Source organism: Fringilla coelebs, assembly GCF_963513975.1.
Source record: "Fringilla coelebs genome assembly, chromosome: 11".
NCBI lineage: Eukaryota > Metazoa > Chordata > Aves > Passeriformes > Fringillidae > Fringilla > Fringilla coelebs.
The window spans coordinates 8,184,646-8,245,070 of record NC_140037.1 but is presented as its reverse complement, the minus strand read 5'-3'; the positions used below and the strand labels follow the sequence as shown (position 1 = coordinate 8,245,070).

Here is a 60,425-nt window from a genome sequence, read left to right as displayed (position 1 = left end):
TAGGAGTGAAAACAAAAACCCCAAAACAATCAAAAAAGCCCAACTCCAAGTAAATAACCACCTCAGAGAACTAAATAATGCTTCTTATGGCAGTCAGCCTGGTGAAGACAGAAGAGGAACCCCAACCACCTGGCAAGGAGGACAGCCCCTGCCTGGCTCACAGTCAGAGCTGATCTCTCTGATGGTCACAGTGAAAAGAAATAGGAGAGGGTTTGGGCTGAGCCTTGGGGGCATGGACCTAACCTCTGGAGAATGGTGTGAAAGTGGTCTCCCCTCAGCTGCTAGCCCACCTTCTGGCTTGCAGTGGTCAAAGATCAATCAGTCTGGGTTCCTTGCAGGGTCTCTAGTATGGATTCAGCCATCCAGAAGAGGAACACAGAATTGTTTTGGTTGGAACAGACCTCTAAGATTATCGAGTCCAACCATTCCCCCGGCACTGCCAAGGGCATCACTAAACCATGTCCCCAAATGGCACAACTAAAGGTCTTTTTAACCCCTCCAGGAATGGCGACTCCATCACTTCCCTAGGCAGCCTGTTCCAATACCTGACCACCATCAGTGAAGAAATTTTTCTTACATCCAATCTAAACCTCCCCTGGCACAACATGAAGCCCTTTCCTCTCATCCTGTCTCTTGCTACCTGGGGGAAGAGACCGATCCCCACCTGGCTGCTCCTCCTGTCAGGGAGTTGTGCAGAGCCAGAAGGTCCCCCCTGAGCCTTCTTTTCTCCAGGCTGAGCCCCCTGCAGCTCCCTCAGCTGCTCCTCATCAGACCTGTGTTCCAGACCCTTCCCCAGCTCCATTCCCTTCTCTGGACATGCTCCAGCCCTTCAGTGTCTTTCTTGTCATGAGGGGCCCAGAGCTGGACACAGGATTTGAGGAGTGGCCTCAGCAGTGCCCAGTCAGGGGACAGTCACTGTCCTGGTCCTGCTGGCCACACCATGGCTGGCACAGGCCAGGTGCCAGTGGCCTCTGGCTCACCTGGGCACACCTGGCTCCTGTTGAGCAGCACCCCCAGGGCCTTTCCCATCAGGGACTCTCCAGCCCCTCCGCCCCAGCCTGGAGCTGCAGGGGGTTGGTGTGACCCGGGACAGGACCTGGCTGACCCTCACACAATTGGCCTCAGCCCGTGGACCCAGCCTGGCCAGATCCCTCTGCAGAGCCTTCCTGCCCTGCAGCACAGCACTTCCCCCAAACTGGGGTCACCTGGCTGGGGGTGTCCTCAAAAGACACCAAACTGGACAGGCCCCAGCACTGAGCCCTGGGGAACACCACTGGTGATGGCCCCAGCTGGGTTTAACTCCATTCCCCACCACTCTCTGGGGCCCATCCATCCATCCATCCATCCATCCATCCATCCATCCATCCATCCATCCATCCATCCATCCATCCATCCATCCATCCATCACGTTTCTCCAGGAGAATGCTGAAGAACACAGTGAAGAACACAGTGTTAGATTTTTTACTAAAATCCAGCCTTTCCTTCACCCACAGAGAGGCACCCTGTCACAGGGGGAGGCCAGGCTGCTCGAGCAGCACCTGCCTTTCCCCTGCCCTGTGCTGGCTCTGATCCCCTTGTCCTGTGTGTGCCATGGCACGGCACTCAAGATCATCTGCTCCGAGACCTTCTCGGCACCGAGGTCGGACTGACAGTCCTGTAGTTCTCTGGATTGTCCCCCCTTGCAGGCATTAAGCCTTGCCTGTGGCACAGGCAGTGCCTGTGCTCAGGACTAGAGCTCTGGGGCCTAAGCTGTGAGAGCAGAGCCCAGTAGGGTGCCCTAGCTCTGTGCCAGCATGATGGCAACCTGCCATAACCTGCTAGGACTACTTGCCAAGCCCCGGCACAGCAGCAGGGGCTTGCACCCCAGAGATCCCTTCTCCTGCTAATTACGTTGTGTTTGTGGGCCAGGAAGATCCTGGAGGCAGAAAAGTTGTTTACGTGGCAAGACACTGGTTCGGCTCCAGACTGCCCAAGTGGAGCCAGGAGATCTCAGCTCAGCTCCTGATAGCTCTCTGGCCCGCCACAAACTGTGACAAAGGTCTGCAGGAGCGAGGTGCCATGGAACCACCCTGGTGTGGAGATGGGGTGCCTGTACTGTCACCCACAAGCCAGTGTGGGACAACAAGCAGAGAAGCTGCTTGAGCCCCTGGACCAGCTGATTGCACAGCTTGTGACAGGGCACGAATTCACCCTTCAAACCCACCACCAACACAACCATGCATTCTGCAGAGATCAAAGAGTGTCTTGGCTACCGCAGACCCCGGTCAACGTGGGCCCGCGGGCATCGCATCCTCACCAGACCTGTGAGATTTGAGAGCATGGCCTGGCACACACTGCCTCGTTGTTCTTCACAGCTGGCTTTACTTATTGATCAATGTCTTTAGGGAGCGTGTCAGGGTGCTCATGACCGTGGCCACCGTGGCTGACTGGCGGGCGAGCTGCTCCACAGTCTGCTGGTGGCTCAGCGTTCTGGCCGTGGACTCCTCGGCGGCCTTCAGCAGGAAGGTGTAGTTTCTCACCACCTCCTCCACCTTCGTCAGCAGCTCCTGGCGCTGGGACTCCGAGCGCACGACGTACACCAGCCTCACAAAGGTCTCGATGAGGCTGCTTAGCACCTGGAAGCTGCTCGTGATGGCCGAGAGCATGTGGGTGGGACTCTTGTCGACGGCGGCCACGCGGCGGCAGGACGCCCGGAACTCCTTGAACTTGAGGGCCAGCTCCTGCTTGTACTCAGCCAGCTGGGAGATGTAGGGTTTGCAGTCCCGGACCTCAGGGCTCAGCACACACTGCCTCAGGATGGTCAGGAGCTCGTTGGTGTCCAGCTGCACCTGCAGAAACCCGTTGGGGAAGCTGTAGGCATGGCCTCGAAGGGTGTTGATCTTTGCCAAGCTCCCCTCAAAACTAGAGGTCCTTAAATCTATCTCCTGGGTCTGGCTCTCGTTGGGACTGCTGCAGGCTGTTGCGTCCAGGACCTGAAGAGTCCTGCTCATGACTGGGACCATCTGATTGTCCAGCTTCATTCCCGGGAGTATCTGCATGGGGATGGAATAGGACAGCTCATCCTTCTCGCTCCCATCATCTGCCACATCACATTTTCTGTAGTAGAAGCAGTACCGGATGGAGCAGCACTTCTCATCCTCCATGTCTTCATCCCGCAGCTCAGCAGGACTTGGGTACATCTCCTCCTGGACAGAGAACACTGCTGAACCCTTCTGGTTCTTTTTGTCCTGTGCTATCTGGACGTAAGAGGGGTCAGCCACTCCAGAGGCTTCCTGGATTTTGCTCTTCAGACCAGGACAGAGGATGCTGGGCTCAGGCTCTTTCTGGGGGCCTTTCTGCTTGGTTGTGTAGATGTTCTGGTAGACATCAGAGGACAGGGATGTCCTGTCAGTCTTATCTATTTCACTGACGCTGTAGCGACGCAAGAGCTTCCTGTAGTGGGGTGCACCCATGCACTCCCCTCGGGAGGTGCACGTTGTCAGGCAGGACATGCCGTTCTCTGGATCTGACCGGTTGTCTCGGGACTCCAAACTTGTGGATCGTATCCGTTTGCCTTTGGAAGGGCTGCTCATGCTGGTCAGCCTAATGGCTTCCACCTGCTTCTGGTCGTCTGCAGCTTTATCCCTGCCTCGCCTCTCCAGTTCTGGTACCACCAGCTGGTTGGGGGGTGGCCTCATTCCCCTGCAAATCCGCTTGCAGTCACAGCTGCGCCTTTGCTCCCTGGACATCCCTGGGACTTTTTGCACAGGACTGCTCCTCAGCTGGCAGCTGCAGCGCCCAGGGGCAGGCGGGTGCAGATACTCCTGTGGTGGGAGGTCACCTTTGCTCTTTGGCTTGAGCAGCTCTTCAAGGAATTCCAGCTCATACTGCTTCACCTTCTGCAGCTGGGCCTGCCGCTCGTCCGTCTCCTTCTTCAGCCGGGTGGGAAATGTTGCAGAGAACAGGTTCCGAAGCCTGAAGGGAGCTTTTGGGGCTTTGGGTTTAGCTGGGACATCAGCATCTTGCTGGGTTACCTCCAGGACTTTCTCTACTTTTTTGGAAGGCACAGTGCTAATCTGCAGGCTCTCAGATCTGGGCATCAGCTGGATTGGCCCTTTGGCTTCCTCACTGGTGCTCCTGAAAGTGCTACCAGGTGATGGAGAATGCACGTTGCTGCTCTCAGCTTTTAAGGTTTTGGCCGAGCTTTCCTGTTGTATTTTCTGTCCTTGGTTTGAAGGAGCTGAGTGTTTCTGCAAGATGAGGCTTGTGGCTTCCCCCCCTGCCTTCTGACCTGTCTCTCCGCTTGCAGCTTTTCCCGGAGCATCTCTACTCACTTTTTGCTGGTAGCTTTTAGAGGCAAAAGTCTTACTGGACATCATTTCCTCGCCCGCTGAGGTGAGGTGGAAAGCTTCAGCCTGACTGCCAGGAGCTTCCTTAGGACTTGGAGAAACTTCACAGTGCTGCTGTGGAGAGACCTGCTGCTGCTGACAGTTGCACAATGTCTCTGCAGTTTGTGGGCCTCCTTTAAGTGTCAAAGGCTTGCTGCTGGTACCATTCATGTTCTGGTCTTCTTTTAAGGCTGATCCCACTTGAGGAGCTGAGGCTTTTGCATTTGCCACCTGCTGCAGAGCAGCTGAAACGATGGCTGGAGTTACACTGCTCTTCTGATCCAGGAGCAGCTTGGAGCTCGGCTGCGCCTCTTTGGGCACCTTCTCCTGTAGATCCTGTGCCTGCTCCCTGCTCGGGGCTGCTGTGGCCTGCAGGGATACCTCAAAGGCAGCTTTTGTGTGACCTGCAGCTTTGCACTCAGAGCCTGGCACAGAAGCCCCCTTGCTCTGCTCACTGAGCTGGGGGCTCAGCCCTGGCTGGGCGGCCGAGGCGCAGCTCCGCTCCCCGGGCTGCTGCTCCTGCTTGCTCTTGCAGTTGGTAAGGCTGGGACTTTGGGTGGAGAAGGCTGGCTTCAGTGAGGGGTCCTGGCGGCCCAGGGGGTAGGGGGAGGTGAGAACAGCCTGGGCAGCACAGCTCTGGATTCGGAAAGGCAAGTCCTTCCTGGCCAGGAGGTTTTCTTTGTTGAGGTGTTGGGTGAGGAAGTAGGCTGCGTTCTGGTGCTGCTTCATAGCAGAGACCATCTCTGAGACATCGGTCAGCTCTGAGGAGTTCGTCTCGTGGCCAGAGTCCAAGGATGACTCAGGAGTGATGGCAGCCAGGACAATAAGACCTGAGGAGGGACACAAAGACAACCCCACGACAAACCTCACACCACAGTGCTGTGTGGAGGAGAGGGGAACTCCTTGCAGCAGGAGGGTCCCAGGAATGCAGGGCACATTGGAGAAACTTCTGTGACTTCTCACAACTAAGAGCTAAGGCTTGCAAGGGAAATCCCTTTGTCAGCATTGAGCTGGCTTGATAGCTCAATTCAGCAAGAGCTTCTGGCCCAGGAAAAGATCCTGTGAAGCTTTCTATTGTTGGTGGTAGCAGAGCTATAGGGATGTGTCTGGCACAAGCAGGAAAATTGGGCAACAGGTACTCTGCCACAGTGAGTAGGGCAACCAATTTGGGAAGAGGGACACAGGACTGTGCTGCCAGCAGGCTGGTCCCAGAGTCACCCATCTGGCAGCAGGTTTGCTTTGTGAAGGGCTCACACACTGCAAAACCTGGGTGGGAACCTGCAGAGACCGACGGCCAAAGGTCCCAGCTGAGGGGGGTCCCAGTGGGGAGGAACTCAAGCTCACAGCACTGGTTGGTTAGAGACTCGCCCCAGCATCCTGGCACATGGCAGATTTGGGATAAACCAAGAGACTCCTTCAGCCTCTGTCAGGGAGTGGAGTCCCACCTCAGCTTCTTAGAACTCTTCTGAGCAACAACTTGGCTGCTCCAGCTACAGCCTGCTGCCACAACCTAGTTTTTACTAGAAGCTGCTTCACAGTCACTTATAGGATGGGAGGAGACTAAAGGGAAGGATGTTTCGTAGGAAAGAAAGGCTATAGGGAAAAAAGGGAGTCACAGCCACTAAAATACCTGCTGTCTGCTGTGGTGGGGGATGAGGACAATCCTCTGAAGCAGCCAGGGCTTCCAGCGCCTGCAGGGTGGACACCAGGGCATCGTCCAGCTCTTGGGCGTGGTCTCGGACGGTCCGTGGCTGCACGTTGTCAATCAGGGTGACCGGGATCTCGTCGTAGAGGATGCCACAGAGGTGCCGGCCCTGCTCCTGGCTCTGGGCAGCTGCCCGGCGCTTGGGGTCGTCCTCGTCGGAGCTGTTGTCTCGGAAGCCAGGAGGGGGAGCGGCGATGGCGGGGAGCAGGGATGTTGTCTCGTCTTCTTCCTCGTCATTCCCGGGAGGGGGAAGCGACATCAGGTCCACGGTGGTGTCGCGGGTGCTGCCGGGCTTGCCCGCCGTGCCCGAGGCCAGCCGGCTCCTGATCTTGGCTTGGCAGGACTCGCAGTACAGGTGGGAGGCGTCGCCGCGCAGGTGCGTGTCTATGGTGTGTGCCCTGGCCCTGCTGCCCTGCCTCTCCTGCTCCAGGCCATCCGCCTCGTGCTCCTTCGCTGCCCCGTTGTAGCCTTGGCCAGAGCTTTTGGAAGTAGGGTCAGATTTGGTCCTGGGACGAGTTTCCTCAAAAAAGATCAGGTTTTCATTGATATCCGTGCCGCTCTCTCTCTCCTTCCTCTGCTCTCGCATGTGCAGGTAGCAGAAGCGGATGAGCTCCGAGTCCGAAGCCCTGCTGGCAGGAGCCCTGGCTGCTCCGGTGACAGCGGCAGAGCCACCCACCAGCCCATTCTCTTTCTTTCCCATGTGCCCTGCCGTGGCAGGCCGGTGGAAGTTGTGTGCGTTGATGTAATCTAAACCAAAACCACAACAGGCACATTAGCAGCAGCACCCGGCTGGAGGGAAGGCAGCGTGGGGAAGCTCCTGCTCACCCTGGAGAAACACCCGTGTGCTCTCTGCCCTCCAGTGGGACACCCATGCTCCCTGCAGCACAGGCAGGCCACCTGGCTGTCCTTTGGAAAACCTGCTGGGCCTGTCTGCCAGGAACAAGGGTAGGAGAAATGTCCTGCACCACAGAAGGAGTTGGAAGGGACATTTCAAGGCCATCTGGTCCAATCCCCCTGCAGTGAGCAGGGACACCAACTAGGTCAGGCAGCTCAGAGCCATGCCCAACATTCAAGGAAACCTTGAATATTTCCAGGGATGGGATCCTGTGCCTACACCTCAGCAATCTCATCATAAAACCCTTCATCCTTGTATCTATTCAGAATCTAATCTCAATTTAAAGCCACTGCCCCTTGTCCTATAGCTACCAGTCCTATTTAAAAGCCTCATTGGAGCCTTTTCTTCTCAAGACTAAAACCTCCAACTCTCTCACCTAGGAGAGGTGCTCCAGCACTCTGATCATCTTCATGGCCTCCTCTGGACTCGCTCCAACAGCTCCGTGTCCTTCCTGTGCTGAGGACCCCAGAGCTGGGGGCAGCACTGCAGGTGGGGTCTGACCAGAGTGGAGCAGAGGGGCAGAACCCCCTCCCTCCCTCCCCTGCTGCCCACAGGGCTTTTGCTGCAGCCCAGGACACACTTGGCTTTCTGGGCTGTGAGTGCACATGGCTGGGTCCTGTCCAGCCTCTCATCCCCCAGCATCCGTGAGTCCTTCTCTGCAGGGCTGCTCTCCATCTGTTCACCCCCCATCCTGGATCAATACTGGGGTTGCTCTGCCCCAGGTACAGCACCTCGTGCTTGGCCTTGTTGAACCCCATGGGATTCCCACAGGCCACTGCTGGAGCTTGTCCAGGTCCCTCTGGCTGTCACTGTGTCCCCCAGGCTGAATGACTGAATCAACTGAATGACTCAGCTTGGTGTCTTCTGCAAACCTGCTGAGGTTGCTCTCAATCCACGGTGTCCTTGACGAGGACATGAAACAGTCCTGGTCCCAGGACAGGTCCCTGAGCTCGATCCCTCTGCTGGGTGGGCAGAGCCAGAGGAGCACAGCTGACCCTGGGACACAGGGATGTGGGTGCTCATCACTGATCCACCAGCTGTGTCTGCAGCCTAGCTGCTCCAGCAAGGACCTCCAGCCTCAGCCTGCCAGCTCACATGTAATAAGGCAAGAAGGAATTGTTGCCATTTTTGGGTAATGTTGGCCACACCAAGCAGTGTTCATCAGGAGACTACTAAAAGTGGAGTAATATTGCTTTTTGGGGAGACATCCACTGCAGTTTGGCTGTGTTCCAGTGGCAGGAACAGCCCCTTGTCCCTCACTGCCTGTGATCCATGTGCTATTTCTATCTGGCTGACAGCTAGTGGATCAGGCTGGCTATAACAGAGCCTGCTGCTCTTGCTGTTAAGCATCTCCCAGTGACAGCCTCCCCTTCTTCCCTTGTGCAGGGAAAGTGGCTGAAATAATACTTGAATTTCTGGCCAGAGGTCCATCCCTCTGGAGGGGAATCTGTCTGCATTGCAGGTTGGATTGTGCAGCTGTGCCGAGAGCCAGGGGATGCAGGTTCTGTCTGACCAAGGAGAAATTCAATCAAATAAATCCTAATTAAATTCATTAGCTCGACAAATTGGACAGTTTGTCTCCCCAAACACATGTTTGTATTATACTGTTCATCACCTGCAATGCTAAAATCCCAATAAAAACAAAATGTCTTTGATGCCTGGCCATGGCAGCGCTCAGAAATGACAGCTGGGTGAGGGAGCACCAGGCTGCCAGAGCTGGGGATGTGTGGGCTCTAGAAGGGTGGCAAAAGGCTGAGGCAGAGCCTTGCTGGCTGCCCATGCCAAGCCAAGGCCTGCTGCTGAATGGGGCCAAACCCCTAAAATCCAAAATCCAGCTGCTGCATGCTCAGGAAGGAGAAAACTGCCTGACAAGGAGCTGAGAGCAGCTAAGGGCACAGAGCTGCTTGGCTGATGATGGCTGGTGGTGAGAGTGGGGAGAAGAAGGGACAGGGAGGTGAATCACCTGGGTAGCTCCAGCATGGCACAGTGGAGGGCAGGGCTGTGGCATATGGCTCCACAGGGAAATGCAGAGATGGATCTCACTGACAACATTCAGACAGCGTGTGCATTTCTAAAAATGTCTGCTGTTCAGCAGGAGGCTCTAATGGGCCTCAGGGAAGATGGATGTGCTCCTCTTCTAGGTAAAAGCATGGGCCAAGGCTTGATTTTACATTTAAGATTCTGGCACAGTCTGCCTGCAGCCTGGGAAGTCTGGGCTAGCTTAATTCATCCCAGTGGGGCTCTCTCCTGCAAGGATGTGCTAATGATCAGCATCCCTGCTCCCTGTGATCCGCCCAGCTCTGACAGCTCAGCCTGCAGCCCTGAGGAGAGCAGGACTGTGAGCAGACTGTTTGCCCAGCACACCCTAAATCCACTCCTCCTGAAGGGTGTCTGAGTGGCTGGGCTGAGTGCACTGGGTCTGCAAGGGAACTGCTCCACTCCACAGGTCACAGAGGTTTTCACTGCACCCAGGAGGACGGACCAGGCCACCCAGAGAGGGCTGGCACAGATCCACTGCTGTCCTGCCCACTCTGTGACTCCCACCCCTGCAGGGTTACACTGGTTACTCGAGGCTGACAAAAGCAGGGCAAGATCTACAACTCTTTTTGGTAGAGGTTTGGATGAAGACCCTGAAGCAAAACCTCAGGAAAAAGATCTGGCTACTGTCACAGTAGCTAGAATGTGGAAAAACACCTCTTGCACATGCTGAGACATCCCCTGAGAGGCCAGGAACTGTGGGTGCTGCTAGCCTCCTTCCAAGCCCTTGGGAGTGGATGCTCTCCCCTTCTCCCCACAGCCACGTGTCCCCTGTGTCCCTGTGGCCCACATCAGGGTGGCAGAAGCCAGGGAAGGACCACTCTGATGACAGCTAAACCAGTTCAGCTGCAAACATCCTCTGCTCACAGCAAAATGTGATCAAAGACATTTCCATAGGGCAACCAGAGCAGAGCACAGGCACAGCTGTCAGTCAGGGGCACAGAGGCAGAAAGGAGAGGAAACTGCTTATACTTACACCAAAATCACCTGCCAGGCCTTTCCTGGATTCACTGAGGCGGCTGCAGATGCTTTCCTGATCCCTCTTGTGAGTGTGTCCTCCCACAGGTGCCAAATCCACGCTTGGGTGCCTTCCTCAAAGGCACCAAGTGCTTTCCCAAAGACCCTCTGCACTCCTCCCACCTCCCCAAGCCAGGCCCATCTTGAGAAGGGAGTTTTGACACTGGCAGCTGAACTGAGGACTTGTCACAGCTCTCTGGAGCTGCAGTGTCACTTGGGAGGTCTGGGAGTGACTTTGGCTTGGTCTTTTGCCCATCTCCAGCCAGTAAACCCATATTTTATGTTTCCTATACAAAATATATTGGATGTGAGCAGCAGCAGGTGGCTCATGGTTGGCTCTTGTTTGAAATCACTCTTGAGAATCATTGCTCTTTTTGGAGGGTGACTCACACCTGCCATCCATCCTTTAGGGACAGCATTGGTGCTGGGAAGCTCCTGCTGTGTCCAGACCAGCCTTCTGCTCCCTGAAAAGCTGGGACAGCCAAGTTGCCTTCCTGATTTGGGCAATCAGCAGAGCAGCCACGCTCACAGGGCTGCCCCTGAGGCTCAGACCCCCAGGCTGGGAGCAGCAGTGTCAGAGGCAGCAGGAATGCAGCCCCTGAGCTCACAGACTCAGCTGGGAGCAGGATGCCAGCCAGGGGATGCACAGGTTGCTCTGTGAGCCCCAGCTCGTGGCTGGCAGCCTTACAGGTCTCCTCAAACAGCACCTCCTGAGCTGCCAGCACAGCCCACGGGGAGTGCTTAGGGGCTGAGCTGACACCACAAGTCATTTTGGCTGACCCAAAATGAGGACCTGTCTCCCTGCTCCTTGCTTCCTGGTTGAAGAGGGAGTCTGCTGGCTCTGCAGGTGGGTGGGAGCAGAGGGGAGGTGTCAGAGAAAGCCTTCGCCTGCCTGATGCTGCAGAGTGCTGAGCACGGGGAGGGCAGGGGGCTGGGCGAGGGGCTGGCACAGAAAGCAGAGGCTGAAACGTACCTGCCTTGATAATCTGAGGTGGGGGTGGCTGGCTGGGGGCCCTGGACAGGATCATCTTCTTGGAGTCCACCAGGAGCCGGCAGTAGCCCGCGATGAGGCAGGCGAAGTTGGTGGCTTCAGGCCACTCCATCAGCAACACCAGGGGCTGCAAGGCAAGAGGGGCAAAGAGAATGAGGGCCCCTGGCCCAGCTGATGGGGACCAGAGCTGCACTGGGCTGTGCTGGGCCCTGCACTGGTGGAACTGGGGAGCTGCTGGTGCTCCCAGCACTGCCAGTGAAAAACCAGCCGGCTGCACAGCCTTGCTCCAGCTCACCCAACAAATGGCTGAGCACAGGAGAGTGTCAGGCTGCAGCTGTGATTCCTGCTTGCTGACTCCCCTCCCCAAGGATGAGGGACCCACAACAATGTCCTTCTGATCCCTTGTGTGCATGTCAGTGCTCTGAGCCCACCTGCAAGCAGCTGCTCAACCATCAGGGCCTCGGGAGGAGCACAGGGAGTTTGGGAGTCTCCAGCTGCCAGAACTCTTTCATTGTAGGCAGTGTGTCTCCCTGCCATAAATTAAAATATCTGCTTCCAGCAAGATGCCAAAAGGGCCAAACCCCATTACAGGTTCCCCCAGCTACCACTCTGAGACTGTGGATCTTATTTAAACCTAACCCTTTGGAAAATTAAATTTGTGCTTAGGAGCAGATGGTGCCTTCCCTTTTAGGAGAGCATTTATTTGCATGCTAAAAAAGATCTTTGCTTTAAAGAGAAATAAAACTCAGACATGATCTGTGTGACACATACAACCTCACAGCACAATCTAGTAGCAGACACTGTGACTCCCAGTTCCCAGATTGTCCCGAGGAGAAGATCAGCTTGCCAGGGAAGCTGTTGGGGTGGGATTCACTGTTACCCACCCAGTGAGGTGCTGTGCACTGCTGGGAGCAGGCTGGGCAGGGCAGCCTGTGCCAGCACAGCTCACTTGGGAGGTCCTTGCTCCATCTGAGCCCCCAGCACTGCTCAGGACAGACCCAAGAGATGGAAAAAATTGACAAGTGCCTTCATTTATGGCAAAGGCAGCTCCTGCCCTCACCTACCCCTTGCACAAAGCACCTGCACCTAAAGGACCACTGTCCCCAGGTACTGGGGATATCTGAGCCAGCTGGGGATGCTGGGGATGCTCTCTCAGGCTGCCTGTCCTGCCATGCTCAGCCTCTTGCACACTGAGAGCCCTCAGGACTCAGAACTCATTTACCACAGTCAGGGAACACCAAGGCTGTTTTACAAAACACTTAAGCCTACACAGGGAAAAGCATTAAAGCTATTTTGGTTTTCTTGTTTTATAACCACAAGAGGTTCCTGGTACCCACTGGCCAGTTTTGAGCTCTGCTTAATATTTGCTGCTGTAAGCCACCAAGCCAATTCTGGCACAGCAGGGCCCACCTTAGGCCAGTGTCATGCTCTGGACCAGAAAGTGCAACAAACTTGGGTGTGAAGCCATCCACATGTGATCCCCAAGCCATGCCAGCCCCTGGCACATTTCTCCCAGGGCCAGGGTGAAGAAGTTCCCTCTTTGGCTGCTGTGCAGGAAGATAAAGGGGAAGAAATAACTTGATGTGGAAGAGGAGCAGCCTGACAAGTGAACGTGCTCTGCTGAGAGGCTCTGCCCCTGCCTGCTTGACAAGGCTCTCTCTGAATCTTGGAAAATAAACCTGAGATGACACAGATCAAAGGGGAAGTACCAAACCAGAGACAGGGAGAGGAGTGAAGAGATTCTCAACATAGCTCAGAGGAGGCAGGCATGCAGTGGTGGGGGGTGACACCTCTTAGCCCAGCTCCAGTCTTGACATAAGTGATGAAAGGAAACCATGTGTTCTGTGTATGAAGCATCCTTAAAACAAGTGGCTTCTACACAGGGCTAAGCCCTCCTGGATTTTTCAAGCCATCTGTTGAATAAGGACATATTTGTGCATTTTCCCTGCTCTGCAGGCTTTGGAGTGTCAGCAGCAAGGGAGGGAGCAAATCCCAGTGGGAGCGAGGCACTGCCTGATGAACACCCACTGCTGGGAGATTAAACCAAGAGGCCAAGGTGGGCTGAGAGTCCCCTTCCTAAAGGAAAACCAGGGGACAGTTTCCACCAGGTGTGAACCCCACCTGGTGGGGCAGAGTGGCACAGGGTTGTGAACCTTCACTGCCCCCCTGTCAGTGCTCACCCTGCAGCCCCAGGGCAGCCCCAGTGCCCCAGCTGGTGACCAGCATCTCCAGGACCCATTTCCATCTTTGCTCAGCTGCCTCTGCCTCAGGATGCTCCCACCCATCCAGAGATGGGACTGTAGGCTCCTGCTGGCAGGACACAGCCTCTGGGTCCATCCTCCTGAAGAGTGACAGGACTGAGATACAACAACCCTGACTGGAGTTTCTCAGCTACAAATGAAACACCAGGGTGCTGCGAGCTCCCTACCAGGTCTCCAAGCAAGTCCAGCCTCCAGAATGGCTTCCAGCAATAAATGCATGGCATTATTGTTAATGGCATGGGTTAACTGTGGCACTCTGCTCTGAAAAGGAGGAATCTTAAACCTGGTAAACATTATAGCTTAGAAAAGATTACTCTGATGTACTGACAGGGAAGCTGTGTGAGGGCTCTTCAATTGTCAAGCATTTAAATGTTGTTATTGGGGATTAAATCACTTCAGGTGCAGCTTGGAGCCATCCACCCATGCTGTGGATGTGTCATCTCCCCATGGCCTGGGAGCCCACAGTGCCTGGGTGTCCTCCTGTTTTTCTCAAGATTTTCTGAGCCTTCTGATGTTTACATTCTTGTAACAAACTTCCTCACACACTTTCTGTAAATAACTCATTGTTTTGCATTCCTTTATGGAGGAGGAGAAATTTGATGGGCTGTTGGTTTGTCCAGTGTCATTGGAGAGGTGGCATTGTCACCCTGCAATCCACTGTCGCTTTTGGAAATCTATAAATGTTGGAGGCAGAATTAAATTTCCCTCTTTTTTACCTTGGAGAGTCCAGTGTTGTGTTGTTTTATTTTGTGTTCTAGAGCCCCACCCGGGTCTGTGTCCTGCTCATGGGTTATGAGCTTTTACACAGACACTGATGGTGAGCAAAGCTGCTGCAGTCAGGCTGTGCATCTCCCCTGGCCCTGCTGGCTCCTCTGCTGCTCACTGACAGAGTTCTGGCACAGGATCTGAGCCTTTCCCACATGGGATTACAACACTGACTCTCTCTCTTCCACTCTATTAAGTAGTTTTGCTGAGATTGCAACAGCTCAGCTGCCTTTGGGATGTCCACCCTGCTGCCACATCCCCCTGAAAGAGGCCAGCAGATCTGGAAGTGATTTATGGGGTCAAGAGGCAGAATGATTGCAGCAGCCCTGTTCCCCTGGGACAGGACTCCACAAAGAGGAGGTGCCAGGGCTGGCAGCTAATGGAGGTGTTATTTTTAGGCATTGGCACCCTTGGCCCCCTGTTCCATGTGGGCAAAGCAAACGAGATCCTGTGGAGACAGCCAGGCACAGGTGAGCTGAGCAAATATTGACTTTGTGAGCAGGTGCACCAGGCACGTCCAGCTCAGGGTGCTGAGGGCTTTAGATGGCAAATTCAGGGCAGCTTTGTGGGGACCTGCTCTAAATGAGAACAACCCTGAAGAACTGCAGTCTGTACTTTGGGTTTCCTTGACTTCTGGCAAAGGGGATTCACCTCCTTTCCCTTAGAAACATCCTGCAAGAGGCAGGAGTGCCCTGCTGCCCCCAGGGCTGGGGTTTATGGGGACATCCCTGTGTGTCTCCCTGCAGTTTTCTCAGCTCACTGCTCAATCTCAACCAAACCCAACAAAAAGGCAGCAACCTGGAAGAGCATGACTCTCCCTAGGTTTTCTAAACCCAGGGGTGCAAAAGGGCAGAGCCTTGTGTGAGCAGCTGGAAGGCAGGGAGGGATGCAGCAAGGGGCAGGAGCAGTTCCCCTGAGCCCTGCTCCTGCACCATGGCCTCAAGGTGCAGAGCCCTCTTTCCCAGCTGCTGGTCAGGAGATGATGTTGCTCACTGGTGGGGAACAGCTTGCAAGGCAAGAGTATTCTATTACCATCTGTATGGCAGTTGTCTTTGGTCAAGTGGGCAGTTTTCCTTATCTCTGAGTGATCACACCCACTCCTCCCTCCTGGGGACACACCTGCTGATAACAGGCCATTGAATGTCCCTGCAGGGCTGATAAGAGCTACGGCATCCCACTGGGAGATGTGAGCCCAGAGGGAGGAGCCAAGCATTCCTACCTGGATATAATCTGGAGATTCTGAAACACCAGCACAGCTCTGCCCAGGGGGAGGAGCCAAGCATTCCTACCCGGGTATAATCTGGAGATTCTGGAACACCAGCACGGCTTCTCCACTGGATTTCCAGAGGAACAGCAGCTGCCTCTGCCCCTGGATCTCCAGAGGCAGCCTGCACCTTTCTCCAGGATCCCTGCTCCAGCAGAACCACCCCTGGCACTGCAGGAGGGCTGAGCCACAATTCCAATGGCCCTGCTGCCAGCACCCTGACCCACAGGGTGCCAGGGCGTGTTCTGACTCTGTCAGTGCTGTTTTGGTTTACTGCATTGTTTATTTTATCTTTTTATTTTCTTCCCTAATAAAGAACTGTTATTCCTGCTCCCATATTTTTTGTTGCCTGAGAGCCCCTTAATTTAAAATTCATAGCAATTCGGAGGGGTAGGGGGTTCATTTTCTCCATTTCAGAGGAGACTCCTGCCTCCCTTAGCAGACACCTGTCTTTCCAAACCAAGACACTTAACAGCCTGGATAACCCCTGGATAACACCAGGCTCCTCTGGCCTGTCTCATGCCCACCAGCCCATCCTCTTCCTCATTCTCACGGGCACATTCTTGCTGCTCCAGCTCCCCAGTGGCCCCCAAGGCTCTGCTTCCTTGGAGGGGGAGGGCAAAGCAGAAATGCCTGTTTGTGTTTTGTCAGCACAGCAGCACCTTCAGGATGCAAACTTTAAAGGTTTTACACAGAAGAAAGCTTTGTGGGATAATCCTACTGCTCCAGAAACTGGTCAAACATCAGATTCCCAGTGGGATGCCCAGGTAGAGGAGGTTCATCTCTGGCCTGTAATGTGCCAACATGTAAAGAAGCAAATTTTCACAAGGATGCTCTTCCTACATCTAAATGTGTAACACCAGCCTGAAATTACTGATGGTTTGATCTTTCATGCATAATGGTTTCCTAGATTTTCTAGGCCTCATGAGGAAAGGACACCTTTTCATTCAAAGTTTCCTGCCTGACAACCAGTGTCTCTCTGTGAAGTAAAAAAAAAAAAATGTTTATACTGGATAGAAGAAATGACTTTTGCATAAGCCTATTAATGTGATTTTGCTATAATGCCCTGCTTTTAAATAAGATTTCAGTGTTCTTCTGGAGGGTATTTTCTTGCTCAAACAAAGGTCTGTAGGAAATTTTCTGACCAGGGTTATGCTAGATGATTTTAACAGTTCTCATACTGAAATTAATTTATGACCCAATCTATTCATACTATAACCTCTAAGATGATATGCATTTCCTTTCAATCTCCCCCCTTTATCATGTACTTTGGGTCCTACCCTGCTTCCTTTAATGCACTACAGCAGAAAGATGGGAGATGAATTTACATAATTTATGTTCCTTGGTTTACTTGAGGTGCACTGCCAAGTTTTTATTTAATAATACAGGCACCTGAGCCTAACGAGGAAGCAGTCAATTTTTCACTTCTACTTTGACCTTTCCTTCTCTCCCCTGCAGCATTATTAACTCAGCTCTATCAATACCAGGCTGCTTGTGACTAGGACCACTATTTCCCACTTGTTGATCAGTAAGTGCACTGCCTTGGTGAGACCTGCAGCTCTCTCCTTCCTCAGAGGGCTGCATTTTTTGGTTGGGTTTGGGGCTTTTTTTTTTTTTTTTTAATGAACAAATCAGATTTGGCTTTGCAGGCTTGGAAACTCATCCTCTCCACATGTTGTCTGCCTCTCGTGTTTCTGGCTGGCTCCTCTCCTGGGTGCCTGCAGGCACTGCTCTGGGTGCTGCTGGAGCTGGGAAGTGCTTTAGTTTTGCATCCCAGTGCTTTGCTTTTCATCCCATTCCTCTGCTTGACATCCTATTCCCTTGCTTTATATTCCAGTCCTCTGCTTTTCATCCCACTGCAAGCAGGGATCTGTGTCTGCCCCTCCCACCCAGGTACCAAGCCAAAGGAAATCTCAATCCCTCCCTCTCTCCCACGAGATGATGATGGTGTTTCAGAACGGTTTCATGCAAATAAAGATTAATTCAGTGTAAGGAATCAGAGCTGCAGGCCCATTGTCCCTCCAAAGCCTCGCTCTTCCTGTAGGAGAAATCCCAGGGGCTTCAGTCAGTGCTTGCAGGAGCAGGAGGAACGTCAGCCTGGCCTGCCCTGGGGGCTTTGATGGGGCTCCCCACTGTTTTCAGGCTGGGGTTTGGCAAATACACATCAGGCACTGGCCTCAGCACCACAGCACATCCCTGCTGGGATCAGCCCAGGGAGCACAGCCAGGCTTGGGGCTGGCTCAGAGGGGCCATCACCCATCACCTGTGAGAGGAAGGGGCTCCTTGGCTCTTTGCAGGAGGAGAGGAGAGGGCTGAAGCCCAGCTGTGCATGGTGCTCTGTTTTCCATGGCAGGCTGGAAGCACGCCCTGGGACACCAACAGCAGTGCCCAGATTCCAGGCACAGCAGCAGCAGCAGCAGCAGCCAGAGACCTTTCTGAATTAATTTTTCCTTTGGTTTCCTCTCTCAAGTCTTGATCTCAGCTTAAGCACCAGGCTGGCTGCAGGCCCTGCTGGGAGACCAAAGTCAATTACCCCAATGCCTTTGATTGAATTGTGCCTGGCCAGCTGCCAGTGCCACGGGCTCCTGCCCCAGAGCCCAGCACAGGGACAGGGCACAGCCTGGGCCAGCTCCTCTGCTCCTCTGCAGAGCTTGCCGGGCTCAGGAGATCCACAGGAGCCCCCAAGCACCTCCTGTCATTCACATTCAGAGTGCTCCAGCAGCCTTTTTCCCAATGTCAAGCCTGTTAATAACAAAAAGCCCAGCGGTGTGCAGCTGTGTAAATCAGAGAGGAGAAATGCTCCATTGGAAAAGCCATTTCAGAAAGAACAAACCCTCTGCTCCTGTGGGAGCTGTGGAGCTGCACAGCCAGGGGAGCCTGGAGCTGAGCAATTCCCCCACACCTCCTGCACTGGGGAGCCTGGGGGAGCAGCCAGCTCCTGTGCCCCATCCAGGCTGCCAGGCTTGCCCAGGTGCCAGGCAGGAGATGCTGACCTTGTCCTTCCTGGGAGGTACAGGAGGAATGTGCAGTGCTGCACCAGGGAGGAAGGGGGGTGCATGCCTGCAGCTCCATTCTGAGCTGGCTCAGAAGCATTGGCCACTCTCAAATGCTGGTCCCAGCAGGAGGGGAAGCCCCTGGGAGATGCAGAGTCCCCTAACCTGGCAAGATGCACTTAATGCATAAAAGAGACACCTTGTGCCAACTCCCTGCCCCCAGCAAATGTATGAGCTCCAGGATGAGTGCCCAGAGATGATGAGGAAGAACAGAGAAGCAACAGCCCCAGCAGAAAGGAGGCTTTGTCAGGTGAGAATGACCACTGGAATCTGCCAAATGACCACTGGAACCTGCCAAATGACCACTGGAACCTGCCAAATGACCACCTGCACCACTGCAGTGCGGCTGGGGACGTGCAGTCCTGCCCCCAGCTGCAGGCTGGGAGCTTTCTCAACATTCCCTAGCAGAACTGCTCAGTCCTTCTGTGACTGTTGAGAAAAACCTGCTCCTGTCCTCCCTGCAGCTCTCACAGACCTTGCAGGGAACAAAAATCCTTGGAACCAGCAGCAGAAGCCCGGAGGTTTTTGTTCTTCTGCCCCGAGGTTGTGTGGCTCCTCTCTGAGGGGTTCTGTCAGCATTTGCCCCCCTCTTGCCACAGTGGCAAAAAGCTAAAGAAGGCAAAGCAGAGGTCCCAGCCCTGGGTTTGTATCCCTGGGCTGTTCTAAAGAGAAATTGAAGCCCAGGATGGAAAAACTCCAAAACAAACCAATTAACTACCTAGTGAATAATTCATAAGACAAACAGTATTTCTTTTCCACCCAAAATAAATGCAAATGGTTTATGATCTCCTCAAGCCTGTTTGTTACCTGAAAATCTCCCTCAGCTCCTTCCTGGCAGGTGAGTCTGGGCTGTGGTTGCAGCTCAGCAGCAGGTAAGGGTGTCTGGACTGTGCTGGCTGGTTTGGTCAGGGTGTTCAGACCCCACAGCTGAGGGCTGCTCCATGACCTGACCCCTCTTTTAACCCATTTTAGCTACACTTAAAAATTCAAGATGGTCTTTCTGCACAAAACCCTAAAGCATCATTGACTATCTGTGTTTCCAGAGTAACTCAGTGAGCACCTCCTACAGATTCAGGCTGGGAGCTGCCCCAGCACCAGCATCCCCTGACAGCAGCAGTGCCAGGCATCAGGGTGAATAGCCCAGGGGGACATCCCCTCCTACACTGGAGCTCTGACAGGCTCCCAAGTGTGACATGCATTTGACAGGTCCCCAAAGCAGCCAGGACACTACTTTGAGCCCACTAATGGTTTGCAACTCACGGCAGAAACTGACTGATTTGCAACCTAGGGCTTTAGCCAGTGACACGCTGAGTGCAACAGAATAATTGCAGGGAGCAGATTAGCACTGGGAGGTAATGATCTTTTTGCCTGCTTTTCTTAGCCTGCCTCATCCATCGCTGTCCTGCGTAGGATTAGCATATGCCTGGTTTTGGAGCAAACATTCTGCCTTTAAAACCCAGCCCTTCGGATAAGGGCTAAATGAAGACAGATAACAGCAGCCCCTGCCCTGGCACGGTGCTGTTGAGCCTGCTGAGATCCATAAATGGGGTGCTTGCTCCACTCCAGGCAGGCAGAGGGGCTTTTGGTGGCCAGAGGCAGCTGCCTGGAATTTCTCCTGCAGATAGAGAAAGGCATCATGCACACGGAGGTGCTCGCAGGAAGGGTGTGAGCTGCCTGACTCCAGTGAGCTGGCTTTTCTCCAGCCTCTGGGGGGCTGGATAGCAGGGTCACAGGGGAAAGTCTGCTCCTGCAGCAGGAAAGGGCTGGTGGAGGCACAGAGTGGATTTCTGCAGCGGGGAATGGCTGTGGGGAGCAGCACCACAGGATCCGTGGACAAGTGCGTGGGAATTGCCACCTAATTTAGAGCAGATGGATGCCAGCATCACCCAAGCCTCCAGAGCATCTGTCCCTCCTGTGGCCAGTCTGTGCTGGGGGGGACAGTGCTCTCTTCCACAGCAGGGAGAGCACAGCAGCACCCCAAGAGCTCAGTGCCATGGAGCTGGGTGACAGTGGGGACAGCCACGCTCAGAGCACTCACAGTGAGCCACAGGAGTAGGGGCATGAGCAGCCTGTTATTAATACATTATTGGGGTGATTTTAGACACACAAACCCAAGGGGCATGAGCAGCCCGTTATTAATGCATTATTGGGGTGATTTTAGACACACAAACCCAAGGGGCATGAGCAGCCCGTTATTAATGCATTATTGGGGTGATTTTAGACACACAAACCCAAGGGGCATGAGCAGCCCATTATTAATGCATTATTGGGGTGATTTTAGACACACAAACCCAAGGGGCATGAGCAGCCCGTTATTAATGCATTATTGGGGTGATTTTAGACACACAAACCCAAGGGGCATGAGCAGCCCGTTATTAATGCATTATTGGGGTGATTTTAGACACACAAACCCAAGGGGCATGAGCAGCCCGTTATTAATGCATTATTGGGGTGATTTTACACACACAAACCCAAGGGGCATGAGCAGCCCGTTATTAATGCATTATTGGGGTGATTTTACACACACAAATCCAAGGGGCATGAGCAGCCCGTTATTAATGCATTATTGGGGTGATTTTACACACACAAATCCAAGGGGCATGAGCAGCCCGTTATTAATGCATTATTGGGGTGATTTTACACACACAAACCCAAGGGGCGTGGGCAGCAGGAGGAACCAGCAGGGCTGCTCGTGGTGCAGCCAATATCCCTTGGTTATTCCTGCTCTGTAAGGAGAAAATTGGTGGATTCCTGCACAGCCCAGGCAGTTGGAGGGCTGGGCAGGGAGGGCTTTGAGCAGGGGAGGGTGAGGGCTTTGAAGGGTTAGGACAGGCACAGCAGAACACGCTCACAACAACTGACCTCGGTGGGATGCAGAAGAGGGAATGTTAAAAATGTTACAGTTGACCAAATACCCACTGGATTAGGAATTCAAAGCAAGGGCTTTGTGGATGAGGCTGTGGAGGGGATGAGGATTAGCAGGGCTCTGGCAGAGGCTCCTGGGCTGTTAGTGCAGGTGAGCAGAGCTGCTGGAGCAGGCACAGTGGCAGCAGGAAAACAGACTTGGAGGAATTAATGAGCTGGGTAGGAGAAAGTGCTAAAATCCACCAGGACAGGAGGCAGCAGGAGAATCCTAAACAAATCCACCATGATTACAGCTGTGAGACTACCACTGAAACAGTGCAAAGAGAGGGCTGCAGAGAGGGCTGAGGCTTGGAGACCTTGCAGGAGATGAAACACAGAGACAGCTGGCAAAGCAGCTCAGCTTCATCAGTCTTGGGGGAAAAAAGGGATGAATGCAGGGGGAGGAAAGCTGACCCAGAGCCAAAAGCTCAGAGGGTTTGTGCAGCAGCACTTCCCTGTCCCACAGAGCCCTGGCCCCACTGTGCCAGACTCTCTGTCAAGTACTGCTCCTGACTGATTAACTCCAAACTCAATCCTAACTCTGTCCTGTTGAATTCAAAGTGGGAGGAGAGGAGAAGATTTGGCATTTATCTGTGAGATCTCAGCCGAGGCAGTGACACCCAGGATGCCCTGGGGACACACACAGCGATGATGTGCCTTTGAGTCTGTCAGGGCCATGTCCCAGCTTGTTGAAAACCTGAGCAAAGGACAAGGGAAGATCTCCTCAGGATCTTGTGGCTGCTGCACCGGGCACCAAAGAAGGAAATAAAGATCTTGCTGTGCTGCTGACACTTTTCTTGGAGTGTTTGGGAGCCTTGAGGGGTGAGGAGGGGTGACAGGGGCTGACCACAGGGACTGACCATCAGAGCCAGCACTGCAGTACACAAGGACAGCAGGAGATGGGGGATGACAGCACACAGGGCTCAGCAGGGTGTGCCAAGGAGTGCTCCGGGGGCTGGAGGGGGGATATCAGGGGCAGCTGGCAGGGTACCCAGGGGCTGGCTCCTGGGCCAGGGACACACAGCCATCTGTGCTCACACTGAGCCTGACACCTCCTTCCCATCATTTCCACTTCCTTCAACAATCCTGCCTGGTTTGACAAGTTCCACACGTGCTACTAATGCATGAAAGCTCCCAGTCCCCTGCAGGAGCTGCAGTCAGCCCAGCTATGGCCAGGTACAGCTCCTCTCCAGCCCTGAGCACAGCTGAGGTGCTGTCCTGCCTCCAAAGGGTCCTGCTACCTGCCTGGCCTGTGTCACCCCCATCTGTCCCCAGGACCCTGCTTGAACCATTAGGGAGGTGTTTGGGTCATGGCCAGAATGTCACCATGCTTCCCTGTGACCCTGGGTCATGGCCAGAATGTCACCATGCCTGCCCTGTGGCCCTCAGCAGCCATTCCTGCGTGGCACAGGGAGTCAGAGCAGCAGGGGAGATGCTGCAGACCCTGGTGTGAAGGGGTTTTGGAGTCTCTAGGAATCCCCAAGCAGGTTTTCAGCACACAGCTGTGATGTGAATCCCCTGAAAGGCTGGCCCCAAAGCCCCAGCCTCCTCCCCACGGCACCCATGCCTACCTTGGCATCCAGGATGCTGGTCTCCACCCGGGCCACGCCCTGGTTCTCCCTGAACAGCTGGATCTTGCTGACCTTGCTGAACTCTGACAGCACTGTGGTGAGGTTGGTCTTCAGGTCGATGACGTGGCTGATGCCGTGCCGGGGTCCCACCAGCAGGGTGGTGGCTGGCTGCTTCTCATCCTGCTGGCACAGGCAGGTGGAGAGAGACAGAGAGAGACAGGCAGGGTGAACAGACACACCAGCATGGCACAGCCTGCACCTGGCTCTCTCCATGGGGCCAAGCATGGTCAGCTCCAGGATGGCTTTGGCAGAGCAGTAGGTGAGGCTGGTGCCACCAGCCTGCCTCCCTGAGCCCCTTGGCAGGGCGTGCAGGGTGCCAGGGCTATTTAAAAGTAAAAGCTCTGAACTGAGCTGTGAACTCTGTCCACATGAAATATTCAGGCTCACTGGTGTCACTACACTGAAGTAAGTGTGTTACAAATCTGCGTGATCTGACATTGCCTCCGAGAGAAGGAAGCAAAGGAGGGAGTGAATGGATTTCAGAAAAGAAGAAAGACCAAAGCCTTGACTGGAAATAGGGATGTTTCTTGCTCTGGTCTAAAAGGGTGCTTCAAACCAGGGGTGGAGGGGAAGAGGAGCTGGGCAGATCATTGCAGAGGATAATAAAGGAATACTTTTTACCACTTCAACACAGTTCAGCTCACAGGCTGGCTCAGAGGCATTGCTTTGGTGTCAGGGATAAAAAAAAAATGCTGTCTACTCAGGCAGTGTCAGGGGCAGGCTCTGAGTGCTCTGCCCTGGCACCAAGCAGACACCAGGAGGGTGTGCCTGCACTGATTTCCTGCAGGCAGCCCTCTGAGCTGTGAGGGCAGGGACAGAGCAGACCAAAGGCTGACAGAGATGGAACCCAGCAGGCAAAGCACGGGAAGCCAGGGAAGCACTGAAACCACAGGTGGGGGTAAAGGGAGGGATGGCAGAGAGGTGACACCTGCATGGGGACCTCTGGGTGGGAGGTGGAGTGGGAGGGATGAGGGGTGAGCCAGGCAGTGGGGAGCCTTGTGGGTGCTGTTTGTCCTGGTGACTTTCCTCCTGCTGGGGTGGTTTGGGTGAGCAGTGGAGATGAAGGGTCACTGTGGCAATGGCCAGGCTGCAGCACCTGTGACAGGACAGCAAGCCCAACTGTGGGCAAGCAGGGAGCACAGTGGCCTTTGCCAGGAGCTGCCCTCCTCCAGGAGGGATGGCAGGATGTGCCAGAGCACGGCTGAGCTACAAACACGTGCCTGAAACTCCTCCAACTTCACTGAGCAGGTCACCTCTCTGCCCCACAGGCTGGCAGGAACAGAGCAGCTCCTGCAGACCCCAAACCCCAACCTGCTGACAGCAGAGCCTCCAAGGCTTTCTGGGTGGGCTTGGAGCTCAGCAGAGCAGAGCAAGAGACTGAGGGGAGTGATTTCTGTGGGAGCCAGGTGTCCCCTGGCTGCCCCCAGCAGAGTCAGGGGCAGGCACCTCCCAGCCCAGCCTGGGTTACCGTACCAGTCCCACTGTGTTGAAGAGAACCCCGGCGAAGGTGGGCAGCTCGTTCAGGATCCTCAGGTACTGCAGCTTTGCCTGGGCTGTGGAGACCTGAGGAAACACCATGCAGCTGATCACTGTGAGCACAGCAAGAGAGAGGCAGGAGGCTGGGGCAGACCTGGGGGCTCTCAGCTAAGGGGGCACAGCCAGCTGTCAGGCAGCTCTGGGCAGGGCAGTGAGTCTGAGATGTGGGTGAGGGGGGTCTCCACTCCCCTGCCATCCTGGGCAGCTGTTGGGAGGTAAACTCAGAGCAGGGGCACAGCCAGGAAGGAGCCCCAGTGCTTGATGTATAACCCCCCTGAGATGCACAACCCTCCCTCCCTCCCTGGGGAGCTGTGAAGGCTTCAGGGACCGAGGCAATGGCTCAGCTGCTGCCTCCAGAGCTTTCCAAGCCCAGAAGCAGAGATAACAATGAGCTGATGTGTGCCACTTAAGCCAAACCCCAGCTGATCTCAGCCCTGATCCTCGCCGCACTCCCTGCAATCCACATCAGCTCCTGAGAGCAGGTTCAGGAGAGAGAGTCTGCCTGGCTGTCTGGGATTTATCTCCCATCCCAGGGGATTTAACGAGTTCCAGAGGAGCTGGGGACACCAGGCTGGGCTGGAGGGCAGGCTGCCACCCCCCAGCCCTGACCAGGGGCTCTGTGGGCTGGGCTCACCTTGGTGCCGCCCGGCTGGTGCTGGTGGGCTTTGAGCTGCTGCGAGAGGGATTTGCGGAGGCTCTTCTCTTTGATGAGCTGCAGGAGCGAGGGGGGCAGGAAGGGCTCCAGGCCCCACTCCTTCCTGTGGGGAGGGAAACCTGCATGAGCTGCCAGGTTGGAGGCACTGTCAGCGAGCAGAGAGGGACAGAGAACTGTCTCAGAGCATCCTCTTGCTGTCAGAGGGAGCTGGAGCCACACCAGCACTTCCTTGGCACCACAGCTGGAGCAGCAGCAGCCCCCAGGTTGGGTCCCCAAGGGGATGGGACCCCGGGCTGGTGACACAGCTACCAGCTTCAGGCTGGGGAACAGCAGTGCCACGCTCTGCAGCACACCCCGGCTCCCACTCACCTTCGTGTAAACTTAGGGATGCAGGAGGGGGACCCCAAACCTCTTTTGGGGTCCTTTTGGGGTGACCCCTCCCTCCTTCCTCCCTGTGCCTCCCTGGGCAAGGCCAGCCTGCACAGATGGGCTGGGTATGGGTTTAGGTCCCCCAGGAGCCACAGGAGGGCTGAGCCAGACGCTGGTGACAGGCTGAGGTTACAGGGCCATAGCCTTCTCCTTGCCTTGGATGCAGGTGGAAAACCAGCCTGGGTTCCCATGGAAAGGATCCTGGGCTCCCAGCAACTGTCCCCAGCCCTGGCTGCTGCGTGTCAGTGTGAGGGGTCTTACACAGCCCTGTGCTGGGACCAGGGGTGGCTGTCACTGCTGCCAAGCCCCCGAGCCACTGCCCAGCTCAGAGCATCTCATGCTCCGCACCCCAAAACATCGCTGTGACACTGGGACACAGGGAAGGGACAACAAAGAAGGGCCATGTGGAAGCCTGGGGACAGGCAGGAGGACTCACTCCACATTCTTGAGGGAGACCTTCTGGCTGGGGCGGGTGGCTGAGACAGTGATGTAGATGTGGAGGGCGGCCAGCCCCAGCAGCATCTCCGGCTTGGGGTCGGTGCCGAAGCGCTCTCTGATCACATCGTTGCGGCTCTGTGGGAGGGAGAAGAGGTGTCCTCAGACAGCCACAGGGACAGCCACTGCCACCTGAGGGGGGCCACCAAGGGCCCAGCCTTGGCAGACGTGTGGGCCACGAGCAGCAGCAGCTCCCAGTCCCTACCTGGATGTACAGGTACTCGAAAGCTGCCGGGTCCCGGCGCAGCAGCTCCACCGGGTCCTTGGGGAAGAAGCTCACACGGAAGAGGCATCTCATGCCGTGGTAGTGTGTTCTTTGCACAACCTGTGACAGGAGCAGAGGGGAGCAGTGAGCCCAGAAACCACAGGCTGCAGGGCACGAGATGCCCTCTCCTCTCTTGTGGTGTTCTATTTGATTTCTCTCCTCCATGCACCACCTTTCACCCCAACACCATCCCAGCCTTCCTCGGTGGACAGCTTTGCCTGGTGCTGTAGGGTTTATGCCACTCAGGCTAACGTTTGCTCTATGATCCCCATTTTATCCCTAGTTCTGTGCAGCACCAGCTTATTGGCTCTCCTAGCCAAGGATGCTCATGAGTGCTGTCTGCAGCTGCCCGGGCTGGAGCACAGAGCAGCTCCATGGCGCTGTCAGTGTGGGGTGGATAAAACCTGACTGTCTCCCTGTTTGGCCACCCTTTTCACCCCTGAGCCTGCAGGACCATGCCAGAGGCAAGGAGAGGCTGTGCCACCCCACAGCACAATTCCCAGCCTGTTGCAGCACATGTCACATTTGAAATGGCCACGATACACAGGGCATAAAATTTCAGAAGGCTTCAACCCAGACAGAGAAACATCAGGTCACTCAAAAGGCTGCAAGCATCTGCCCTTCCTGTTCTTTAGCCCAACCCTTACACCCCTCATGTCGATGCCCTGCACCCGTGTGCCCTCTGCTCCCTTGGGTGGCTGCTCAGCACCCCTGGGCACTCCATGGCTCATTGCTGTCAGTGCTGCTCACCTGCTGCTCACAGCTGTGCCCACGGGGGATGAGGCTGGGCCAGCCCCATCCCAGGGACCCCAAACTGTGTGCCTGGAACACAGCCCCATCCCAGTGACCCCAAACTGTGTGCCACACACAGCCCCATCCCTGTGACCCCAAACTGTGCCCCTACACCAGCCAAGCCCACAGTGGGGGAAGGGGAGGCTCTCTGTGCCCAGCCCCTCACCTGGGCCATCCCAACACCCTCCCACCCCAGCAGCTTACGTGGGCCAGTGGCTGCTTGTCCTGGAGCAGCAGGAAGCGGTGGCTCTGCTCCGGGCTGGAATACTCCAGGACCAGGGCAAAGTGCTCGATGTGTCTCAGTGACAGGCGGTCCTGCAACGTCACCATCACGTCCTGCAAACACCACGGACAGGCTTGGATGCCAGGCACTGGCTGCTTCCCAAGGGGGAGCTGGGACCTCACTGGGAGCCCACTCTGAGCTCAGTGAGAGCCCCTGGCACCCGGGGCAGTGCCAGGATGAGGCTGAGAGGGTGCACAGGGTGGCACCGGTGACCCTGCAGCAGGAGGTGACCAGCAGCCAGAGCCCCTGGGCTGACCCCGGGTGTGCTGAGGGAGCTGCCCCTGGCAGGGGCACTCGCAGGAGATCCAGCCTGGCTGGAGGGCAGGCTCACAGCAGGGAGAGAAGTCAGGAGAGGCAGAGCCAGCAAAGCCCCATCCCTGCCAGCTGCAGAGCGTGCTGCCTGGGGAGGCAGACGGGCCATCCATCATGCCAGAGCGGCTCGCAGCCAGCCCAGCGCTGCTGATCGTGCTCGGGAAGCAGAAATGGATGGGGCAGGTGGGAGGAGAGGAGGGGCACGGAGCCCTGGGGGAGAGGAGGGGCTCACCTTCACAGTGGTTCGGCCATCGAACGTGAAGGATTTGATCTGCCCGTTCTCCAGGAAAACCTTCAGCACGTTGGGAATGAGGAGGAGAGCTTCTTTCTTCAACATGTCCTGGCATGTGGGGCCAGCAAAGGGGGAAGCGAGGAGGGTGGGGGGCACGGAGAGACACAGGGAGGGCGGGCAGAGAGAGAGTGTCAGTGATGGAGCGCTGCTCGTGGCATCCTCTGCTGCTCTGGGCTTTGTGCTAAGAGGCACATTTCCCCTGAAAAGCCAGCATTCTGTTGAGCCATCAAGAAGCACAGAGCTGAGGCCATTCAGAGCTGCCTGACAGCTTCACCTCCTCAGCTCCAGCAGCTGCAGTGGGAACGGAGCACCTGGCTCTGTCCAGCACAGCCCAGTGCCCCTGCCTGGCAGCCTGTCCCGCTCCCCAGCTGCTGTCCCAGGCAGGAGGCACGGCTGGGCTGGCTCAGAGCTGATCCCCCTTTCCTGACCCTCACCCCAAGCCTATCCCCCCTCAGCCCTGCACATCCCCTCTGCAGGAAGTTGGGAGAAGGCTGATTTTATTTGGTGAGAAGCTTTTCAATCAGATAATTACCTAATTGATTTTGCTTAAAAATAGAACGTGCTAGAAGCACTTTACAGGGGTTCTTTTCCAGTTTTGTTTGGTTGTTAATAAAACCTTTCTGCAATTCAGAGATAAAAGCACTGGGCTGGAACTCTTCAGCTTCCACAGCCATTCAGCAGTGCCCTGGTCACCCTGCCCCTCACAGAGGCACTGCAAAGCTTTGGGATGAGGCTGGAAGCCACAGATCTTCCTTAGAGCAGGCACTGGCGTTGCCTGGGTGCCTCCCCTGGGTGCTCAGGGGGACTCAGCCGAGACCGGGTTTCTGAGCCAGTTTTTGGGGCTCCTTCAGCAGCACAGGGGTGACCACAGAAAGTCCCCCCAGCAGTGACCCAACACTGACTGTGCCCAAGGGCATCTGTCCTGTGGGGCTCCCCAGGCCAGACAGCTGCTCTCACCTGGAGAGCTGCTCTCACCAAAGCAGGGAAGAGGAGCCCTGTGGTGTCACTGACGTGTTTTATGAAAATCCTTTCCTTAGGATTTTTCCTCCTAAGAAGCTGAGAGGCCTCAGGAACAAAATGTAAGCAATGATTGTTTGCTGCTGTGGGATGCAGCAGGTGGGTCTGGGATTGGTCTCATGTGGTTGTTTCTAATTAATGGCCAATCCCAGTCCAGCTGTCTCGGATTGTTTCGGTGAGTCTGAACCTTTGTTATTCATTCCTTTTCTATTCTTAGCCAGCCTTCTGATGAAATCCTTCCTTCTATTCTTTCAGTATAGTTTTTAACATAATATATATCATAAGATAATAAACCAAGCCTTCTGAACATGGAGTCAACTTTCTCGTCTCTTCCCTTGTCCTAAGACCCCTACAAACACCGTCACACTGCGGCCCCCAAGCACCCCACACCCTGTGGCCCTGGGGACACCTCAGGGGGTGAACCACAGAGGAAGGCAGGGCAGGACTTGGCAGGACTTACTGGGTCTGTCTCGCCGACTGTCACCTGCTCAGAGAATCGGACTTTGGCCGGGTTGGACCTTAGCTTCGCCTTCTTGGCTGCACTGATGAAAGCAGATTTGGGAGACTGGAAAGAGAGCACTGGGTAAATCACCTGCCTGCCCTGGGAGCCATGGTGTGGGGAAAGAGAGACACACAGAGGAAACCCCTCTGGAGCCAGCGTGATGATGGGGAGTGGGCAGCAAACCATGAAACAGGGAGGGTGGGAAGCAAATCCCCTTGGTTGTGGTTACCCAGCGCTGCAGACAGGGCCAGAACGATGAGCAGCAGCCCCTGAAATCCCACCAGCAGCATCAGTGTGGCAGGGAGGCTGCACCCAGTGCCTGGCACCCCTTGTGCAAGCTGAGCTGCAGCAGATGTCAGCCAGGACTTGCCTGGAGGCACTGGCACCAGCTGGATGGGAGAGATGAACCCCTTGGATGGGGGTTTGCAGCCCCAGGGAGGTGACAGCACCCCGGGCATCCCTGCAGGATGTTCTGGTGGCAGTGCCTGCACACACTCCAGCACAGAGACAGTCGTGCCAGAGCTGTGTGTATGATGGTGCCAGCACCAGCTGGCAGCCATCCCGGGCCGGGAGGAAAAAAGCTTTTTTGGAGTGTGGCACACGCCCCCGCTCCTGACAGAGCAGCGCTGGGGGGGCATCTCCCTCCCAGAGAGGAGGGGAGCACAGGGGAGCTCTCACACCTCTCTGCTTTCCCAACATCACAGACTCGGTGAAGCACAGACGGTGCCTCTGGCGTGACAGCTCGGTGTGCCCCAGTGCCCCATCGCTGCTGGTGCCCGCGGCATCTCCAGCCCTCCCATCCCGGCCCTTCCAGGTCCCCAGGGACTCCCGGGCCAGCAGCGACCCCTCCCTGCCACCTCTGGCGCGGTGGGTTACTCCATCGGACGCACGGGATGTCCTCAGCAAACCCTACGGTTTGGGGATATTTTCCCTCCCTCCGTCCTGGTGACAAGGACACGGAGCTGGCTGCACGCCCACTGACCCCAGGGGGCCGTGGCAGCTCTCAGAGCCCACGGCTTGGAAGAGCCTCGGGGTGCTGGGACGTGGCTCCAACAAATCAGCTGAGCTGCCTGAGTGGTCTCAGGTCTCCCAGGGTCTCCAGGGACCCTGCCTTGGTCTCCCAAAGGGCTCCTGAGCCCTGTCCTGGCTCCCCTGGAGCTGGCCACGGCCCTGCCAGTCTCACCTGGTGGGTGTGCAGGACCGTGAGGATGATGAAGTCCTTGGCCTTCCTGTGACAGAAAGGAGAAATGAAGATGGATGGGACCTTATGGTGATGGACCTCAACATGTGCAAATGGCCACTGAGAGCACATCCCACCCTTCCCAGCCCACTGGTGGCTGGGACCTTTGTGGGCTCCTTGGGGTGCTTGACAACGTGGCTGTGGATTCTTTCCCACTTCTTGGCCAGCTGGGAACGGCTATGGCACTTGCTCCAAGGCTGTCCCCCTGCTCAGGCTGGGAATTCCCCACCCCAGCAGGGACCACTGGTGACGTGGCTGTGCACTGGCACTGCGAGGCTTCGGTACGGGCACAGCAGCCTGGCGTGAGCCCCTCCCCAGGGGCGTTGTCCTCACCTGACAAGCTCGATGAATCTCTCTCTGGGGGCTTCACTCACATCCTCATCGTTGATGGCCAAGATCTGGTCTCCTGGCAGGAGTTTATCCTCAGAGGGGCCGCCTGCCAGGAGAGAGGGTCAGGGCCAACCCAGGCATCCCGGAGCTGCGGGGTGGAGGGGAAGCACGAGGGTCCCAAGCATCCCCAAAGCATTTGCCCACGTGTGTGGCTGCGGAGGACGCCCTGCAGGCGCGGCAGAGGGGACAGGAGAGGACAGGAGCCCAGGGAGGGGAGCACGGCCGTGTTTCCTGGCACGCTGCAGCCGTGTCCAGGAGCAGCCCCACACCCTACCTGCCGCCACCGAGCGCACCACCACGGGCCTCTCGCTGCCAGCCACAAAGCCGAATCCGTAGAGGGGGTGGCGCTGGACCGTCACCTGTCGGAGCGTGGCCGGAGGCAGCTGCCCACATTCCATATCATCGCCACCGCGCTCCTCCGGCATCACATGGCTGCGCTGCAGGCACAGGGACCGGCTGTCAGCGCCCCTCCGCGCAGCCCTGCCCGCCGCACCCAGCCCACCGGGACAGCCCCAACCCACCGGCAGCGCTCCCAGCCCCTTCCTGGGCCGGCCACAGCCCCGTCCTCCCCGCACAGCCCTGCTGCTCCGTGCCTGTCCCTGCCACTGCACCGCCAGCTCGGGCACGGGACACCGATGGAGGGGCCACTCGAGGTAAATCACTACATCTCTCCCAGCACCTCACTGTCCCATCCCTGCACTCATGAGATGGGACATCTCTGTGGGGTAAACTGCTGCTGGTGTGGCTCTGGCCATTCCCTGACGGTCAGGGCAGACAGCAGCCCTGGCACTGAGAGTTCTCTCTGCCATTCTGCAGAGCTTTAATAAGAGCAAACCCCAGGACTGGCTTATTCACGCTGTGTAACACAGCTCAACAATATCAGAGATAAGTGAAAACAAGTTTAGCCAGTCTAAAAACTGGGATTAAGGCAGGCTCAGCTGTGCTACTACAACCAAATCTCCATCACCAGCCCAGGGACTCCTTGGAGTGGAGACAACCAGAAGATGGGAAGATCCAGCCCAGGGCAAGGTCGTGTCAAAGCCGGCCTTGGCATCCTGGAGCAATGCCAGCCATGGCTCCAGGCTGTGAGCCTGCCATGGGGGAGCGATCCCAGCACCAGGGGATGGCCACAGAGCACAGCACAGATGGCAACACGCACAGCCCAGCCAGAAAAACAAAGTGGTGAACGTGCTGTTGTTTCTGTGCTGCTCGTTGCTTGTTCCTGTCCAGACTATTTAGTCTATTTAAAAGAGATCCTTCCCGGCCTTTTGACAGCACACCAATTGTTCCATCTCTTATCGGTTTAGGATTTGATGCATCATCCATCGAATGCTATCTGTCTGCATTTCTGACACCCCCACATCCTCCCAGCACTGTGTTTGGCACCTGCTGCAGAGCCAAGAGGGACAGCACATGGGGCTGGAGGGGACAGGAGCTCCTGGCAGCTCCACACCAGCACACAGAGCCTGGGCCTTAAGAACATCACGGTCAGCAAAGACAGCCCTGTGCTGAGCCTGATCCCCAGGTAACCACCCAAAACCCTCCATGGGAGGATGCCATGTCTGCCACGGGAGCCAGGAGAGCTCTGAGCGCAGGTGAGTCTGCCCAGGGTCAGGGATCCAGCGCTGGCCATGGGCGAGCTGCGCTCTGTGACAATGGGATGTCACCACAGCCAGGTGACCCAGCGCCCAGCTGGGCGGCTGCTCCTGGCTTCCCCTCCCACCCGCAGCGGCACATGGCTGGAGAAGAAAACAGCGAGGCCTGGGGCAGGGAACTGGTGAGGAGCAGCAGGCTCTGGGCAGCACGGGAAGGGCCGCACCCATCCGCGCTCCCGGCAGGAGCGGAGCCAGCCCAGCCCCGCGCCGGGAGGGTGCAGCTGCAGGGAAGCGCCGCCGAGAGCATCTCCCCAGCCACTGTCTCTGCGCCGCCTCATTAGCTGCTCTGCTACTCCCATGAGCATTTAAAAGAACAACAGTAACAACCACAACAAAAAGAATCACGCGATCCAACCAATTTTCTCAAACAAACGTTATCCAAGGCCATTGTGTGCGGCTGAAAAGGCTGAATGCAGCACTGCGTCTCCACCCGCCTGGCACGGCCAGGGAGGATGCCAGAGCTGGCTGCCACAAGACAGCGGTCACCGAGCTGCTGGCTCCCGGGGGACACTCCTTTCATCCCACCCGTGCTGCCCACAGCACTGCAGCCCCCGCCGCAGATGAAGATGAGGATGAGCGGCACGGCTCGGAGCGCTGGGATGCCCGGAGATGGGGCTGAGCTCAGTGCGATGGCTCCGGGGAAACAGAGGCAGGGCTTTGCTCACCAAGTCACAGCAAAGTGGGTGGCAAGTCCCAGAGCAGAGCTGCCCAGTTGTGTCCACAGATGTGTCCTTCTGTGTGCACTCGGGGCGTCGGTGCCACCCTCAGTGCCCCCCACGGTACCCGAGGCTGAGCCACAGCCGGTGAGCCCCAGCACCAGGGACAGCGGCGCTCCCGCAGCCGAAATTACCATCAGGACCGGTTAGCCGGGAAACCTTTGCAGCTTTAACAGACAAAAGGAAAAGAAAGCACACCTCACTTCAGCCACAACCAGCCTGCCATCCAGCGTCAAAGGGAAGAGGGGAATAAAGAGATGGATACTGACAATAAAAACTCCTTTACCGGCCTCTTAAGCTGCTCCTCTCCTGATAAGACTTGGACGCTGCAGAAGCATTACCAGGAAATTAAATAAAAGAGGACGACCGTCCTCCTAAGCAGGACTTATCCACTCCTGGAGAAGCAGTACTATGCTCAGCAGCAGGTACAACATGCCTTCTCCAGGCTGTGGCTCTGAGCATCCTTCCTGCAGCAGCTCTCCCATGCCGGGCTTGGGGATTAACGTGTGCTCACCCTGGACCAGTGAGAGGTCAGAGAAACCAGCAGCAGCAGTGGGTAAGGTAGCTCTCTCCCTAACTGGTAATTGGCTGCACCCCAGGAGCTATCACTTCCTTGGAGCCTGATTTTTTCATGTTTCTTCTTTTGATTTCTGGGCATAGAGCTGCGCTGGGCTGCAAAGCTCACGGGCTCGCTCTCGCAGCAGGGAGTGAGGATATGAAACAATCCCTGGAGCTCAGCAGCTCTGGGGCCATCAGCAGCACCAAACCCAGCCTCACCCTGGGGCCACGCTGCCACCACCTTGGTGGGCAGGGACCAGCACTGACCCCAGCCCCCTGCAGGGAGCCAATGGCTTTTTATGTCCCTGTCCCCACCCTGCCTGTGTCCTTACCTGCCTGCTGCCCACCCTCAGCCCAAGAGCCTGCTCTGCATCCCCTTGCATCCTCAGTCACCACCATGGCACAATGCCACCGAGGCACAGTCATGGGAAAACAGCTCAGCACAAAGTGAAAGGACTCATCAGGAGAAACCTCTCTGTGCCCAGCAGGAGCAGGAGCCCACCACAAACCTACCCCTGTGGGAGCACCTGGCTCTTCACAGCATCTTGACTGATGTGGCATGAAGATATCCCACTCCTGAGGCTGGGACACTCATCTGCTGTGCTCAGAGCTGGCACTGATCTGGTCACACTCTGCCACCCAAGGTGAGAGAGACATCAGCTTGGTGCAGTCGCTGTCCATCATGATTCACCCACCACCAAGGGATGTGCCCTCAGCTTCCTAAGCACCTTCAGACCTCCCTGCCACGGAGCAGGGCAGAACACAGCCCTCATCCCCCCCAAAGAGATAAAGGCAGAACAGGAGTTACTCCAAAAGCTGACGCATCCGTTTTTAATTTCCTACCGCAATAAATCTCTGCTCCCTCTGAGGACTGATTTTCTGCCTTTGCTCTTAATGCTGACTGGCCATCTGCCACCAGAACAAACCAGCACCACCTGCCTGGGAGGAACGATGGTCTCCATCTACCAGGACACTCACACCATTTCCAACTGCCTTTAAACAAGTGCACCAGGTGAAAACACTCTGTGCAGCCGAGGAAGGGCTCACAGCTGAGCTCCAGGATGGGGAGTGGGGATGGCAAGGTCTTGTCCCTTCTGCAGAGGGGCAGTTTGCAGGTGCCAGCTCTCCTCCCCCTTCCTCTGCTGCCGTGAACAACCCAAGAACAGACAGAGTCCTGCCTCTCCTGCTGCAAGCCCGTGGCTGGCTCCTCCATCTGCCAGGCTGCAGTTGGTGAGCGGCTTGTGAGGCATGTGGGATCCTGAGCACGTGTGGCAGCGGCAGGGAAGGGGCCAGGAAGGGTTTTATGGGGAACATACGGCAGCTCCAGCCTCACAGCCCGGTCTGCACCTCAGGTGGAGCCGTGGGGCTGCCAGGGCACACAGGGACAAAGGCAGAGCAGGCAGAGCTGGCCAGGGATCCACCAGTGTGTCTGCTCCATCAGCCCTGCCTCTGCACCCAGCAGGCATCTGGGCACCTTGGAGTGCCATTTGGCCCATGTTTATGTGTCAGACACCCCCAGCACGGGCAAACAGATGCTGTCCTTCCCGAGGAGGGGCTCAGTCACACATTCCCAGACAGGCTGGTAACGCTGCCCCTGCTCTGGCAGCGTTCACAGCTGACTGAAGGGAGGAGAGCTGGGTGAGGGGTGCCAGCCTGCCTCAGACCAACACTAAGGGCAGCACAGTAACCCTGGCCTTCAGGGGTGAAGCCTTTCATGGACCCAGCCAGGAGAATGCAGCCTGCACACAGCTCTGCCATATGGCCCATGACTTTACCCCCTGTGCTCCAGCCTGGATTTGCTGTCAGTATTGGGAAGCAGTCTAAAACCAGCAGAGCTCCTCAGAGGGAGCTGGCTGTCCCAAGCTGGCAGGCGAGCTGGGTACACGGCTGGTACCAAGGTGGTGCCAGATGGCACCCGCTGGAGGGCACAAATACCCCTGGCTCTCAGTGCAGGGACAAGCAGACAGTGAGCAGTGTCCAGCAGAGCTGCTGGAGAAGCTGAGGAGCAGCCAAAGGCAGCTGTAAATAACGAAGCAGCAGCCGCAGCCTGGCTCTGGGCAGCAGCTGCAGCCTTCTGCTGCTCAGCCTGCAGCTTTTGAAATGGTCCTGGCACCTCACCTAGAGATAAACACAGGCTGAGGGGCCAGGTGAGTTGGGGGCTAGTTGGAAATCCTCGGACTTGTTATATCCTGGGGGTGGCAGAGATGGATTTATTGCCCCCTGGCAAGGAGTGGAGCCAGCTCAACAAGGTGCTGGGGGCAAGAGCACCTCAAAAATCCCCAAAGTAATGATGCCAATTCCAAAAAATAGAGTATAAGCACCCCAACCTCCAGCCACGCTCAGGTCACCAGTAAAAACAGCTTCTGCAGAGGGAGAGGCTGTCCTGAAACAAGCCCCAGGAGACACAGCCAGATGCAGCACTGAGAATCTGCAGCTCAGCCTGTATTGCACTTTCCAGAGGCAAACACACACAGACATTGCCCTCCCCAGCTGAGACTTGGGATTCCAGGCTAGAAAGGAGCAGAGGGACCACGGTGGTCCCTGAAAGCAGCCTGACACTGGGCAGGGAGCTGGCACTGATGAGAACTGGAAGGCACCTGTGGAAGGAGGTTTGACACATGGAAAAGGCAGCACTTTGCCACACAGAAAGCAGCTAATCCCAGGAGCTCCCTGCCACAGGATGCTGGGGAAGCTGAAAATTCTACTGGGTTTGAAAAGCAATTTCCAGCTACTAAAGCCAGAAGCCCCGACATTTTCCTCGCTGTAGCTTGCCAGATCCTGGGAGAATTTACAGCAAGAGTTGTCTGATCAATGTGCAGCAGGAGAGAGGAGCTGAGCCCACCTGGCTGGCACAGTGCACCTGCAGGGGCTGCCCGAGGTGCACGTGGCTGTGGCACAGATGGGACTGAGCTGAGTGTGCCACTGGATGTCCTCGGGTCCCAGGGCAAGCACTCAGCACCTGCAGGAGTGAAGGATGCTGAGGGAGAGATGATGACAACCTCCAGATTGTTCACTTATACAGCCTGGCCATGCCTGCTCACGTTTGGGACAGGCTGGGGTGCTGAAACCTGTCTAAATGCCCCCCAAAGACAGTGGGTTCCCTCATCTGTGCAAGTTTCCACCACATTACAAACAGCATTCTCCTCCAAATTGTTTAATGCTATTACAGTCACCATCCTCCTCCACCAAATTGTTCCAACCAGGGGCTCCCACTCAGGTAAAAAAATTCTCCTCCAATCTTCCTTATGATTTTTGGCTGTTTAAGGGATTTTTGTTCTCCCCAGCTGGAGAAGAGGATCAAAGCAAAATCCTTTAGCAATAGGGTCAGGCCCGGAAGGCTCGAGCTCCTGACTCAGCCAGCAGCAGGTAGAGGACCAGGGGGCTGCTGGCAAAACTGAGCAGAGCTGGGAGAGCTTGGGCTGGAGAACAGGGACTTGAGACAGGCAGGGCTCCAACAAATCTGCCTGCAGTGAGAGAGGGGTGTGAAGAGGAAAGCCTGTCTCCTCTCTAGTACACTGAGAACATGCCCTGAGCACGGGCTGCAAAGCCACACCGTGGGACAGTTGCTTATTAGGGCATCTTTCTTTACATTTGGGGATGCCCAAGTAGCTGGGCACTAATCTAGGACCTGGGAGAAACTGGTCTCCAGCCCCTCCTCTGCCACCATCTGCTGTGGTGACCAGGGGCACATTACCTTGGTCCTCCCCTCTGTGGTGCTCCACTGATGCCAGCCTGCAGGAGCCCCCCCTTGCCCAGCCAGGCAAGACTCACAGGGATTTTTGTCTTTGTGAGGGCTACAGAAATACAATAAACAGACAGTCAACATTGGGATAAAATGAGATGAACACATAAGAGGATTAATCAGAGATAAGGAGCAATAGAATAAAATTTGCAGCATTTTTCTCCATCCTTTGTGTGATGCTCAGCTGCATGATGGGGGCTTGGAGTGATACCAGCTCCCCACCACAGCCTGGCCACTCTCTGCCTGTCACTGCTGCAGCTGTAACTCAGGAGATCTCTGTGTTTTATTCACTGGAGGCAAACACCCCTGGCCCCGTGGGGAGGAGGGGGATGACAGCAGCCCCAGGTGCTCCTGCACCTCTCCTGCTGGCACAGGCAGCTTGAACCCAAACTGAGCCTTTCCTGCAGGAGCCCCCAAGTGCACCCAGCGTGTCCCCAGAGCCTCGTGCCCCTCCTCAGGGACAGGGTCTGTGCTGCATGGCACTGCCAGGAGAATGGCTCCCCCCACACCTGCCTGGGCACCAGGCACCTGAGGCCCACCTTGCTCCAGCAGATTTGCAGGAGGAGAAATTTATTGCTGCATATAAAGTTCAGGGGGGAGTTAAATAAGGCAGGAGATTTACACATCCTTTACATTCCATTAGCGAGCAGGCACAGCCTGCATCCCCTCCCAGGCACCAGTGAGGAAGATTCAGGGAGGCTGTCAGCCCTCCTCTCTCACCGCTGGCAGGGAGGCTTGAAAATCCAATCAAGCACTTTCCTCTGGGCCTTCAGGAATCCCAGGACTTTCACTGTGGATTTACAGTGAGCAATTTCCTCAGTGGATGACTTGGACTCCTATCTCTACCTAGCACAGCACAGAGCAGGGCAGGGAAGGGACCTGGGGGAAGGAGTGCCAGAGCAGGCAGGACAGCAGGAGAGATAACAGCATCCCCAGCCCAGAGAGCTGCAGAGGCAGCCTGAGCTGGGCTCAAAGCTCACCCAGCAGCTCCAGCAAGCCACAGCCCTGCCCTGCCAGCCCATCCAGGGGGAGAGCTGGCCTTGACACAGAGGTGGCAAACACTGGAGCATTTCTGGCACTACAGTACTGGTGAGATGGTGCCCTGAGCTGTGACACAGCTGGCCCACAAGCTCACCTGCATGGCAGCAGGGACTGTCCCAACAAGCCCCCAGTACTGTCACCAGCCTTGGCAAGAGCTGCACAGGAACCTGCTTCTGGAGGTGACAAACACAGCCCCAGAGTCCCCTCCACCCCTGCCTTCCCTGGGATCCCTCTCCGTGCTCCAGGGCTCTGTAAAGCTCTCCAGCTGATGCAAGATAAAGGCAAAAACATCAAAAAGAGAAAATGCACCGGAGCAGAGGAGCCTTTGTGTGTGATGCTTCCAGCCTGGGGCTCCTGGCCTTTCTAGCAGAGAGGCTTAGTTTATACCTCTTTATAATCTCCTCACAATCAGCTCCCAGCTCTGCTGCCTGTGCCAGGATGGCCCTGGGGGTGCATGGTGAGGAGGGGACCCTGCAAACTGCAGAGGCTGTGTGTGCTCACAGGTGCAGTGCATTTGCCAGGTGTGTATATATATATATATGTATATATATTTAGAGGCACACCTGCCCACGTGGACTCTGTTTTCAACACGTGGGCGTACAAATGCTGCAGCGAAGAAGAAGCAGCAGCACCTGTTTGTGCACAGCCCTGTGACTCCTCACCCTCAGGGCACCACAAGGTGCTCACCTGGGGAAATGCTGCAGGAATAGCACCACAGAATGGCCTGGGTTGGAAGGCATCTCAAAGCTTATCCAGCTCCAGCCGCCTGCCATGGGATGCAGCACCTTCCAGCAGACCAGGCTGCTCAGAGCTCCATCCAACCTGGCCTTGAACACCTCCAGGGATGGGGCAGCCACAGCTTCTCTGGGCAGCTTGTGCCAGAGCCTGCCCATTCTCACAGGGAAGAATTATTTCCTACTATCTAATCTAAATCTGCTCTCAGTTTGACAGAGACATGGGGACACAGAGCTGCCCCAAGGTCCCCGTGGGATGCATGCACACATGGTCCCCCACAGACACCTGGCTCCCCATGGGCTGCATGCACAGAGTGTCCCCAGGGGAAAGCCCAAGGGACAGCTCCATGCTGGTCCCCCCCTGGCACACAGACCCCCCTGCCAGAGCTCCCAGGGTCACACTCACCTGGCTGTGGCAGAGAAGGGGCTGCCAGCACAGCCCTCTGCTCCCTGGGTACCAGAAGGGACCAGAGCACCAGCAAGAGCCAGGAGCTCACTCCCCACGTGCTGTGGGTGCCCACAGCCCTGCTCTGTGGGGCTGCAGCCCTGCACTCCCCAGGGCGATTTGAAAGCACCTGTAATGAGATAAACATCCCAGCAGGTTTCTAAACAAGGCCAAATCATTTATAAATATTGGTGTCACAAGCTGGCCAGCTCAGGCTGGTGCTGGTAGCAGGGTGGCCACTGGCCAGGTGCTGTGTGCAGTCCCAGGAGGTGCTGCTGAAGGCACAGCAGTGCTGCACCCCCAGCACCATGGCAGCAGAGCTCAGCACTCCTGCTGCATAGGGATCTGATGATTTTCCGAGTTCCTGCTGTAGTAATGAGCTTAATCAGCCCATGCAAATCAGTTTCCATTTGAAACCAGCCTTATCTAATGGAGCCCACTCAGTATTTGCCTCCTGGAGTTTTCACACAGATCGATCTTCCCCGTTTCAGGTGTGAAAGGCAACTGGGGCAGGGAATGGTTTCACCTTTCCCAGCACTGGACTGCAGCTTGGACCTCCGTGGCAATTTCTCAGCCTCATTTCTCACATTCTCATTGTTTCCAGAAACAAAGGGAATTAGGCTCTGAAAACCTCTCTCCTCTGGCAATGGATTATGTCCTTAGATTACTGCAGCCATTCAGAGGAGCATTTGGATAACGGAATTTACACAATTTAGCCCTCGGTGCCAGCGGGTTCAGCAGGAGAGCCCCTCCACCACGGCCTATTTTGAATAAGCAAATCAACCACGCACAGGGAGATTCATTTTGTAAAGTGCAAGCGGAAAAAGCAATGCCAGCTCCCATCCACTCCTGGCTGACATTTTATTTAACAGGTTATTCATTTGCCCCAGCGTCCTCAGCAGCAGCAACAACCACTTCTGCCACCTCCCATAACTCACTGCCAGCTCCTTTCCCAGGTGCCTCCCCCTCCTCCCCAGAGGTAATTAGCAATTATGAAGGTGTTACAGCAACCCACCCCATGCTGTTCAATGCCACAGCCCCAGTGCTGGCTCGTGGGCAGCACCACATCCTCCAGAACCAAATGGTACCCCAAAGAGACCCCAAACCTCATCCCTCAGGCTTGATCCTTCCAGGGAGGCAGAAGCCTGAGCCCTCTTCAAGCCTTTGGGACAGTGGTGCCCTGAACTCCTGGGCTGGAGCCCAAACTGACCCATCAGACCTGCACAGACCTTCCCCAGCCCCATGGACCCTGGGCCAGGTGTTTTGGGGCTGGACCCCAAGGTGTGCACAAGGCCAGGAGCGAGTGAAACCCCTGGGGACACACACAGGTCTGCTCAGAGCCCCTGCCCCACCCAGGACCCCTCCTGCTGCCCATCCTCCTCCTTTTCTGACCTCCAGAGCCCAGCTGTGGTGCTCTGGCTGACCCACCAGGCAGGGCAGAGACAGAGAGCAGGTCTCAGAGACTGCTCACCATGCTCCCAGGCAGGGCTCAGGCAGGACAGATGCTCAGCCCAAATGAGCTTTGCCAAGGGGGAAAAGCCCTCTGGCAGGAGGTAAAGGAGGAGGTCAGGAGGGGTGTCTCAGTCCTGCAGAGAAGGGGACAGGGCTGCAAGGAGCTGCCTCTGGAAAGGGAGCACGGGCTGGGAGCAGCCAGCTGCTCTGGGAAACCACAACCAGCACGGCTCTCCTCACCAACTGCACTGCACTCCTCTCTGTTTTTTTTTTTTCCCTTCCTCTCTTTTTCTCCAATTTATCTTTTTGACACGTTCAATGATGCTTCTGCAGACTGAAAACAATAGAGACAGAGTTTCAGCCAAGGCAATTTCAGAGCTGAATCAAAGCTAAAATAACCTAGACACAGAGCAGCTGAGCAGAGACAGCTCAGTGAGGGGGGACACAGCAGTGCAGGTGTCCTGTCCCTCTCTGCAGCTCCCACTGCCTGGCTGGCAGGGAGGACAGCAAGTCCCACTCAGGAGCTGGGTGTCTCAATCTCCCTGCCACCCCTTTCTGGCCCTGGTGGCATCATTTCCCTCTCCCATGGATGCAATTCCCACCCCAAATCCAGCCCTGCAGCTGCAGCTGGGTGAGTACCTGCCTGCCCAGCACACCAGCTCTGTGCCTTGCATAGCAAGCACCAGTGTTTGCTGTCCTGACCTCACAGCCCTGCAGAGCTTCCAGGTAGAGATTTTAATTCTTTTTTTCCCCTCTAAAAGTGCTACTCTGCTGCTATGTGAAGGAGATGAGAGGGACAGACAGACACACAACTGGGGAGGGAGAGAGGGAGGATGGGCTGATTCTGCCAAGTGAATATTGCAACTGGACCCGTAACAAGGCACAAGACACAATCCTCAGCATGACTCAGCCTGGAAAGACAAGCTGCTTCCCAGTCCCACTGCCAGGACTGGCACGGCCCCACTGCTCATCCCACAAGGAAGCAGCCCCAAATGCATTTCACAGCCAGGACAGGTAAAACCTGGCAGCTCCTGGGAGCTGGACAGGCTGATCATGGCAAAAGCAGCCAGGAAAAATGAGGGCTGATGCTGTGCAGGACAAGCTGTGCGTGGCTGACACGCTGCTTGGTCTCTGCAGACCTCCTGGAAGCAGCTGTCAGAGCCTGTCTGGTTCCAGTCCCTGCCTCCCCAGACACACGGGTAATTCTGCTCTCCTGGGCGTGTGCCACGTTTGTTTCTCTCTCAGAGGAAGGGGTTTCAGCACCGTGAGCCTCAGTGCTCTTGAAGAGCATCAAAAGCAGCAGGCAGAGCAGAGAAATGGGAGGTACAGGATCACAAGCATCCCCAGGGCTGCTCCACAGGGGCACCTTGTGCCCAAGAATTCCTGCCAGGGGACAGTGGTCCATTCAGGACACTGTTCACATCCTGGGTGAAGTTCAGTGGGCTGGGAAAAGCAGTGTTGTGTCCTTCTGCTCCTGCATTTTACTTGTGAAGTGCCACATCCAGCTCCAGGTTTAACTGTGGGGCTGGGCAGGAGCTGCCTCAAGAGCCTTCTCTGGGCCCCCTGTGAGCATCCCCCAGGGGACAGTGGCCACCCCAGCCCCAAAGAGCCTGTGCCATGCCCTTGGCTGCCCAGCCAAGGCATGGGTGGGTGTGAAACCCCTCGCAGGCAATGCTCTGCTCATGCCAGAATCTTCTAAGGGAGATGCTCAGCATCACCTCCTTGGATTAGGGGGATGTCTGCCCCCGCCTCTGCCCTTGCCCCAGCTGGCTCCATCTCTCTGAAGGATCCATCCCAGTGCCAAGTGACATGTTCCTGATCATCTGAGGACATGTAAATAAGCCCAGAGCCCTTCTCCCTCCCCAGCCAGGGCAGAGCGCTCCCCCGGCCGCCCGTGCGCAGCCAGCGCCGTGCTGTGCCAGCCAGTGACAGCTCTGGAGATGACATGGCAGCTCTGGCTGTCCCAGGAGGACGTGTCAGACTGTCACACTGCATTAGCTGCAACACACTCCTGCACAACACCCTGCAGCAGCACTGCCACGGGGCTGTGGCACCCCTGCCATGGCACAGCACTCGGAGCCGGGCGTGTGGGAGCCCCATCACCTCTCTGGGCAGCGCCCTGCCCAAGGGGAGCCAGCTACTGCTTTTGTCACCTGGCTCCTTGCATATCTTCTCCTGCAGCAGGACACTCATGGCCTGCTGCCACGGGCTTTGCAGGCTGATGGGATCAGGCTGAAATCACCAGCTGGCTGCCACTGAAGCACCAGCAGCTGGGGCAGGCACGGGGGTATGGTAATCACATATCCTCTGAACAGAGAGAGGCACAGCTCTCCCAGGACTTTCCTGGGAAGCTGTGAGAAACTGTGAGAAAGCTCAGAGAAAGAATTAAAGCAATTCTTATCTCAATCTCTGCACCAGGGAGGCAATCTCTGTTTGTCAAAGATGTTTACAAGAAGGAGTTGTCCCTTCTTGACCAACAGGTGAGAGAAGATTCCTAAAGGCCAGTCAGGTCTTAGGTCCACCATTGTTTCTATAATAAAGTGGGTTTCTTATAATAAAGTGCCTTTTCATGCCTTCTGAGGATGGAGTCTCTGTGTCACCTTTGGCTGTCCCCAACACCCCATCAGTGATTTGGGGAGCAGGATGGAGATGGAGGTACCATGTTACAGCCCAGCCCACCTCACACCCGCCCTGCAACAGCCCTCCAGGAACCATCTGTGATGGCATGGAGAGCCTGGCATGGGGCAAAACATCTCATGGCAGCGCTGGTGGGGCTGCCTGAGTCTGTGGGACACAGCCCTGCACCCCCTCCCTTGCCCTGTGCCCCCAGCCCTGCCTGTGCCCTCGAGTGCTGGAGAGTGAAGCTCTGCCTTCTCCAACAGACACCAAAGCAAATCAGTTTTGGGGCAGGCTGAACCCTCTGCAGGGCACTGGTGGAGCCTCAGAGAAGCCTCAGAGGAGAGGTGGCCCAGTTAGCAGAGCAGCAGCAGCTCTCTGGGGCAGCCTGCCTGTTCACACACCACACTCACACCCAGGACCAGCACCGCCCCTGCTCCCCACAGCTGTCACCTTGGCACTGCTGGAGAGTGACAGCTCCCAGCCACTGGTGCCATGACATCAGATGACTTTGTCCTGAGTCACAAGAAGCAGCAGAGAGCTGAGCTTGGCCGCAGAGCTCGCTGTCCCTTCCTCTGCTGGCTCAGATCAATGCTTCGAGGCAGCGTGGGGCTCTGGGCAGCTGTGGGGTGGGGTTAAGCTGCTTGGGCTCCAGCTGTGCTGTAAATAAGAGGCAGCTGCAGCTCCTGCAAGATCAGGAATGCCTCTACCTGACACTCTCAGTTTGGCCAACAGCTCCAAAATCACCTCCCAGGAGCGTGGACAAGGAGCCACCAGCCCTCGCTGCCTCCTCGTCAAGTTCCCGGCACAGCTTCTCCCATTTCCTGCTTCACTGAAGGATTAAAATCCTTCTGTTAGCCTATAAAAAAGGTAATCAAAACGATAACAACATCAATCAAACGCTCTCAGCAGATGAGCCAGTTGGTCCTTCACTCCTCCTGGCTGCCAGCAGCTCGTTGTCACGGGTGGACAGGAGCTGCAAGCTCCATCCTGGGGCCAGCATGGGCATCATCCATCTGGGAGAGCTGGGCAAGGAGTGGGAAGGATTTCAGCTCCCACCTTGGGATGCTCTGGCACCCTCTCAGCACTCAGCTTGCTGGCAGGGAGCTGCATGGCTGCTGCAGAGGAATGAGAGCTCATGGACTCCCCCTGCTCAACACAAAACCAATTATCCTTGTGGCAATTAAAAGGGAGGAGAGACAAAGCCCTGTGGCCAAGAGCATCTGCAAATCCTGACGCCAGTGCCAGTGGTGGAGGAAGGAGGAGCAGATCTCCTGGAGCCGTGGCTCTGTGCCAGCCTGGGCACACCCTGGGGATGGATTACCCAGCAGCATTTTGGAACCACACATCTGCAGAACAGAGATGAGATGCTCCCAAGTCTCTGGTCACCTTTTTACAACCCCACCAGTCCTGCTGCTGCAGACAGAGGGGTCAGGATATGTTGGAGGCTACAGGCAACACAAAGCTCAGGGTCTAGGGGCAGTGTCCAAATAATGCCTGGTGGTGGCATGGAGAGCTTGGCATGGAGCAAAACATCTCCTCATGGCAGTGCTGGTGGGGCTGGCTGAGTCTGTGGGACACAGCCCTGCATCCCCTCCCCTGCCCTGTGCCACCAGCCCTGCCTGTGCCCTCTGGAGAGTGAAGGAACCAGATCTGCCTCCAGCACCACTGCTCTGCCTTCACCAACAGACACTGAGGCAAATCAATCTGAGACAGAGACACTGTGCTGGGGATGGAGATGTGCTCCCCACTGCCCTCAGAGACACCCTGTGCAGGATGGGCAGAGCAGACTCCTCTGCTCCTGCATGGACAGGCAGGAGCATTATTGTAAAATGCAGGGAGAGAAAACGAGGTGGACTCCATGGATATCAGAAGGCTAATTAATTACTTTATTATACTATATTATTCTATGCTATATTACACCGAATCTGCACAAGCACCCAACTGCACTGAACTGCCCAGAATCTCGTGACTGTCAGCCAACAGTCCCCACACACACACACACCTGGATTCAACTGGTCAGTGAACCAAAACACTCACACCAGAACCCAATTTACCTTCAGCTAAATAATCTTCCTCAATACATTCCGCTTGTTCCAAAACACAGGAGCAGCAAATGAGATAAGAATTGTTCTTTCTCTCACTGAGGTTCAGAGAATGTGAATCCCAGAAATATCCCTGGGAAGCTGTGCCTTGCTTTCCTCTGCGGAGAGAAATGTGGCCCCAGAGCAGGGCACTGAGAGGCCCACAGGTGCTGGACGTGGCCTTTGCTCTTGATGACAAGCAGGTGACTCCTGGGGGAGCAGCCTATGCTGGAGCTGGGGTCACAAAGTGCCACCTTCCCAGCAGAGGGGCTGCAGGGGCTGTGCTCAGCGCCCCCGGTGCTGCAGCCATTCCCACAGGGTCCCTGAGCTGGAGGGGTGCCAGTGGATGAGCAAGTGATGAGGCACTGTCAGCTCAAAGCTCCCCACGTGCTGGTGGCTGGGTGCCAGCAGCATCCCTGACCACAGTGCTGCTGCAAAACCCACACAGCCAGCACTCCTGCTGACACCTCATTTGCAGCAATCCTGCCAGGGGCAGGTAAACACAGGCAAGTCTTTAGTATCACATCAGCAGAGAGTGCCTAACTGGGACCTTGCCCTGCCTGAGCAGCAGCAAGGGAAGATGTTCCCCTCTTATAAAGGGATCTCCTCTGAAGAGCTGAAACAAAGCAAACCCCAGCATCTTCCTCTTACAGAGCCCAAGGGATGGGAACTGAGACTGGAGCATCCTGCTTCTCTCCCACAGCCTGCCTTCTTTCCAGGAGGAACCCACAGTCCTGGAAAGGCCCCCACACGCTGGGAATGCTCTCTTCCCTCCCCTGGCTCAGGCCTGGTTCCCCTCTGCAACTTGAGGATTCTGCCTGAGGAAAGCACCTTTTCAAAGAAGAAATAACAGTCAGAACCCAGCCTTTTGCAGCCGTTACCCATCAGCGGGGCACACACTGTGCTTTGCTGGCTGTCATCATACAGACCCCACGTGAACCCCACAGCTCCCAAGGGCTCTTCCCTGTGTCCCCACCCCAGGCAGGACCAGGTGTCTCCTGCCTTCTCAGAAAGGTCTCTCTCATCAGCAGGGTCACAGCAGGAACAGAGCCAGAGCTCCTCAGCTCCAGTTCTCTGTACAGGCAGTGAAAAGAGGAGCCTCATGAGCGCTGCTCAAAGGTGATGCAGCAGCAGCCAGAAGCATCACCAGCTGCTCCATGCACAGAATACAATTCCCATTAAAGGGAACAAAAAAGCAAAGCACAAAAACCAACAAAGCACTGAAGTGCTTCACAGCATCCTCTGCCTCACCAGAAGAAAGGGCCCTTGCAAATGTTCTCTGCCACTGAGACCCCGAGTCTGGGAGATGCTCCAGGGCAGCCTCCCCCCTTCCCACCACCCACCCTGCTCATGAGACAGCCTGGAGGGCTGCAGTGGGAAACCCCCACGGGGTTTGGAGTCTCTGAGGCAAAGAGCTGGGGGCAAAGCAGTTTGAAGCCTTCCCTGCCCCTGGAAGGAATCAAAGTGGCTCTGCAGGGTGTGGGACAAACAGTGCTGGCACATCCCAGCATCCCAGGCTGGATTGTCTGGGAAGAGGGCACGGACTCCATCACATCCAAGCACACACAGCCAGCCCCAGAGCACTTCTGTGGGGAGAAGGACCAGCAGAGGAGTCACAAGGGGTTGTTAATTGGGCATTCTGCTAATGGGAAAGGGAATTAAGGGCTTCCCAGAGGCCAGCACTGGCACCTGGATTTAGCAGCACTGTTCCCTTGGGGATGGCAAACACAATGAAATTCCCAGAGGATTAAACTTGAAGAGGATATCCAGCTATCAGGAAGAGAGGAGAGGCCAGCACCACAGGAGGGATGGTAATTACAGAATTACCTGCCAGCCTTTTAGGACAATGAATGACATGAAATTTTATATAGATAAATAGAGACAATACATCTGGGGGAACAGCCAGTGCTGGGGCAGGAGCAGCCTGTGCTCTCGAGCTGCTGGCAGCACAGAAGCAGGGCACAGAGGATGGGGCAGGCAGGAGAGGAGCTGGCTTTGCACAGCAGAGGGGACGATGGTGATTGTCCCTGCAGGGAGCAGGGACAGAGGCAGAGGAGGAGGCAGGGATGGCTCGGTGAGCACTGAGATCAGGGCTGCAAGGAGCCCCAGCCCTGCTTAGCAGGCAGATCAGGCAGCAGCAGGCAGGAACAGGACAGGCTGCTTTCCCTCCCACAGCCAGGGATGCTTTAACCTCTGCACCACTGCCGGGCTGGCTCCTGAATCACTGCCTGCCCCTGAACCACAGGCACCCAGGAGCTGGGCACAGCACACCTGGGCTTGGCAAGGCACAAGTGCTGAAGAGCAGAAGAGGCTGAATGCAGCAAACCTGAGAGCAGCCTGCAGAGAGCTGGCTGCCTGCCTCTCCTCCAGCACTGGGGGTGCCTGAGCCCTCAGAATGTCACCATTGTATTGTCTGAAAAATCCTCCTTGCCCAAGATTCTTCTCCTGGGAAGCTGAGAAGCCTCAGAGAAAAAGGAAAACGCTATTATCTCATTTGCTTCTCCTGTGTTTTCTGCTTTGGAATGTGGTTGGAGATTGTTTATCCAACATGGGAATTGTTTTTGATTTAATGACCAATCACAGTCAGGCTGTGTTGGACTCTGAAGAAAGAGTCATGAGTTTTTCATTGGTATCTTTTAGCCTTCTGTCTGTATCCTTTCTCTATTCTTCAATATAGTTTACTATAGCATTCTTTAATATAATATAGTATCATAAAATAATAAATTAACCTTCTAAGAACATGGAGTCAGATCCATCAATTCCTCACTTCGTCGGGGGACCCCGAAATTACCACATCAGAGCTGGGCATTTCCCTCACTCTCTGCCACATCCCAGCCAGCAGCACCCTCCTCACAGCTTTTCCAGCCTTTGCAATGCTGGGAAACTCTTGTTTTGATTTTTAAGATTTTTTTAAGCTTTCTAATGTTTACATTCTTGTAACGAATTTTTTTACACACTTTCTGTAAATAACCTATTGTTTTGCATTCTTTTACAAAAGAGGAGAAATTTGACAGACTGTTGGATTGTCCAGTGTCATTGGCGAGGTGGCACTGCCACCCTCCAATCCACTGTCACTTTTGGAAATCTACAAATGCTGGAGTCAGAAAATAACCCCCCCTTTTTTACCTTGAGAACAGCAGTGTGTGCATGTCGTGTTACAGTGACAGCGAACACCAGGCTTTGCTGCTTTTTGCTCCGGAGCAGGCTGCCCGCTTTGCCTCCTTGGCACAGGAGAGCTCCCCGCCTGCCCCGTCCCCAGGCTGGGGTGCCAGGCTCCCCATCCCAGCTGCTGCCACCGGGAGACATCCCCTGGGCTCCTTGGAAACGCTGCCAGTGGGAGCTGCCACGCAGGGAGTGAGTCACGCTGCCGGGCGGGCGAGGGTGGCTCGCTGGCACCGGGCTCTGCCTGCCACTCGCCCGCCAGAGCTGCAGTGACAGCGGTGACACAGGCACAGAGCCAGGCTCGCCCCATGCACTGGCATCTCCTCCGTGTCAGGATCCAGGACATCCCTCTGGCTGTCCTGTGTGCTGCTGTTCACAGGGGTCCCAGGATGAGGGAAGAGATGAGAATCTTGACTCGGTGTTTCAGAAGGCTGATTTATTATTTTATGATATATATTATATTAAAATGATACATTAAGGCTATACTAAAAGAATAGAAGAAAGGATTTCATCAGAAGGCTTGAGAGGAATAGAAAAGAATGATAATAAAATTTTGTGACAGTCTGAGGCAGCCGGACTGTGATTGGCCATTAATTAAAAACAACCACATGAGACCAATCCCAGATCCACCTGTTGCATCCCACAGCAGCAAACAATCATTGCTTACATTTTGTTCCTGAGGCCTCTCAGCTTCTCAGGAGAAAAAATCCTATAGCAAACAGATTTTCCATAAAATATGTCTGTGACAGTCCTGGATGGCTCAAGCCCCTGCCAGGGGGCTCAGAGACCTTGGCTCAGAGCCCAAGACCCCTGTGCCTTTGATCTTGACCCATGGAAAAAATTGCCAACCTTATATGAGGATTTACAAGCCAGGAAAGTTTAAGCAGAATAATAGTTAGTTTGCCATAGGGTGAAAAATAGATTTTTGGGGTTTTTAGAATGGGGGCTCGGGGTCCCAAGGTGGAGGAATTGGGGCATGCCCTGTCGTTCTTCTTTCTTCTTCCTAGTCTCCATGTTCTGGGTGATGGTGGCACTTTTGGATTGGTTTAAGGTAGAAGCTCACTGTCTAACATAGGTGATAGGCATTGGGAAGTTATGGTAAATGATGTACATGTAGTTTTTAGTATAAAAAGATAACACTGCCCAGGGCAGCCAGTGTGCCTCTGTCTGACCTGCTGGACAGACCTTGGCAGGCCAGAGACAGAATGTTAGAGACAAGGAACAATAAACAACCTTGAGAAGGAGAATGGAAGAATCCTGACTCCTTCTTTGGCTGCCAGGCTGGGAAAAGAGACTTTCTAACCCATCTTGGGTCATTGTGAGCAGCAGAGATTCCGAGACTGCAGCTGGCTGACAGCCCCACTCCTCCCACCCTGCTCCACCGGGCTGGTAGCTGTGGAAGCACTGCAAAGCCATTCCCAAGGGCTGCTTTTCCGTGCCACCACGTCAGGGAGAGAGGGAGCAGCCCTGGGAAGGCAGCTCCTGCAGGGAGGGACACCCTGCCTCCCACTGCACTCGGCATCTCCTCCCTCCCAGCTCAGAGGCTTTGGGACTAAGGGGAAACTGAGGCACAGGGGGAGGAATGGCCTTGCAGCAGATCACTGAGGCAAAAGGCTCTTCTGATCCTGCTCATCCTGGGGGAGGCATCCTCCAAAGCACAGGGCAGCAGCCCGGGCACTCCCCTTTGGAAACCACCTCCCTGCCTGGCCTCAAAGATAGCACCAGCTCCTCAAAACCCGATGGGATGATAAGCACCTCTTCTGAAAGGGAGCAATTACCACAAAATACTGATTATGCAAATACCTTGGTTACCAAAATGATGTTCCCTGAATTCTGAGTAGGAAAGAAAAGAGCCGTGGAGAAAATTTGTTTAGCCAAGAGCTGCATCACATCTATTTATAGTGCTGAGAGGTGGAGAGGGACCTCCCTGGGCAAAGAGGCTTCAGGAGGTGACCACAGCCTGGTGTCCATCACATCAGGGACAGAGATGGTGCATGGCATTTCCCTTTCCTCCCAAAACACTTTGAGACACATTCTCCTTGCAAGGACAAGGAAACTGAGGCACAGATGCAGAAGACACTTGGCCAACGAGAGCCAGAGTGCAGAGAAGAGGCTGGGGGGCTGCCAGGAGCAGAGCAGGGCACCCCACTGCTGCCCAGTGCCCTGGGCTGGGACAGGTCAGACCTCCCAGAGCAGAAGGGTGGAGAGAGGCAACAACAGAGAATGGCACTGGGGGAAATGCCTCTGTAGAACAGCCAGAACGGGCTGGGACAGCAGCAGCCACAAGGCTGGTTAGAGTAAGGCTCAAGGGGAACCTGTGAGTCTCAATTCACCAGGCAGGGACTGTCCTGCCACAGCACATCCTCCCTGAGATGGGGACAGTGGTGTCCCCAGGCCTGGCACTGCTGGCTCGAGGGCAGCAGGGCTCAGTGTGCACCCTGCACTGCCCTGGCTGTGCTCTGCTGCCTTCTCCCAGCCCGATCCAGTGCCACCACGGGTCCATTCTGCTGCCAGAGCCACAGGGGCGGTGCCGTCCTTGGGGGTGGCAGAGGACCCTGAGAGCCATTTCAGCTCTGCAAGCAAGGCAGCTTTGGGAGGATCAAGCCCTGCCTTGCAAGGATGGAGGGTAACACACACACAGAGACAAGGGCCAGCAGGTAGCACGGCAGGGGTGGCACCATTTCACACCTGGCCACCACCTTGTTCTCAGTGCAAGCTGGGACTAGAGTGACAGCTGATACGACACTGCTCTGCCATAACCACACAGCAGGGAACAGCTGCTCCTCACCGTGCTGCTGGAGCCACCAGACCCTGCCATGGGTCTGAGCTGCCAGCACAGCACCCCTGCCCTCAGCTGCAGCCACTCTCTGTGTCTCACTGACGTCACACAGGGGGAAGGACAGCTCATGACGCACTGGATGCCAGCAGAGCCAGCCACGAGAGGCTGTTTCCTACCCTGGTGGAGCACAGAAGCCATAAGTCAGCAGGAATGCTCTTTGCACTGATGCCAGGCAGATTTATGACGGCACAGGCACCGCTGTGCTGGTCCCAGCATCCCCTTCCAAGCCTGTGCCAGGAGCAGTCCCCAGCGCCAGTGTGTCCCTGGGCAGCACCCTGCCACTGCTCCCCCAGCCCTGGAGGTGACACCCAGCACCTTATCCAGTGCCCCAGGCAGGTGGGGACCCATATTCTGCCCTGCTGGAGCAGCAGAGGGGATGCTGGACTGGGCAGACAGACAGCCCATCTGCTCCTGACAGCCTGGCTGTCCCTGCACCTGGGATCCTGTGCTGCAAGGCAGCCCCAGTCCTGCAGGATGACCCTGTCCTCCCTCCTCCTGTCACAGCCCCTCCCTAGGCACCTTCCAGCTCAGCCTGTTTGCAGACAGCCTTGTGCAGCTCTGGGAGTGCCACAGACATCCTGGCTGTCCTTGCCCAGGAGTTGTGTGGCTCCCCTGGCTGCTGCCCTGGGGTAGGTGGCCACTCTGGGGGCTCTGGCAGCAGGTAGGAGCTCAGCCCACACCAGAATACAGAGAAGCTGCCAAATCACCCATTTTCCATTTCCAGGGTGAAATAACTGCCTGAGGACCAGGACTTTGCCCATTTGGTCTATGACAGCCATTGCCTCTTGAAATCCATCTCTGGATTTGAGTGTCCCAATGACACACCCAGCAGTTTATTTATTCCCATGCACAGGGAGAGATGGATCTCGCCCCCAGTATCCCCAAGCCCCTGCCTGGCTGCCCAGGCAGATCTTCTCTTCCACAGAAAGCTCTTTGTGGTCTCTGCACTCCTGCAAGGTCACGATTTTTGTAATTGCTCCCAACCATGTGTCTGTCGGATTTGTTTTTGATCAGCAAAAAAACCAATTCCTCCGTATCTCCCTTGCCATCCTGAGCTGACACTGCCTGAGAAGAGACAGAAAGTTAAATTCACAGGCAAGGTAAGAAAAGCCAGATGCCTCCTGCTTGCAGAGCCACAGCAAACAGCACAGGCACTCACAGCTCCCCTGTGACACCAGTAATACCAGTAATCCACCTGCTGCCAGCACAGCTCCTGACTTCTCTCAGTTAGCTCTGACTCTCTTACTCCTTCCCAAAATCAACATCCTGAGCTCTGCTGGGGCAAGGGGCTTGCTGGAGGTGCCAGCTCACCCAGCAGGACTAACCTCAGTTCCTACCCACTTCACATGGAACAAGGGTGGCCTCCCCTGCTCCACCCTGCTGGGGACAAGGGACCAGCTGGCAGTGCCTGCTCTCTCCTCCCTCCCCTCCAGCACCCCACAGGCTGCTCCTCCACCTTCCTCCTCCCCAAAATTCCAGTCCCTGCATCAGCCCAAGGAGCTGCCAAGCCTTTAATGTGGAACTCTAACCCAGGCAGGGAGGGTGGCAGACACAGCTCCTGCACCATGGCTGCACACCAGAGACTGCTTATGGAGACTGTGCACATCCCTCAGGTGGCACTGGAGGTCCAGCCTCCAAAGTGGACAAAGTGGACTTGTTCCCAGCTGCCTGTCACACCCCAGACACGCTCACTCTGCCAAAGGAAGGGCTTAGCTTTGGCCATCAGAGCTCAAATCCTGGTGAGCACTGCCATGGCATCTCTCCTCCCTTGGGCTCAGGTTTCTGGGAGGTCAGACACACTGGCAGGAGCACTGCTGGCCTCTCCCACTGATATTAGCTGGCCACAGGGAAGTGTCCCAGCACTCCTTGCCATGTTTTTGCTGGTGGGGATGAAGGCAGAGATCCTGCTTGCCTCCTCTTGTGACCACAGAGTTTTCTGCACCTGAACCCCTGAGGTGCCCGCACACCCATCTCCCCAGGCCAACAAGTCCCAGCCTGTATTTTCACTACCCTCAGGACAAACAGCTCAGGCATCCAGGCAGTAAAATCCCCCTCTGTTGTACTGGAACTTTTCCAGGCACCATCATTGTCCTCTGGAGATGTTTAGGGATTTTTGCTGCCAGTCCACTTAGGGACACTCACCACTTATATGACAAGAAGCCACTGGATCCCTCCCAGACCCCATCCAGAGTGCACTGCTGGTATCTGTGCTTGCCCCTAGGATGGAAGATGCTTGCAGGGGGCTGGAGAGCAAGCAGCCATGGTAGGAACCACCCAGACACCACTCCAAGCCTCCCCTAGAGAGACCTGGGTCCAACCCAGCAGCTGGTGGGAGGGATGTGACAGCCAAGGCAGATGTGACACTGACGGCAGCTCCTGGTCCACGTCCCAGCAGCACCACATCAGCCTCCAGGGCTCTGTGCAGCAGCAGCAGGAGCATTTCCAGCTTGTCCTTCTCAAGGAGCAGAGGGAACAAGCTCCAAAGCACTCCATGTGCAGGGACACATTGCTCCAGGTGTCTATGGATGCTGCCCGTCCACTCTAGCCCCACCTGAAGGCAGCACTGGCTGTAACTCCCAGCACTGAGCAGCCCGTGTGGGGATGCCCCCTGTTACAGCCCAGTGGGTGCAAGCAACAGCAAAGTGAAGAGGAGGGGATGGATGCTCCAAGGTGCTGCTCACCATGGTGGAGGTGGGAGCATTGAAATATTGGAAATAAAGAGAGGCAGAGCAAGGAAATATGACCTGAAAGAAGCAGTTAAGCCTCCAGAGAGAAAATGCATGGCATGGCATGGCATGGACTGAGGCTGGATATCTGCACAGGCAGCCAGGGCCCTCCTCCCAGCTGTCCCCAGGTGAGCAGAGCACTGGCCACAGGCTGTGACAGCTGAGCAGTGCTCAGAGAAGGAGCCAAAGCTGCAAGGAGGCCCCAGACACAAGCTCTTTGGGGCAGGGACTACACCTTTTGCCTCCTGTCCATCTGCCCCAGCTGAAGAGCTGGCAGGACAGCAGTGCCCTGCAGGCCATGGCAGCAGAGGGGAACTGGAGCTGTGGCTGTGCCAGCCTCTCCAGCACTTGTGGCACGACTGAAGGCAGGAGGAGATTGGTGACACCACACCAGCTGCCCTTCAGCACTGCTCCTTTCCATAACTCCAATCAATATCACAAACCTCTATCAGGAATCTTTTCAGCCTCTGAGTTGCTTGGAAACTGTTTGCTACAGCGACTGACAGCTGCTGCCAGGAGGGCTCAATGCCAGCCCGCTCCCCAGGGCTGCCACCACAGAACCTGGTGGAACAACCATGCTCCATTCCCTGGCATGTGCCAGGAGCCAGAGGATCCAGGGATGAGCTGGGAGCAGCTCTGCCACGCGCCAGGGACGAGAGAGCCCGGAAAGGCTCGAGGGCTGCGAGGCTTGGTTTAGGACTTGGAGATCCCACAGCTGAGGCTTCAAAATGTTCCCAGCCTGAGGGTAAGGGAGAGTTTCCAGAAAAACATTCATGGAAAAACGTGCTCAGCCTCACAATATTTATTTGGCCGAATCTGGACATTGAATTCAATCATAAAGAAGTCAGAGAGAGGGTTTTGCTTTATGGACAAAGTATTGGTGTGGGCTTAATGGTGAAGTCACTGAGACCTCCATAATACTCTATGAATAATCAGGTATCTCTTCCAATTTATAGTGTACCATAAAGTGCTGCTACAGTTTTGGAGACAGTACTTTTTTCTATACTGTAGCAATGACAAAAAGCATATTTTACTGCAGGAATGGCAGTGTAAGTATATTTATCCACTGGCCAGAATTCTATGGTATGCTTTCCGATCTAATGGTTGCACAAACACACATACATCCCAGATTTATACCCAGATTTTCCATACTTTGCTTTGAAATTTGCATAATATGCGAAAATTCCTGTATAAAATGGAGAAGAGCACGGAGCTGCTCCTGCCAAACCAGCCACTGGAACTCAGCACTTCTCCGTCTCACACTGCTCGTGTTTCCCCACAGCGACAGCACCCTGGGGATCCTGGAGCTGCCTTGGGGATCCCACCTTTTAGCTCAGCACTCCCAGGGAGAAGGAAAGCTGAAGGGGAGGCGGATGAGGACCCCAGTGCAGGAATCCCCATGAGAAGAACGTGAGGGGAGCAGGCTCTGCCAGTGCTGGTGGAAGGCATCTCCAACACCATCCCACCTGACAGCTTCCTCCATCGCCCCAGTGAAGCACTGCCTTTTCTTCTTGGGAAAAAATGTTGTGGAATTACAAGTCTGATTGATATGAATATGTAACAACGCTGCTTTATTAATAGCAGCTGCATTATCAGTTTGCTCCCTGCTATTGGCAGGAGATCTGGGACAATATGTGGTTTGAACACTAAAGAGAAATGCAGCCCGCAAAGGCAGCGGCTGCGAGATCATTTCCTTCCTTCGGCTGTGGAGCTGGCCAGGGTGACACGGGTGCATCCATGGCTCTTCCTGCCTGGGATGGCTCCAGTGTGCATGGTCCTGAACACACCCACAGCCATCTGCACAGGGATTTGGGCTCAGTGCCCCCAGCACAGGCAGGAGACAGCCCTCCAAGCCAGGGACCCCCACAGCCAGCTTTAACCTCTGCAAATTGAGGTCACTTGGTGCAGAGCATCACGCACATCTCCCCGGCACGGGTAATAAACTCCCCTCGCAGTTTGCTTTCCTTACTCCCCCCATCACCACCCTGGAGGCATTAATGAAAACAAGATTACAAAGGAGATTGGATTGGACATATATCTGGTGTGCTATTTTAGCTGTAAATTATGCCAGCTTCATAAAACCCCAACTGTTCTTTCCTGAGATCCCTGCATAGATTGGCTGGCTAAGATCAAGCAACCGGCGCTCGCCGCGGGCAGGCACTGCCTAGAAAAACGCTGAGAGGCTCCAAACAGGAGCAAGATCTTACAGTGCTACATATCCACACACATTTATACACATGGAAACATAGGCATGACAGCCAAGAACTTCTCATGCCCACCGATCAGCTAAAGTGACACACCCAGAGATCTGACAAGCCCCTACTTGTAGGGGCTCTCCAGGCTTTAGCCAGCTGACCCTACAGATCATCTGAGCTGTTTCAGCTGCCTGTGATAACGCTGCTGACACTTCCCTCAGCTTCAGGTAATCCCAGGAGAGGGCAGAGCATCATCCAAAGCAAGGCTGGATGCCAGGTATGGGACATGGGGCTCTGTCACAGAGTGAGTGTGAGTTAGCAGACGTGGCGAGGCGAGCAAGGCTGGCTCTGTGGCAGCCACAGGGCTCCCAGCCCCAGGCAAGGCTGGGCAATAGGGCTCAGCAGCACCAGGGCAAAACTGCCCCAGCCCCAGCTTTGTACAGCAAAGCTGGCAGGAGGTTTTGCAATTCTTCTCACGAGCATCACTAGCTTGGCTGTGCTCCACGACCCTGGAGGACAGAGCAGCCAGCAGGGCTCCAGCGCCCTGAGCTGCTCCAGGGAGAGCAGTGGTGCTGCACAGGAGGAAGGACACAGCTCTGACCAGACCCTGCTCCAGTCCTGGCCCTCTCCTGGCTGCCTCAACACGAGGGGCTGGCTCCATGCTAGGAAAGCACATGCAGGGCAGGAGCCTTGGCCAACAGGGCCTTGAGTGGTGAGCCACGCACGACCTGGCTGCTGCAAGCACTCTGCCACCTCCATGGGACAGGGGCCACCCTGAGCCCTGGGGACAGAGCCCCACAGCCCATGGGAACCCTCCTCCACCACTGCCCCTTACCTGGAGGGAGACAGCTCCAGAGCAGCAGCACACCTTGCCTTTCCTGAGCAGGCATGGCAGCCAGCTGCCTTCCTGCCACACTCCTGTGGCCCCAGCTGCTTGGGGCTCAGCCAGGTGCCACCACACTCCCCACACATGTCAGCTCACAGCCTGCACTGCCAGCCCAGAGCTGGACACAAGGAAATGCCCTCGCTGGCAGGATGGGTCCAGCCTGTCCCATCCATCCTCCTCTCCAACCAGTCCCTCTGGGCAATGCTACAGCAGAGTGAATTTTGCACACCTATCCCAAGTCTCCATGTGAAGAATCCCTGCAGGGTCAGTGACCTTTGAGGAGACCACACAATCTGTGGGTAGACACCTGCATATCTTCTCCAAAGGCAGAGTCCAGAAGCCTCCCTGCAACTGCAGAGGCAAAGCAAGCTGGCAGAGGTCCTGCATCACAACGTCATGTGTCAGGAAGAAAGGGACACACGTTCAAGAGTGGTCAAGGCAGCACAATAATTCTGGTCTAATGTGAAAGGCCCATACCCAAAAGCCCTGGAGGGTCTTGCCTTGCTCTCCAATGGAGAGCTGCATCTTCCTCACATGGACTCACACGTGTGTCCCTACCTGCAGCAAACCCTCTCTGCACGTTCCTCTGTGCCATTCAGCACCAGGAACTGGCACTGGACCTGCCTGCATGTGCATGTATCTATTGATACAGGCTTCCCAGGCTTCCTGGGCAATCAATAATGCTATTTAAGAGATAAGTCTTGCTATTGACTGGCTGTTGAGCCCAGCTCTTGCTTAATTTGAAAGAGAGGGAGAATGATGAGGGAGCTCTGAAGCGTTCCCAACGTCACCAGGCATCCATGTGCATGCTCAGGCTGTGCAGGCAGGGATGGAGGGGTCAGGGATGGAGGCATGGCCAGGCAGAAGCACAGTGGTTTTTCCACAGTGGAGGATCTGTGCACTCTTAGGGAGAAAAGGCCCATCTGTGAATGCATGTGAGCACTCGCAGTACCGAGCAAAAATTAAATCTGGGCATGCTGTTCCCTCAGTGCAGCTGTGGCTGCACCAGATTTGAGGCTCCTCTACTACCCCACACCCAGCCATGGTGTTCTGATCCTCTCTTCAAGTGGCATGGAAGAGATTCTTGACTGCCAGGTCCTCAAAGGTGTCTCCTGGCCATTATGTCTGTCCTGGCTGTGGAAATCTCTGTTCTGGTACATGTAGGGCCTCCCTGGCTCTCCATTTTCAGGGAAGACAACTCCCACCATAACAGGTGAGAGCAGAGGATGAGCAGAGCTCACTCAGCCTCACAGAAGGCTGTGGAGCAGCTAACCCTCTCTTCCCTGTGGAGCACAGCCAGCCAGAAGGATTAATATCCAGCCAGATCAGAGATTTCCAGCCCTCCAAGAAGCAGGGAGCTGAACACACCCCCAGAAGGAGCCACAGAAGAAGAAAGACTCTGTTTTAGGTGGATCAAGTGGAAAAAGGTCCATCCTTCAACAAGCCAGAGGCAGCTTCCAGCTCACAGTGCCCAAGGCCACTGCTTAGGTGAGCTGCATGATTTGATGGTGCCATTTTTCCTTCCACACCCCTCAGTGCTTCTCCCTGAGGTCCATGTCTCTGTCCCCTGCTTTCAAAGCTGGAGCAGCCCAGCAGCAGGGATGCCGTGGATGGGGAGGACACAGCCAAACAAGCCCTGCTCTGTCAGGGAGCAAAAGGCCCCTTTTATCAGCTCCTCTCCCTCCTGCCATTGCAGCCTGAGACGTCCCCAGGGAGGTCCTGGCAGAGGAAGGTGGCATCAAAAAGCATCTCAGCCCTGGGAGGTTTGGGCTGTAGGAGAGATGGGAGCAGCCTTGCTGCCCCAGTGGGGATGGGGGGACCCTCAGATGATCTGAGCCTTGCTCCAGGCTAGAGACCCCTCAAGGCAGCACCCAACCTGACCTTTATCTAAACACTTTTTCACGAGAGAACCATGGAGCTGGAGTGCTGGAGCTGCCCTGGCAAAGGGCACAGAACTCATGGGCATGAATCAGGAGAGAGGCTTGCTACTGGCTTCAGTGGGAGGGAGGAAGAACCAGTGCTAAGGCAAAGCTGAGGACTGGAGGATTTGTCTTTCAGTGTCAGGGTGCAGCCACCAAGAAAACGATAAAAGCATCTTCCTGCCATGCTGGGGCTGGCACTGGAGGTAAAATCCCAGCTCTGCAGATCCATGGGCAAGTCCCAGAGCTATGCTCAGCCCCAGCACTCACTGCAGGTCAGCTCCCAGGAGCTCAGGTGGTGAACGTGAAGGTGGCTGGTGCAAACAGCATCTTCCCTCTCTCAGGGACCTTTCCTGTGCTAGACAGGGCTTCAGTTCCAGTCCACAGCTCAGACTGCCTTGGTCTGAGGCAGAAATGAGCTCCAAGGCTCGCTGCAACCTCACTGTTGTTGACTGCAAGTATGTGGCTGCCCTCCTGCCTCAGGAAGATTGGGGTCCCTGCCCACCCTATACATGTTGTGGCACCTCTTCCCTTGCCCAGCCTTATCTCCAGCACTG

General features: G+C 55.6%; 1 protein-coding gene across 1 annotated transcript; it reads right to left on the bottom strand.

Moving 5' to 3' along the window:
* Positions 1-2,360: 2,360 nt before the first annotated feature.
* FRMPD3 (FERM and PDZ domain containing 3) lies at positions 2,361-34,989 on the bottom strand (the record flags this gene model as incomplete). Its single annotated transcript, XM_084213184.1, has 15 exons — positions 2,361-5,197; positions 5,998-6,819; positions 10,995-11,139; positions 22,831-23,013; positions 24,364-24,453; positions 25,061-25,184; positions 25,947-26,083; positions 26,211-26,330; positions 27,267-27,398; positions 27,890-27,997; positions 29,427-29,531; positions 30,652-30,697; positions 31,042-31,144; positions 31,373-31,530; positions 34,871-34,989. The coding sequence occupies 15 exons, from the start codon at positions 34,987-34,989 to the stop codon at positions 2,361-2,363; spliced, it is 5,229 nt and encodes a 1,742-aa protein (XP_084069310.1).
* Between the last annotated feature and the right edge of the window lie 25,436 nt (positions 34,990-60,425).